This window comes from Setaria italica, chromosome IX (genome assembly GCF_000263155.2).
Source record: "Setaria italica strain Yugu1 chromosome IX, Setaria_italica_v2.0, whole genome shotgun sequence".
Classification (NCBI taxonomy): Eukaryota; Viridiplantae; Streptophyta; class Magnoliopsida; order Poales; family Poaceae; genus Setaria; species Setaria italica.
Window position 1 is genome coordinate 15,132,015 of NC_028458.1, and position 69,084 is coordinate 15,201,098.

Sequence of the window (69,084 nt, forward strand, 5' to 3'; positions counted from 1 at the left end):
TGTGGCCACAGAGCTAAGAAAAAGTTCATCTCCCAACTGGAACACAATGGTGTCCTGGCACTCACACATGATGAAAAGGAACTAGTGCTCTACATGTACTTTTCTAAAATATTGGGTTCTCATGTGCAAAGAACAGACTTCGTCAACTTGCCTGCTCTGGGTTTCCTACCAGCAGACCTTCATCACCTAGAGGTTCCTTTCACTGAATCTGAAATCTGGAGCACAATTAGAATGATGCCTAATGAGAGAGCACCGGGGCCTGATGGGTTCATTTCAGAATTCTATAAGTCAGCTTGGTCTGTGGTAAAGTCTGACGTTCTGGCTGCTCTCAAAGCACCAAGATGCTAGGAAACCAAGCGAGTACAGGCCTATAAGCCTCATACACAGCTTTGCTAAGCTGGTTGCTAAACTCCTAGCTAATAGACTAGCCCCTGAACTCAGTAAGCTGGTGGATGTTAACCAAACTGCTTTCATCAAGCAACGGTCTATTCACGATAATTTCAAATTTGTTGAGCAGGCTGCTAGAACTTTGCACAGGAAAAAGAAACCCTCCTTGTTGATCAAACTGGATATTTCAAAGGCATTCGACACAGTAAGCTGGCCCTTCTTGCTGCAAGTGTTAGAATCCATGAGATTTGGGTTTAAGTGGAGGAATTGGATATCAGTCCTTATCTCATCAGCCTCAACAAGGGTACAGCTCAATGGAAGACCAGGACCCATAATTCACAATGCTAGAGGTTTGAGGCAGGGTGACCCACTATCACCAATGCTCTTTATTCTCACCATGGAAGTCCTGAACCGGCTACTGAAGAAAGCTGCCCAGGATGGCGTCCTTGCCCTACCAGCTAACAATGCCATACATTACCAATGTTCTATCTATGCTGACGATGTGATTCTCTTCGCAACACCAAGTGTTCAGGATGTCACCACTATTCAGGAGGTGCTCAGGTTCTTTGGACGAGCGTCTGGACTTCATACTAACCTGGGCAAGAGCTTGATAGCCCCCATCTCATGTTCACAGGAACATGTCGATAGAATTCAGCCTATTCTGTTGATCCCCATCTCAGAATTCCCCATTCTTTATCTGGGGTTGCCTCTATCGGTCACCAAATTGAAGAAAATACACTTTCAACCTTTGATTGACAAGGTTTCAGCAAGCATGCCCGCTTGGAAGGCACCTTTAATGAATAAAGTCAGAAGGCTTACTACAATGAAGGCGGTAATGAGCTCGATCACAGTCCATACCTTCATCTCTCTAAAACTTCAAGAATGGGCATTGCAGGAAATCGACAAGAGGCGTCGGGGCTTCCTCTGGGCCGGCAAGCCTACAGCACATGGTGGTGGCCTGGCCATATGTCTGCAGACCGTTCACTTATGGAGGGCTGGGCATCCCCGACTTGCGCATTGCATCGCTAGCCTTGAGAATGAGGTGGCTATGGTTGAAGAAAATGGATCCGGGTCGCCCATGGAAACATATGCAGCTCGAATTTGAATAGGATAATGATCTAAGAAAACTGTTCCAAGCTTCGATTCAAGTACAAGTAGGGGATGCCAACTTAGCGTTGTTTTGGGTCGATAACTAGATGGGCCAGGCCTCGCGTGTACCTTGGCACCGGAATTGTGCAACTTGATCAGGCCACGAATCAAGAATCGACGGACAAGAATCGACGGATAGTAGCGCAGGGGATGCACCAAAAACAATGGATTCATGATATTGTCGGACGCCTAACAGTTACTGCGTTAACTGAATACGTCGCCTTATGGCATTAGTTATAGCAGGTTCAGTTAACGCCCGGGGTGGAAGATTCGGTGATCTGGAAATGGGATATCTCTGGTTCTTACTCCGCTAAATTTGTATGCAAGTTCTTCTATAGCACCTCCGTCAAGTTCACCACAGCAGAACCAATTTGGAAGGCTCGAGCACCATCGAAAGTGAAACTATTCATGTGGTTAGCTATCAAGAATCGGCTCTGGACAGCTTCCAGGAGGCAGAGGCGAGGATTGCAGGAACATGCGCATTGTGGCCTGTAAGAGGTGCTCATTCTCTATGCAAATGTGGCATCAAGTCAGTGAAATACTAAACCTGCACAACGCCATCCCGGCAAATTTATTCCGACTGTTAGACTGGTGGCTCAACAAGAGAAGCGGTGTTCATTCATGGCAAAGGAAAGGCTTCGACTCGGCGTTTATGCTTGTTTCATGGAAAATATGGAAGGAATGCAATGAAAGAGTGTTTGCAAGATCACCACCAAAAGATGCCTCACAGCTGCTGCACGAGATCATTCAAGAAGGGCAACTTTGGTGCGCCTCCGGTGCAAAACACCTAGCTGCTATAGGCTGGCCGGTGCCATCAGGTGTTTTAGATCAGCATTTCTGATCTTGGCCTTTCTGTGACATTTGTGTTGACGTTGTGGTGGTGTAATGTAAGCTAAAACATGCCTAAACCTGTGTGCGTGTGCGCCCGGATAGGCCCGCGATGTATGAAAACTTTTTTCTTCTTAATACAAAGATACGCAACTCTGCATATTCAAAAAAAATTGCACTGTAATAAAATAAATCTAGTTCCTCGAGCAGTTAGTACGAAATGATTGGTATTCTATGATTCTATCTCATGATTTTGACATATAAAAAACGACCATTACTTTATGTTTTCAAAATAAGTCAGTAACTCATGCACTAGTCGATGTCCATCCTTAGAAAACTTGTCAAAAAACTACAGCTAGTCAGTCACTCATCTATTATTCAATATCTATCCTTAGCAGTTGTAAAAAAAAACTAAAGCCACCTGAAAAAAAAAACTACAGCTAACATATACAAGCCCTTGTTACAACATAGATTTACCCCTATAATGAATGAATTAGTGCGGTGATTCATGACATGTCAGGAGCATCAACTCTCTTTCTAAGATGCGAGACAACTCAACAATTCTTCTCCCAAATATTGATTTTCAATAAAAGTTTTGTGCTCATGGAGGAAAATAGGTATGTAGTTACTTGACAAATGCTCTTTCACTGGGGCTTCCAAATACCACTCGTGGAAACAATGTGTATCTACATCAAAACAACATTACTGACGCTAAACAGATCAGAAAAAGGGCATGCCATCCTGCGATTATATACAACCACTACAGAATTATGGAAGATTAAGATATGACAGTACACATTTAAATATGTAATGCATCTTGGCCTGCTTTGTCTTCAATGTATATGACAACATAAGTTTAATCTTATCACAAGAAACATGTCCTCAGAGCTGACAGCAGAATGGCTACTTGGGATAGAAAATTCAGTTCCATAGATGAAGCTATTAAAAATGGATAGTCACAAGACATACATATTTCTAGAAAGCACAAGACCAGGAGACAAAGGCCAGTCTGAGAGCAACTCCAAGAGTATCCTAAAAAATTCTTCCCCAAAACTATGTATTGGGGATTCTCCTAAAAAAAATTTCCCCCAAAAACATATCAGTCCACAGCAGATCGCTAATAAATAGCCCCCAATATTTCAAACACAGGCCACGTCATCATATTGGGCCCATCGGAAGGGACGCGCGGGCGTGCGGGAATCAGGATTGGGGGAGGAACGCCAACGCTAAAATATACACGGTGGCAGGCTGTTTTTTAGCGTCGCTAAAAATTTGGGGAAGGTTTAGGTGGATTGTTGGAGTTCATTTTTTCTCTCTTTTTTCTAAAAAAAGTATTGAGGGTAAGATTAGCAGTGTCTTGGAGTTGCTTTGAAAGAGCTGGGGAAAAGACTATAATAGAAGGAGATCTTAGCTTCACATGCATATCCACAAATAAGAAAGACACTCCGGTTCAGCTTCCCTTAGTGCACAATATTGGAATCCTCGTTTCAAAAACAAATATTGGAATCCCAAATATTTCAAATGTTTATTTTTGCAAATCACACCTTTGATCCTGCTATGATGTGCGTACAGACTTAACACAAAAGGGATGGCCAGCATTTTACCACAGTACTGTCGACTCGACGTGCTTTCCATTTTCCTATCCATACTTTTATTTCTTTATTTCTTGTAACAGTTTTTCAATTGCATACAGAAATGTCTTCTATTTATTTTTCCTTCTGGAACAACATGAGTTTAAGGGTATCAGATTCGATTGGTCAAATTATGTCAACTATTGTTTACTTGAAAAAAGAATCACTAATACCAAAGCTAGCAGCAGTAATATTGGACTTGACATCAGTAGGTAATGTAGTTACCTGCCATGCACAGACAAAAAAAGGTGTGATGATCAAGGTAAACATGAGGTGATGAACCAAGAAAAGGGGCATCATGTGACATGTCCAGTTAAACAAGAGGCATAGCAATTGCTGACATGTTGATGATAGAGCTCTATATAAAGGCAAACAAACTACATACTTTCAGTCACTCAGCAAGAGTTCCAAGCCTCTCAAGCTCTCACATAATCTTGGGAGGCAGCTAGCAAGAGAACAGAAATATGGTTGACACTAGACTACTGGTTTTGTTTGCCCTCTTGCAGATCATGTGCTTCCCCTTTCATGAGGTCTCTGCGGCAACCTGCCATGTCAGTGGCGTCATTCGTGGCAAGGGACGAAACTGCAACAGAGAGAATGGTTTGGATAGCTGCTGTATCGCAGGCAAGCATTACCCGCAGTTCAGATGCTCGCCTCCGGTGTCAGCCAAGACACCAGCTATCCTGACAGTCAATAGATTTGATAATGGAGCAGATCATGTAACCAGGATCACAAGTTGCGACATGCGCTTTCACAGAGACAAAGAACTGGTGGTCATATTGTCCTCTGGTTGGCTGAGACTTGACGGCACGAACCGCTGCAACAAGAAGATCCGTGTCCATGCAAATGGAAGGTCTGTCCTGGCCAAGGTCGTCGATGAATGTGACTCGGTTCACGGCTGCAAGGAGGAGAACGACTTTGAGCCCCCATGCCGCAACAACGTTTTGAACGCTTCACCAGCGGTGTGGAAGGCTCTCAGGCTCAACCAAACCATTGGAGAGTTGAAGGTCACATGGTCTGATGTCTGAGTTAGGCCATGGTGATGCCTGATGAGCATGTCATCACGAATTGCAGTTCGCCTGCTCGTACTGGCAGCTACTCCTTCCGTTTCAAATTGTAGGTCGTTTTGACTTTTCTAGGTTTATAGATATTATTATACACCTAGACATATACAATATCTAGATATTATTATACACCTAGACATATACAATATCTAGATGCATAATAAATAATAATATCTATGAACCTAAAAAGATAAAACGACCTACATTTTGTAACGGAGGGAGTACTAAATAAGCCATGTCTTGGTACAGTATATGTCATTGTTGATTGTTCTTAAAATTATGCCTGATGGCCCTTGTCAACTGCTGTAAATTCATAAGCCCATAAGTGGAATATAGTCCTGGCTTATGATCTTGTGTTATAAGAAAAGCCATCTGTTTTAGCATTCTGAACAGCTCAAATAGTTGAACAAAGACACCAGAGCATACAATTATATCATCTCGTAAAATATACTAGTTCAAGTCTTCAAGAACAGTCTAGAACAACCTTCGGTGTGCCTCAGTTAGTACTCTTCTTAAAAAACGTGAAAGTTAAACAAAAGAAACTGCTGATGAGCCGAGGCAATTTTGCAGTGATAGCGATTGTCTTAATTATCATTGTCCCATTCATATCTGAAACTCCTAATTTGTTCTCCTTTTGTCCATATGAAAACAATAATGTACAAATCGTTGGTTATACTTATATGTGCTTAGGTATTCATTTCATATGTAGCAACTAATAAGAATTCAATCGCATGTCTCCTAGTTGGTCATGTCAGCAGATGAATACATATCCACAAAGCCCCAAACAATTTTCTCTGAATGTTTCAAATAAAAAGAGCTCTAGAAGATTTGAAGAAATTCAAACAAATATGGTAAGCACAGCACAGATACTACCCCTATCTAATACCTTATTTTCCTTTTGGGTTCATGAGTTTATTCAAGGAAGGTACTGAAGGCTGAAACAATCTCTTCTCTCTAAGCAATCTTCAACACTACTATCGACTTTTATTGCATAAATAGGAAAATTAGGCAACGATGGCCTTATATCACAGGGGGACTCAAGGAAGCGCAGTCACAACTGGGTCACTGGAGCCGACGAACGGCGGCGATTCTGCCCGATCGTCAATCCGGCGAGGTAGCGCCGGGAGCCTGCGGGTTAGGTCTCGCATCTCCGGCTTCAATTCTCCGGCCGCGAGGGAACGAGGGACCGAAACGGCGAAGGCGTAAACGAGCTCGGTTCGTGGGCTCTGTGGGCTGGAATTGGGAAACTGGAGGGGTAACTGGGCTTTGATGGAAATGGCCGATGCGGTTGCATGGGGGGCCAGCTCGGCTATAACATTGGACGGGCCCAACATCCTACGGGGACTGCCTGACCGCCGGCCTAAAGCTCACGTTTCCTACTCTACAGTCCTGCTCCCCCGCTCCGTGAAGTTCCGAGTCCAAATCTCAACAGACCAGAACAGATCGAGCGAACTAGCTGTTCACTAAAGTAAAGATAGAACTACCAATGAACAAACTACTTCAGGTTACATAACATGAGAAGAACATGAGAAGTCTCGCATTTACATAACATGGTTACATGACAAATCGAACCAGCAAACTGTTCACTGAGGAAGAACCAGTGACACAGAGAGCTGTGGGTACTTGGGTTTTACTCTGCTGACCAAGTTCAGGGTACTGGCCAATGTGGCAATTCCTTTCTGCACTAGGGTAATAATATATATGTGTATGATAGGATCAACTGCACTGCAAGTCTGCAACTCCTTGCTGTCAACTTTCAAGTTCCAACATGCTTGATTCGCTATTCGCATGAAGCTGGCTGAAGTTAAAAGACACAACGTCAGGCAGCGCGTTATGCCGACGGTTAGATGAAACTCACGGGCAATGTCGATGCAAAGCAGCATGCCGCCTACTTCCATAATCCATGAGCACCACTGCGATCACATCAATGGCGTAGAAGATTCCTAAGCACCGCGGGCCTGGAGTGAGATCGACCAGAGGGACGCGCAGGTAGCAGGCGTAACCGACCACCACCACCACCGCGATGGGCGCGTCGTCGCCGTCGCCGTCGTCGTAGAAGGTAGAACCAGCCGCGGAACGCGTCCTCGCGGGCCGCGTGGACGCGTTGGAGTCCGCGTAGGAGAGGAAGCACAGCAGCCGGCGTGCCAGACGCCTGCGCGGCGGCCGTGGCATCCGCCGGCGACGTCCTGGGCGGCGGCGGACAGACACCCTAGGCATTCGCCTGGGGAGGGCCCGCGCGGCGCCGAGGCCGAAGCAGACGCCGCGCGCGAAGTCGCGGTCGCGGCCGGTCCCGGCGTACAGCGTGGCGGCGAGTCCCGTGGTAGCGGCGCGCGCGGCGACCGATGGGAGGGCGGCGAGGAGCGACAGCACGTTGGCGCGGAACGCGGTGTCGTCGTTCGGGGAGGGCGCCGCCGTGGCGCCAGGCGGGAGTGCCATGCCAGTGCCACGGTGGTGCTCTGCTTCCCATGGCAGGCGGGACCGCGGGAGCACTCGCTTGTGTGTCATCAGCCAACGCGATGCAGAATTCAGACGAAACTGAAAAATTTTCTCATTTGCTTACTGAATCAGGCGCGTAACTATAAGCTAGAATTAACCAATATTTACATCACGATCATCCAGAGATTGCCGCCGGTCCCCTGGACGTGTTGATGACGAGGCTTGGGTTGAAGACGACGGTGGTGGCAGAATGGCAGGCCTGCAGGCTGCAGCGGTGCAGCTGGTGGCTCGCGCTGCCGAGCTTGATGATGGTTGATGGGGACGGGCACGGGAATGGATAGTACTAGCTCGTTCAGTACGATGAAGCAAATATCTAACCGTCAGGTTGGGACCATTTCTACAAAAGATAAGGGTTAAAAAACGGGAGAGAAACCGTTTCACAACACAAAAGGGGAACACTTCCAGTTCCAGGTTCCATCTAAAGCGACTTTGTACTGAGGTCTCAAAAAAAAGAAGAAGAAGAAGCGGACTTTGTACTAGGAAAATACCAGGGTTCGGAACACATACTGTACAATTTCACACTCGAGACAACATCATCTCTAACGTGCAACATAGTGCGAGACACAATAATCCAGGAGGCTCATACTCATGCTCCGCCTTCTGATCAACTTGCAGGATTCTACGTGAATATGGACCAGGTATGTGGCGCAACGCAGAAGTGCCTTGAACCATAGAATGAAGGGTCCAGTGAGTCCATTAACTGAAGTCTGCCGCTCATCATCTTCGTCCGTGTATTTCTTCACCTTTTATTACTTCTGGAATTGAACGGAGTAGGAACCTGTGTTTGGATCTTTGACAGCTTTGAAATTGTCAACACTCATTCCGAAGTGACCCAGCACAGAATTCCCCAGATCCTTCAGCTTTCCTGCAACAGATAACATGGGACCATTAGTACCAAGGAACAAGGAAAATGATACACGGAAAGAAACATGTGCGCTACTTGATCACTATCACAACAGTAACATGGGATTATCAACATAAAATGGATAAGTTGGCGTAACCAAAGGAGGACATTTAGATCCATTTTGTTCAGTGGTAACTTTTATGAATAATGTAAAATCTTTGGCATTATCCATGCACATACTGCATCCTGATAAGTTAAGATTTCATCACTGAATGTTCTGGAAAGCAGATAGCACAACAACACTGGTTTGCATGAACTCCTTAAGCGTCACAAGAAAAACCATTTTACATAAAAGATGTCTACCAGCTTTCCACGACGAGATCATAAGAGCCGATAATGCTATTTGAGATACTTGAAAAAAAAGGGCAGCATATTACCTATCATTTCTTCCTTCATCTTTTCCCTTTTCTCAGCTGCCAGGGGCTCTAGTCGGAAAAGTGATCTTGTGCCTTGTTGATTTGAAGGATCCAGTTCAATAACCTTTTTCATATCTATCAACATTAATACATTGACAGCAATCAGAAGTGAACTTCAGAAATGATGCATTTTTATGTGAAATGGACGCATCAAACACATTATGGAGGAAAAACATCTAACCAGCAATGGCTTCATCATAGTGTTCGAGCTTTTCATGTGCTTCTGCCCTCCGGAGCAAGGCTTTCAGGTATGATGGATTGAGCTCAAGTGCTTTAGTGCATTCTTTAATCGCTTTGTCATGTTTCCCCTAATAACACGAGAGTTAGCATTCGACTATTGGAGTTTGCTTGCAATGGACAAAAATTGAATTTATGAAATAGATGTGCTGGTCTGAGTAAATAACTAAGAGACTAAGGTCATAGTATAATACATTTGAAAACTAGACTAATCAAGCATGACATTTTAGCAAAATTAGAAGCAACAATCAAAGGTTTCAACTACTAAACACCAGATAAACATGCCCTAGTCTAGCAAGTTCAGGGCTTCAGGCAGCATATTCAAAACAGTGTTTGCTAGCAAATTTACACAAGAATGTAAGGACAAGGACAATGCAGATGAAAAAGAGTTAAAAGGAAGCATAGCAATAAGGGGATAACAGTAGTGACAGTAGAGGACTGGGCTTCATTAAAAACACATAACTACACAGCAGTAAGGAGAAATCATGGCACACAAATATGTATACTTTCCTCTGTCTAACAAAGTTATAGTGCAATCAGAAAAATAGCTTACCAATTTCAAGAAGCATACAGCACGATTTGAATGGCATGCGGAGCGTATATCCTCAGCAGATTCCAACTCAGCAACAATTTGCAATGCCATTTCATACTGTGATAATGCTTCCTCATATTGTCCAGCACCAAAAAGCTTGTTTCCTTCTGCTTTTGCATCATTTGCTTGGCTTCTAGCTTTCTACAGTAAGTAGAATGAGTACTCATTTACCAGAGTGCAATAAATCTCCCCAGAAAGGATGTTAGAGTGAATTCTGAACCCAACCTAGCAAATATGTCAAACAACATAATGAGCTCCAAGCAATAGCCTCCAAAAGGTTGCAAGATGATAATGTATCGAATTTTTATCTATATCATGTTGCGGCAGTTACTGCCAGCCCAAATATATACCAAAACACATCATCTGGTTGTTTAGTCATTCCCACCTAGTTTTGCTACAAAACTTATGCACAGGTTACAGAGAAAATCCGGTTGATCATTATCTTGCAAAGGGAACAGTTGTATCAAATGTGGACCAGCAAGTGAAATTTCAAGAACATGTCCTTTAAATGTAGCAGTATCCACATCAGATTTGTATATCTCACATGCATATGAATAACTTTCTAGCAGATAGTTTGCCTGTATTGCATTAAGTTCGTACTTATTTATAACCAAACAATTGAGCAGTATCTCCTATAGGAACATGGTACTACCAAATCACAAAACAAAAATAGCAACCACTTGCATTCTAAATGAACGTGATAGCAACTTCAGCTATTGTAATATCATATATGAACGAAGGCAGCGATATTTCTTCACAAGGACAACAAAAGGATCTACCAAATTAGAGAATTCTGAATTTCTGATCAATGGAAGCCATGAGGATAACACCTAGTCAACCACACTAAGTACAATAAACATAGTAAATATCTTTCGGTTCATAGTAGCAAACAGGGGAAATTGGAATCTAGTGTAACCGACGAAAGTATGTACTACTGGAATACTCCGCTGCTCCACCTCTAAGCACGAATCAAGCAGCCAACCGGAGAGGGAGAATCAATAAGGATTCAGGGCGCTACCTCCCGCAGCTGCTCGTCGGTGAGCGCGTCCTCGAAGGCCTCCTCCTTCTCCTCCTCTTCCGCCTCCTGCTCCTCGGGCGAGGCGGGAGACGAGGGGCGGGCTGCCTCCCGCTCCTCCGCCGCCGTAGACGAGGGGCGCGTTGCCTCCTCGGGCTCCAGCTCGATCACCACCATGCCTTGCCCTCGATGGGAGGATTGGAATCGCGAATTCGCGGGACCTCTCGCCGCTCTCGGACTCGGAGACGAGAGCGTCGCGGAGGACTGGAGGAGAGTGGAGATTGGATCGGTCGAATAACGTTGTCTCGACCGGGCCCAGCAACCCAACACACAGGCCCACGACGAGGGACACATATCCTAGGCCCAACAAGAGATGAAAGCCAGATACTGTCCGGACACGGCCATGCCACGTTTTGCTCGGTGATGCAGGCAGATACTGTCTGGGACTCTGGTTTCATTTGCAATGTCTCATCTGCCATTTTTCTGGTGAAGTTCAGGTCGATCTCAGTTTCGAGTTCGAGAATTTCTGCGGCCATTTAGTTATTTTTATTCCATACAAGCCATTGTGGTACATATTTTATCTGATTCTTATCTGACAGCCAATTCATACCTATTGCCATTAGCAAACTAATGGAGATTACTTGGCTGTCGATCTGATCTCTTTTTTTAAAAAAATACTGTTAATCTGATATGTGTCCTTCACTACAATCATTTCCATTTAAGTGTCGAATCGATCATGACACATTCATTACCCTATTGAATGGAGATTCTTCTATGCCGTTCACATACAATCAATCAATAAACCATCGAGGGACCACGAACGATTTGGCTCCTAAAAAGAACACGAGTACTCAAAAAAAAACAATTTAGCTGTTTACTACGTAAGTGTTAACACAGCGGAAGGCAAATATATATATCGAGATCATTGTCGTCCTTCGGTCCTTGTCGCGCTTCCGGTCTGCATTCCCTCCCTCGCCTTGCTGGCTTGTTTATTCAAGCACTGTCTCTGTCGTAGTTGTCTGCAGTTGCCACCGGCATCGTCTTCAGTCTTCAGCCGGCTCAGAGCTTTGCTTGCCTTACTTAATTTCTCTCTTCAGTCAGAGACGGCAATTGATATCCAAATACTGTAATCAAAATGATAATCCCCAAGTGACCAAACTATTGGACAACAATCCCAGATCCAGTCGGCACGTTTAGAATCGATGGTTGCGTACTTGCATCGCCGGTCGGTTCCAATTGACCAGCGGACTGTCTGGATTATGTTCGCCGTGCCGTTCAACTAAACATTTCTTTTAGTTCCTGACAAGCTAAAATGTCCATCAAAGTTAGAGATTAAAAAAAGAAGTTGCTCGTCGCGTACTACGGTACTAGCACGATTGAAACTGAGGCCTTGTTCACCTCCAAATCCCAACTTTGGCACTATGCAAAAAGAAAATTCCCCATCACATCAAACTTGCAGTACATGTATGGAGTACTAAATGTAGACGAATTAAAAACTAATTGCACAGTTTTGTTGTACTTTGCGAGACGAATCTTTTGAGCCTAATTAGTCCATGTTTGGACAATAATTCACAAATACAAACGAAACGCTACAGTGTGCTACAGTGCTGGCGTAGTAATTTTGGTACTCCAAAATTGAACAACTAAACATAGCCTGAAACTGAACGACCAAGCTGCTACTCCTACTATACAGATCTTGTGTAGATCGGAGAAGCTTCAGCGAGACTCGATTGACTAAACACACCGGTCACGTCCTTTTCTGCTCCTCGATCGCTTTGTTTACTCCGCAGCCGTGTATTATCGAGTGTCAAGCGTGTATCAGCATCGCTCAACCACCGTTCGAGAGACATGCGATGTTATCTTTCTCCTCCTTTCCTTGGTTCTCCTGTTTTCTTTTTTCCTCTCAATCAGTGTCTCTTTCTTAATGACATGCACCGGCGCGGCACAACCCCCACACGTCGTGGCGTGTGACGAGGAAAACGTGCTTGCACTTCAGCGAAGGGTGGATCATCCGTGCTTGCAGTTGGAGGAAAGACGTCTCCGTTACATCCTACCTCCCGGTTGGTCGTGTACTCAATCTATACCTTTAATATTCCGAACATCGTGGTTGTTTTGTAAAATGTTTCGTAACTTTTTCGTAATCAACCTGCTGTTCTGAGAGTTAAACAGTCATAGTTCTTAATGATTTGAAAAAAAAATCTCACATTTTTTAATCAACCGCCATCCTGATAGGAGCATGGACTTCTTGTTGCGGCCCAGTCAAACGGCCCAGCAGTTCCAATCCATCTCCTCTGTTTCCCAAGCTCCCTACCGTGCCGCACCGGTGGCGCGACACGGAGCTTCGATCTCACCGTGCACGGGTGCTGTCGCCCACTGCTGCACCCGTGCGCGCCGCCCTAATCGAGCATTGGCTTTCTCGGAAGCAGTCCGTTGTGATCTCACATATAATCCACGCAGCAGCAAAGCATGAGCTGTTGTCGTAGCATTCTACCTAGCGCAGATGCGAAGTGCGACATCTCCACCCTGCGGCCCGTTGCCGACGCTGACCACAGGTCATCACCGGTGCCTGGCATCCACCTAACATTACTGGTGCTACCTGGAGTGCTCGTTGGTACTATGCAGCTTGGAGTATGCTCAAGCTGGTTCGGTAATTGCTAGATGAATTTACATTCAGTGAAAGTTTTAAATTTAGAAGTGGTCCGGCGAATTCTAATCAAAGGTAAGCATTTATTTAGCCTTGCAGTTTCTTTTCTTTTTTTTGTAGGTTGAAAGTTTTGTGGGCAATATGTTTGTAATAACATGCTAATGCATGAAAGTTAAAATTGGAGTTGCGTGCATACTGAATCTATATACCAGAAGTTTCAATATATGTTTAAACCTGATGTTGCATACATTATAAATTAAATAATGGCAAAACAACCTAGACAGCCTCAAGGCCTGCTCTACAATCTTGCTAGCTGAACCTCCTTAATTTAATCAGAATTACTAATTTAAATTTTAACTTAGTGATTATATAGCCGGAGAACGAGCAGAGGATTTGCATGGGACTAAATACAAATTTCATGAAGCACTCTAATACTAAAATTGTTGGATGCTCGGATCAACATACATTGTGATAATAAATTAATTACAATTTCAATTATGCACACCAAAGTTACAATTTTTAGGTGCGAAGATTTTAGGAAAATATGGCAGATAACTCAGGAATTAAAAAAGTGATGGATCACAACATCCAGTTACATTCAGAACCTCCGTATTCTTGTGATAGCACCTAGTATGAAATCCATAAACTTTTCTCCTTGTGATAGCTTATCTACTTCTTTAATTTTTCTTATGCAGAATTTCGGGGAAAGGAGAAGAAGAAAAATGATATAACACCATGAAATGTGAATCAGGAATGAATCAGGAATAAGCAGATAATTATTTAAGCATTGCACGAACACTTCTGCTAGTATTATGCTAATGTGGCATACAGATACATTGAGTATTACTATATTGCCCCCCTAAACAAAACACATAGTAGTAAAAAAAAAGGAAATTCCTTATTTGACACTGGAAGATGAGTTAATTCCTTTCTTGATCCTGAATTTTTTTCCTTCCTAATATGATACCAACTTCTAACTTTCATTCCTTATTTAACATTTCCATCACTCGTTTTAGTTAATTAAGGTGAAACGATCTCCAAATCACCACAAAAAATTATGAACTTTTTGTAGTGATACAACAAATGAATATGAACTCATATTGGACACATACGCTTTTATGGGTTCAAAATTAAAATTCACCAACTTATGCTACCTTTATAAATTATTTGAATTTTTATGGCACCAAAACAATTTTAAAAATTATAAGAGAATAACTAATATTTCTCACCTAAGATGCTGGGACTTATTAAATTATTTCCAAGCAAAACTTACATAGCCGTAAATTTGGGGAAATTTAAAAGAACCTTGTAATTATCTATGTAAGTTATGATAGAATTCATTTTATAAATGACTACAGCTCATGTAAAGAATATTAGTTGTTTTTCCATAATTTTTGGAAAGTATTTTGGTACCATGAAAATTCCAATATACTTCAAAAGTAGTCAGATTTGGTTAATTTTAATTTGAAAATGCCAAAGGTACATGTGCGTTTTTAAGCAAAATGGACTCATCTTCGTTTGTTCTATTATCAAAAAACGTTTCACGAATTTTTGAGGTGATTTGATGGCTGTTTTGTTCGACTTATGTGATAAAAGTGATGAAAATATCAAATAAGGAATAAAATATAAAACTTGGTGTCATCTAAGAGACGGAAATTTTTTCAAGGCCAGTGTCAAATAAGAAATTTTCTCAAACAAAAATAGCAGGCATAAGTGGCTGCGTAGTATGTCAGGATCTTAACAGATAGTGTTAAGCACTCAACCGGAAGATAAAAAAGATTACTAACTACTACTCCAACATGGTAAGCACTAACAGACTACCAGTCACCTTGAAAGAACTAGCACCGACCGGCGGAGGAACAGCTAAGAGCTACCATTGTCACGGCACGGCAGAAGCCTTCGACAGCGTAACGCGGAGCGGCAGCGTGAAGCCGCCGCATTGCGCGTGAGGCGTGAGCAGGCAGCCCTGCCGACTCGCCGCGTGCCGGTTTCCGTGTGCCTTCCGACACATCCTCCTCGCTCAACCCCTCCCCTATGACGGCTCATTTCTGTGTGCCCCATGTGCAGCACTGCAGCATCAGCGTCGAGCCCTCTGTCCAGTCCACACCCCGGCCTCTTTGAAAAAGGGCCGCCGCGCCGCACCGCGCTGACGCGTCTCGGCAGCAGCCAGCTGCTCCGCCTCCGCTGTCCGCTCGCTCTTGGCCTCTTCCACGCGCCATCCCAACAACCGGGGGCGCTCCAAACCCAAGCAACCCCGCCGCGAGATTGCAGAAAAATAAGCGAAAAGCGCAGCCCCGGCGCGCACCCTTTCGACGACGCGCAGCGCAGGTGCCGTTGGGGGCAGGTGGAGACTTCACGTCCCCGCCTCCCCTCCCCCTCCCCCTCCCGTCTCCTTACCCCGACACGACACGCGCGCGCGCACATAAAACCCCTCTCGCCCGCGGCCTTCACACACAAGCCTCCCCTCTCCCTCGCAAGTCAACCGCCTTTCCACCTCCTCGCCCTCGCCTTCGCCCCGTAGTGGCGTGACGCCTAGTACCGCGCCGCTCCTCGCCGCCTCCTATATAGAAAGAGAGCCGCGCGGGTCTCTGCGGCAAGGAACGGAGGTGGGAGCACACGCACGCGCGCACAGACCAGGCAGCAAGCAAAGGCTGGGCGAGTGGAGGTGGGGCTAGCGTGATCTTGCTTCCCCTTTGCTTCTGCCGCGGACAAGAGGCGGACGGTTTGGAGCTTGGCCATGGCGGATCACCAGAGGATCCACCCGGTCGACCTGGAGTCCGGCAACCGGCCGACGGCGCCGCTGGTGCCGGGGGGCTCCTTCCGGTCCGACAAGGGCGACCCGGCGCCGCGCGCCAACAACCCCCACCACTATCAACAGCAACAGCAGCGGGGCCACGGGCACGGCCCGCTGCCTCCGCCGCCGCGCCGCGTCGCGCCACTGGCGCCGCTGCCGCCGCCGCAGAAGCGCCGGGGCCGGGGCTGCTGCTGCCGGTTCCTCTGCTGCGCCGCAGTCACCTTGGTCGTGCTGGCCGTCCTCGCTGCGGCGGCGGCGGGGGCGCTGTACCTTATCTTCAGGCCCAAGGCGCCGCGGTACTCGGTGGACCGCCTGGCCGTCTCCGCGTTCCAGGTGGACCCGTCGACGCTGACGGCGCGGGCGGCGTTCGACGTGAGCGTGACGGCGGCGAACCCGAACTCGCGCATCGGCATCTACTACGAGCGCGGGTCCAGCCTGAGCGTGTGGTACGAGTCGTACCGCCTGGCGCGGGGCGCGCTGCCGGCCTTCTACCAGGGACACCGGAACACCACGGTGCTGGCGCTGGCCATGGCCGGGGAGGTGCAGCTGGGGAGCGCGGTGGTGTCGGGCCTGCGGGACGCGCAGCAGGCCGGGTCCGTGCCGCTCGTGTTCCGCGCCGACGTGCCCGTGCGCGTCGAGCTCGGCAGCTTCAAGCTCTGGAAGGTCACGTCCAGGGTGCGATGCGACCTCGTCGTCGACAGGCTCATGGACCTCAGCAGCCCCATCAAGATCAAGGCCAGCAACTGCAAGTTCAGCTTGAAGCTGTGATTTGTTCACTGCTACTGCTGCGCTCTAGATTTCTTTGGATCTATCTCCTGTTGGGAGAGAGAAGGATAGAGTTGTTGCGATTGGATTCTTTCGGCGGAGTGCTGGCCGTGTGGTTTTTGCACAGGTGCACAGTGCACTCCCGCCCACAGCGTCGTGTTCATCTTGTGTACAGATTGTAGCGTACTACTGTTAGAGAGGAATAATGATATGCACGACTAGATTTTCTACATTTTGCTTGAGAGTTAATTTCGCCATTTCCCACCTGTTCTGTGAGTCTGAACAACGTAACTGACAACGACCAAATGACTCCACCACTACTCCACAGGAGAGGAGAGACTTACAAGTACTAGTAGCTAATGTTAGGCCCAGGATCCAGAATTCCAGATGCGTCACTTGCAACAAACTACCTTTGGTAATGCGAGGTCCTGAACCTGACGCATGGTCATTTACAAATTACAAGTGCACCAAAGCTCAACTGCTCCACCTAAAAGCGATGGTGAAGTGAGGAAAGTAAAGTTAATTTCTGCCATTGTATGTGCTGCAAAGTCAACTAAGGTCCCGTTTGGTAGAACTTCGGCTCCTTCCAAAACAGTTTCGGCTCTAGCTTCTTTGGTGGAGTGGTTTCTCTAGTGGAAGTAAAGTTGTTTTGTAAAATGTTTGGTAAAACGGCTTCTCAATGACAATATAGGTAATTTTATGATCACTTTATACTTGAAGAGAGAGGAGAAGCCGGTGAAGCTATTTTTTTAGCTCCTCCTCTCTAGTGTAAGCTGTTTTGCGGCTTCTCCCTAGCTTCGGTGGTGAGCCATTTTGATATTACCCCTTTGGTAGTCACCCAAAATTGGTAGAAAAACAATTTGAGAAGCCTACCAAACAGGGCTAACACGGTTCACCTGCCTCCGAGTAACCTCCAACATAGCCACAGAACCGGAGGCATTAGCCGGAGCACGTATAATTGATCGAGATTGTACAGATGTACAATGTTTATGGATCCGTCCATTGTCGCTCTCTGAACTTCTGTCGAAGCCACCGGTCAGCATGCAGTTTACCTGCCGCAAATCCAAGTTCGCAGCACAAGACATCAAGAACAACAACTGCCCGCATAAACTAGCCACGATATGTGCCTGCAAAGAGACCTTGCGCAGGTCTATAATCACTAATCAGTGCGTTTTAATCGTTCTGGATCCTGTTACATGAACAGACAGTGCAGGTTTTAGATCCCAACATGATTCAAAACAAAACATTTGGCGCTTTATCAAATTCCTGGGTCACAATTAACCTTCCCTTTTAACTTTTAATCCAAGAAAACTTCTCCTGGTCACTTCTCAATTACTACGCCGTGTTGGAGAGTGTCAGATCGGATCAATTTCCTGCGACTTCAGATGGATCGAAAGCCGTCCGTTACGCGAATCGGACGGCTTATATTAGACCTTTTGGGTTAATCTAGCTTGATCCTCCTACAGTCCGACTACAGCCCGGCCCAACTCCTATCCGAGGAGGTCTAAAAAAAAAAAACCCCTATCCGAGGAAGGCCAGCCAACCCGAAGAAATACTTGCGAAAGACGCCGCGACCGCAACCAGGCCCATAAACGCAGGCTGCAAACGGCGACCCGGATAGGCACTCCACGCAAGAAAAAGAAGAATTCCGCGAGGAAACCAGGCAGCCAGCAGGTGGACGAGAGCGGCGGCGGCGGCGGCGGCCGAGAGGAGGTGATGGCGAGGACCGATAGCTGCCTCGCGCGCGTGGGCGCTGGAGCCGTAATCGGCGGCGCGGTCGGCGGAGCCGTTGGTAACCCCCTGCCTCCCTTAAACCTTAAAAACCCTAGCCCTGTATCAATCCGCGCGAACTGGTCAGTTTTCGCCCATGGTTTTGCGGTTGGTTGAAGTGGAGTAGTGTGAGATTTAAGGGATCTTGGCGCGATAGCTGCTGATCCGTGGTTTGTCTTGTTAGTTGGGGCCTTGGGGGGCTCCGCAGCTTCGGGAGGTGGAAGTAATAGGTTGGTTCAAGTCTAGGGAGACTAGATCGATGCTCTAGTTGGGAGTTTCTTTGCCCAATCGCGTGTGCTGCAAGGGTTGTTGCGTTTGGTGAATTTGTCTGTAAGGGTTGTTAGGAGTTGGGATGAAAAATGTAAGATTTTCAATTTGACTTCTAGTGTCAAAAGCCTTTCAATGCCTCCGTGCCCGTGGAATGTACCAATTTGTATATTTGGATTTTGGTTTTGATAGCTGATTTGGACCTCATAAAGGAAAGATGACAGTGATTTGAGATTGTTTGTATGCCTACTTATTGGTATTTGCTGTTGAAAAGTTATAGTTCCACTTGGTGGTTTTGTGCTTTGCCCATGCAGAGAATACTAACCTCGGTTGAAAAGGGTTGGATGTGGTCGTTGTTGTATTAGGCTAACGCTAGTCTCTGGCAGTCTGACTTGTATAGTCATTGCTTTTGGGTAGGGTATTGTATATAAGGTAGAAAAGATGCTCTACTTTTACCGCGTGTGTTAGACAACCAGTGCTTCTACCATTGGTAGCTAACATGATTGGCTTCTTTGCTTCTTCTAGGCATCAACTCTTGTACAATTGTTGATCTCAAGATGTAGCTCTAACAGAAAGTTGCTTGTAACTAGTTCTCGAGCCTACGTGCTTCCTAGGATACTAACATCACGAAAATAAATGGCATATTGTTTAATTCTTTCTGCTTCCATAGGATATGAGTACCGAGTTAATAATTGGCTTGTTTTTCCTTCTTTCTGTGTAGGTGCTTGCTATGGAACTTTTGAGGCATTCAGATACAAGGTATGCATACATTATTTGTTTTCTTAGCTCAAATTTGCTTTGCGGTAGTGCTTTTATTTGATTTCCCTTTCAATATTTGGTTTTGTGGCATTCTTCATGAATTATTAGATATTCATTCATCAAAACAATAGAAAGGAAATAAATTGATTGCCCTATCTTTCAAGACGCAATAGGTGCTACTTATCATGGCGCTACTGATGTTTTGACATTAAGCCTTGAAAGTCCATTCAATTAACCTTAGCGTAGATTTACTTTATCAAATTCATGGCATAATGTAGCTTTTGTTGATTTAACTGACAAGATAAAGCATATCTAAATGCTACTTTATAGTTATTTCTATGGCTAATCAGTATGCTGTTCTGTTTCACAGATCCCTGGGTTGCTAAAGATCAGATACATTGGACAAACAACTGTTGGCAGCGCAGCAATTTTTGGGCTTTTCTTGGGGGCTGGCAGCTTGATTCACTGTGGAAAATCCTACTAGTTTGTGTCATCTTTTTTGAAAAATACTCGGTTGATGGGCTTCACTGGCTGCCTCAGAGGACCGTCTGTGAAAACATTTGTTCAATGCTTATGTACAATTTAACAGCTAATAGCTCAGGGTTGGAAACAACATCATGTTATTTGATATGCTGGTCCTAGTTTTGGTGTGGAAATAAAATCCATGTTCATCTGTACGATTGAATCACCAATTTCTGGACGCATCTAGTGTCTGATGTTCTAAGAATGCTTTACCTGCTAGAAGTATCAAAACTAGCTCCAAACGTCTCCACTGACCGCTACAATGCTATTGGTGGAATGGTAGGTTTGACGCAACGTAATTAGCTACTCTAAACTGAAGGATGCTTAATAGTCTAGATTGTTTTTTGTGAGCTGAAATTCTCTCTTACGAGTATGACTAGTTAATTTGTGTTTGCGTTCATCCACAAAGTTATGCTGAAGACTTGAAAACTTGTGCCACATGTTATGATCGTCACAACTCACAAGGATACTACGGAGTATAGAATAGTAAGAGTACGATAAATGAACACACCATTCTCACTCCAATAAACTTCAGTGGATCAGAACCATATACAGTTATGTACAAAGCAAGCAGGATTGGAGTAGACATCACTGCAACTGTGCACCACAGTTCCAAGAATAGCATAACTAAAATTAGGGAACTACAACTTCAGATAGATTCATGTTCAGGAGGGGCAGAATTGCAGCTCTTGGATCTGAAACACCCATACCCTAGTTTTTGCCAACCCGTCTGTCACAGTCTCACAGACCAATCAACGCCCGAGGTCTGTGCTCGATGGTTAGCAAAGGCATACCAGATTGTGAAACAGCCCTTACGAACCCCATGTTAGCAGTGAAAGTGGGAGCGCGCCAATGGTCACCTGTACCGAAAACAACTTTGTTCTTCATCGCGCGCTTCCTTGTGGTTGGAAGATCCATCATTCGTGCTGAAGGACTGTCTGGGACAATACTGCAGGCAAAATGCATTGGTCAGTATTCTGTAAGATACTGGTTGCGTGGTTGGAAAAGAATGAAATTAAGGCCATTTGCGAGCACCAACCACACCGGATATGATAAATAGTGACATACAGAAAATATTACAGTTCCTAGTCCAGCACGGGTCTCGTACTATTGGATATGATAGTATTTTTTATGGACATGAAAATAGTAGCTGAATAGGAGAACGAAATATTTGTGCAGATGAAGAGGGCAGGCCAAACAGCTAAGCTAGCAGCCGCTGCCTGTTTCATTCAAGGTTACTAGAAGCTAAAGCAGATTTCAACTATCTACAAATTTAGCAAATCCAGTGTCTCTACCTAATATTAAAGTGTGGTTGTTTCTTCCAACCGTCGTGATTGTTTTGCAAAAAAGTTCCTCAACTTTTTCGTAATCAACCCGCAGTTCTTGGAATAGTTCTTGACGATTTTGCAAAAAGGTCCCCAAACTTTACTGCAATTGACCCGAGGTCCAGCCTTTGCTCCTGTTTCTTTTGTCCCACCCACACAGCACGCTTGCCGACGGCGGTGCGGGACGCGTGCCACCTCTCCGTCGCTCGTGTGGCCAACCCTCCCCGCGCTCACCATGCACTACTGCCGCTCGCCCTGGCGGGCAGCTGCTCCCTCGAGCTGCACGCCCTACCCGCCACCTGCACCTAAGGGGTGAAGGAGAGAGGAGAAAGCGGAAAGGAAATAACGAGCCGAGTGCCTCCTTGCAGCTAACCAAGTAGAGCCATGTGCCAGCGAGGGCATGGCGCCAGGAAGGGGGGCATCTAGCAATTGGGGGCTCGATTTTGCACTTGATTGGAATGATTTGGAGTGGATTATAGAAGGGAGGTGGATGGAAACGAGAAGAAGAGGAGGACGCACTCCTGCTCATGGCGGCCAGAGGCGCTGTGGCCTAGCGCTCGAAGCAGAAATGAGGCTAGGCATAGGGAGGACGAGCGCTTGCCTGGGCGACGGCGAGGATAGGGCAGGATGCGGGTGGTGCCGATGGACGAAGAGGCAGCGACTGGCTGGATGACGATGAGTACGGGGAAATCAAATGAATGGATAGAGCGGAGGTTAAGCGGTGATTTTTTTTTATTTCCATGTGTGGGTCCCATGTAATAAACAGATGGCATCAAACCACCCATAAATGTCTTCTACTACTATACTTGCAAAGAGATGACTACTAGGGACAGCGCACTAACATATTGTAAAGCGAAGCCAACATATTAGGTACAAGCGAATAATAACATGAGAGCAAGTAAGGACCCGTAGCAACGCACGGGCATTTCTGCTAGTAACTACACAAATGGCATTACCAGTTCTACCAATTTATATTTAAGTCCTACTAGTTACTCCAGATTTTACTGGGCAGCCAGTAAAGGAGTACACGTCCACAAAATACAAGGTGAAACGACAAACCATCAAGTATTTTTACTACTAACAATATTGTAGTACTACATATCAATCAGTGCATCTGCATATCACTCAATATGATGATCAGATGAACAAATAAAATCATCTGACAGCAACATTTGGGCACCACATGCACAACAAATGAAATCCACATAAAGATAGGAAAAGAAAGAACAAAAATCTGGCTCATAAACTTGATCATGTGTCAGTTCTCGAAGGGAAACCTAATGATGTATTATGTCTTAAATGTTGTATGCAATATTGTGGTAACAGAAGAATTGCACTTAAAATTCAAGATTAGAGTTACTAGACCATGGCATAAAGTAGTGGATCTTGAACAACCAAACTAGGTATGTAACAGAACTTACGTGAGTTGTTTCAGTAAGTATCTTGCTCTGATTTTCTCCTCAGCCCCACCACACATTGAAACAATTTCTTTGAACTCCGAGTTGACAGTTTCGCATATGATACATTGCTTCCCCTCGACTACTTTCCCCAACTCTACGAGTATTGGGAACTGCAGTTCGGATTGTGCCTGCAAAGCAAGCATGAAATAATTCAATACAAGACCCAATGCATAGGATGATAGGACTTTTTTTTTGTAAGTACAATTCTCTAATATAGCAATTCACTCTTTCTATTATCATTTATCAATTTGGACTGCAGAAACGTATTTCTGAAGATACAATTAACTAAGTGTGTGTTTGATGTGGGGTTAACAACTTATCAACAACATTTAGAATTGGGGTATGAAACACTAGCTTCCAGTATTGTAAAGCGAATGCTTCCAAATGACCTGATCCATGACGAACTTGTAGTTGCACTTGAACCTTGCCCTGGTCACTGCCTCTGGTGCAGCCATCAGCTTCCCCACCCCGCCGTTGCTGATCCCTGAAACCATAGCAACCAGCGCTGTGGTGTCCAAATTCACCAGCTCCCTCGATTCCCTCCACATCTTTCCTATGAAGGCACCAAATGCACCCTCAAAATCCAAGGGCACCACCTCATCAGTACTTTCCTTAGCCTCCGGTGGAAGAAAAACCTCGCCAGCACCCTCCACAACATCAATCTCGAACGCCCTGAAGCTCCTCATCTCCTCACTCGTGTTGAAGCTGACGGCAACCCACCCTTCCTCATCCTCGTCCTCGGAAACACCGACGAACTCCGCGAGCAAGTCGGTCTCCACGGCCCCTAATCCTTCCGCGAGTCCCAGAGCGATGTCCGCGCCGACGCCGCGGGAGAAGACGAGGAGCAGCTTCTCGGGTCGCGTAGCGGGCGTAGCACCGCGCGCGGCATCCAGCGCCGCCGCGACGCGAGCGCGGAGCCCCCCGCGCGGGGCCCAGGCGAGCCTGGCGGGGTTGCTCGCGGAGACGAGCGTCCACGCGGGCCGGCCGCGGAAGGCGCAGGCGAAGTCGACCCCCGGGAACGGCGAGAGCCGGGACGGGCTCCGCACGGCCGGGTGGGTGAGGAGGAGGTGGAGCGCGGCGAGGTGGGGCAGGTTGGAGGAGAGCGGCGCCGCGGGGTCCGGGCGGGCCGAGGCGAGGAACCCCAGCTCGGCGGTGACGAGGCGGAGGAGGGAGCGGAGCGCGGGCTGGCGTGGCAGGTCGGGCGAAGACGCGAGGCGGCCGCGCAGCGCGCCGCACCGCGCCCGCGCGAGCTCCAGCTCCGAGCCGGCGGCGCACGTTTGCGGTGCATCCATTTTCTCGCTGGTCGCTGCGATCCGGGTTCGGCCGAGGTGAGAGAAACGTGCAAGTGTTTCGTGGGCTGCAATGCGCCGGCCCAGATGCAGCAAAACGTGTGGGCTGAAAGCGGTAGGCACAAAATGGCCGCCAATGCGAGTCCTCGCTGACGCTGCGTATAAAGAGGCCACAAATATAGCCGTTGGGCTCGACTTGCGTTGCGTTCGCTTTCCCCGTCCGTCATTTTTGTTTGAAGCGCACCGTGCGGTGCGGCGTGCCTTGCCTCCTTGGCTTCCGCCGCTTCGCCTCGTCGCTTCCGCTCTCCACAACGGCACACTCCGCCGCCGCCGGGTGACTCCCGCGGTGATTTCTTCCCCCGAAGCGCTGGTATCCTCCGGATCTGGACGCCGAGCCCGCCGCGAGCTCTAACTGTAGGTGAGCTTCTGAGATCTGGTCGTATGCTTGCCTGTGCTTTTGCGAATTATGCTATGCTTTCATTTCGTCTCCCACTCGGATGCGCTGTTGGGTCTCTCCCAGGCGCTTGCCGGCGTGGTGTTAGTTTCGCCTCCGCAGTCGCATGACGTTTGGTTCGAGTGGCGCGGTGATTTGTCTAGTCAGTAGTTTGTTGTGCCCTGTCATAGTGAAACGTCTAGGGTTTGGCGGAATTCTGAGCAGTTTTCACTCAATTTTTTAGTTACTAGGCTAAACTGTTTTGCAGACGTCTAGGATTTTGAAGATGGAGTTTCATATTTTCATTTAGCACACTTCATAGTAGTAGTAGATTGTAGATATCTCTGACCAGTATATTTTTTTTCCTGAGGCTTACATTGCGATATTTGGAATTAAGATAGCTCGCATTCTGCAATGCAATATTCTTGTCACTGAATTCTGGTGGATGCAAAGCCCTGGATTTGTCTTCCACAGATTGGTCTATATTTCCATGAGTAGAGAATTTGTGATTTCTATCTTTTGTAGTAAATAGGTTTTACTGGAGTAATAGTGTTTAGATGGTTTTGGAATATCTTAGTGTTACTAGGGGATAGAGGGTATGGGTATGACCATACAAGTGGATGTTTGCTATTCTTGGATAATGTTGTATCATACTACTGTCTGCAGTTCAACCATGTCCTTCTATGCATCTTGCATTTGTGTTCGATTTAGTTTGGAGCATATAACTTACGATCCCATTATTGTAGCGATTGGATCTGAAAATGAGCGAGGGGAATACTACTCAGCTTGACCTTGAGGAAGGATCGCCTCAGATGTCTGCTGATAATGATTCTAGTAGTCCTGCAACAATACACAAGATAAATGCTGACACGCAAGACTCTGGAAGCAAAATTGAATCACCCACTCCAGAGAAGCTTGAATCTAGAAGCAAAGGGGTCGTTGTGAGTTCACTAGCAAGGAATTTGCTTGCAGAGAGGTACAAAGACAGATTTGCAAATCTGCTGGGGGAAGATGAGGATGACACGGATGATGAAGGCTATAATGACAGTGTTTCACCTGATGTTTGCCGATCTCTGATTTCAGGAAGCATTGAACTCCTTGAGAAGTGAGCCATTTTAATTTTTATCTCAGTATATCATGCATCTCATATCTCTAGCATCTGATTTTCCACCTTGTTTTTCTTATTCACAATGGCAGACACAAGGATTTGCTGAATCTTTTCAATAGAATGGAGAGCTCTATAAGGTTGCTACGCTTACGGAAGAAGATGACTACTTTTAATAATATTGCCACCCAGGTGGAAGTACTCACAAAGAGGTAGTAATGACAGTGAAACTATCTGTATGGATTATTACCAGTTTTTATTTGTTTGTTTGTTGCAGTTGGATGATAGTCTTTCTGCATTACAGGACGTTCTCATACAGTCACTTGGCCCAGATGAAGCATTTGTTTCCAGAAGCAATCCAGATAAAGAGGATACTCTTACATGATGAGAAAAGCCTATGCATGTATGCTGATATGGAGATCACACTTGTCATGGATGTTGTGGAATGCACAAGTCCTGATCAGTCTCCATCAATGGCAATCTGCGAGGCTTTTTACTCAAAGCTTTTGAGTTTTTTGGATGCTCATCATAAGGTACTAAACTTAATTTACTAGTCGTTGCTCAGGTAATTGTTAATTAATAGAGTTTCACTGTAGGATATTTCCTTTAATTTGCTCAGAGCACCTCAACTTAATTCTGTCTTTTCATCCCAAGTGAACTTATATGAGCCTTTTTTTAGGTGACACATATGCACTTATGATTACGTTAGTCTTCAGACCATGATAATTCACTGAGCATTCTAGTTGCAATTGTTATACATGCAGGGTACAGAGATTCCCGAGGCAATTCTACCAGGACCCTTTAATTCAAGGTCAAGGGAGAAGTTATATCTTGAGGCGCCTAATGGACATGCTACTGAGCCAGCTTTGCAGGGCACCACTGAGGATGGATTGTTATATGCTTCCCACTTCCCACAATCTTTTCAAAAACTCATGTCACAGAAAATCGTTGCTGATGGAACTGAAAAGACTCAGTTGCTCTCTGATCCAGCAGAACTGAGCTCTGTCAGTGCTTATGTTACAGAAGGGATAAACAGAAGCCCTAAAAAGCAAGATACAAATGCTCCAGTTCCAGTGAACTACGAAATTTCTGCTACCCCCAATCGCCATTTGATCTCTTGTTGTCCAGAGAGCACGCCAAAACAAGGGACCTCAGAGTCACCATTTTTGGCTGGAACACCAGCAATGCAGACACCAAAAAGGCCGTTGCTGACTCCACTTGGGAAACTTGAGGCCACATGTGGACACATTTCTGGACCACGTTCAGCCGGTTCAGCCCGCAGATCACTGAAAACATCGTTGAAATTTGAAGGAGGAAGCCTGTCTTATGATGATGGTATGGAACATGAGGCTACAGCTAAAAGGAACATGTTCTCAGAAGATTCATCTAGTTCCAATAAGTCATTAGAGGTACTGATCTGATTTCTACCCATCACATAGAATTGTATTTTTTATATGGATTAGCACATAATAACTACATTCTGGGGATCACAAATGCCATAGTTGATAGCTTAAATTAGATAACAAATGGTTGTTCTTGGATTCTGATTTCTAGAAAAACCTAATGTGCAATGAAACTACTGTGGGCAGCTCTCTCTGCATTTAACTTTGTATTTTTTATCATAGGATTGGTAAACAGCTCTATTGTGGGTTGTGTCAAATAGACTTCTTAACTACCTTCATCTAATACAATAATCAGGAAATAGGTATAAGCGACTGTTCAATAATACCTAGAGTGTTGGCAGTGAATTAGCCATCAAATTACTAATAACCAGCAATAGCTTACTAATGAACTTGGAATTGTTATACCCTGAGGTGAAGGGATAGGTTAGTCAGACAGAATGACTGTTTCTTTTATTTACAAACTATTAAAAATAATGTACTCTTAAATTTCTAGGTTATAGCGTATGCTGTATAGTCAATAGATGTCTTGTTTCCTGCTCTTTTTATTTCTTTTGTTGAACAGTTGGAAAGACTTGAAGAATTTACCTATCAAATAAAGAAAGCCTTGAAGAATTCGAAGCTAATTCATTTGTTTGATGTGACTTTTTCCTTGCAGGAGAAGGAACCTGTCTCCTTTACTGATAAAGACAAAACCAATCAAGACCCAGTTGAAACCCAGGAAAAGATAGCTTCGCTCCGTACCACATTTGACATAGTCTGTGATATTTCACGATCTACCAAGAATTCCCTAATCACAAAACAAGAACTTTTCCACAATATTCTTGCCAATAATTTGGAGATAGAAGAGACTGGTAATGATTATCAGTGTAATAACTCCAAATTATAGTTAATATTAGCTGAGCTATGCTGACTATGTGTTATCTTATTTTCTCTTAACAGGGGAGATAGAAGAGCAGCTGCATATTTTAGAGGGTCTGGCTCCTGATTGGATATCTAAGAAGGTGATAAATGAAGGAGAAATACTTTACAGGCAAGTTGCATGAGCATCCCCCTTTTTGTTTGCATGTCCTTGAGCTATATTATTTCATATTACTAGCAAGCATCCTCTTTTCTTTTATGAGATTTTGAAGGGAATATTAACATATTACTTTATTTTCTTGGCAGCATTGAACCAATAACAGATCAGAATTCTGTTCGGGCGAGGCTTGTAGAACCCGTATGAGAATAGCTGCCATCGGTTCAAAGCTGAAGAGTGCACCTGATACTACTATGTATGTACCACTAAGAACCCATGAAGCAGCCGCATTAGCTAATTTACCATCATAGTCATAGAATCCTCTGGATTGCCCTTGCTCTTGTCTGATTCGACTTCAAATATTGAGTATAGCAACAGAAGCTGGTGGGGTTCCTCAGTGCAATCTGTGTCCTTGTTGACCTGCTCAATGCTAAAATTGTTATGAAACTTGAATTCAGACCTGGGTGTAATTTGGCGCTCAGATTTCATGCATCCCAATTGCCACGTACTGCTGTGTGAGCTTTCTGTGGTGCTAGAAGTCAACATTAGAATCTGCGCGGAATTCAATTGCCCTTTGGCATCTCTGATATTTGCTCAGGAAAATGCAGAAGTACTAGATTATGTTTGCTGCTCTGTCAGGTTCTTACTGGGCATGCACATGTTAACCTCTGTAATACTGGTGTCAAGCGCATGTGCTCACTATTTTTTTTATACGAACCAGGAGAGCCTTCAATTATATTAAAAAGAAGAATAAGTTGACTGGTTGGATTGGGATATCAACCCACGCCGTACCATGTCAACGCACTACTCAAACTTTACTCAACCACACAACATCAGCCGGTTGGATAGCCGGTTGGATTGGGACATCGATACGAGCCCTAGTGAAAACTCTGCTCGATCAGATTGGTACATCACCCGAGCCTCCACGAATTCTGTTCGGTCGGATTGGGATGTCCGACATGAGCCACCACACAACCAACGCCACCTACTGGGTCCTCTTTTTTTTTTTTTGAAAAAAAGAAAGGAACGCTAGGACCCTTGTCGTTGGCCCCAGACGGGAGCCAAAGGTCCAAGCCAGAGATGCTTGAAGTCGCCTTCCACGTCGTCCAAAGGAGGGATGGGTTTTCACCCGCGTCACCGTGATGTAAAGAGACAGCCCGCGCCACCAGCCCCACCACCATGGTACTGCTGGTGAGCCTCCACGCGACCGCAGCCAACAATGCCACCACAGCGACGCTGACATACGCCTGAGCAAACCGTTGTCGGCCACGCCACCGCAGTGCCGCTGACACACCGCTGCACAGATTGAACAGACGCCGACACCTTGGAACCCGCCGGCCGCACCGGAATGTACGCTGGCACCTTGGAGCTCGCCCACTATTAGGGCAGGGCGCGACGCCACTGGAGGGCCTGGCCGCCGCAGTGCCCCCAGCCTCAGTGCGCCATGAAGCCGCTGGGTGATGCCACCGCCGGACCACACCAAGCGCCGCCCGTATGCACTGCCGCAGTCAGTCAACGTGCTCCAGCCGCACGCGTCACCGTAGCCGGGCACCGCCGCTGCTGTCGGAAGAGCAGCCGCCGTGCGTCGGCCGCGGATGCCGTCGCAGCGGAGAAAATCGGCCGCCGCCGGCCGTGGACACCGCAGTAGCCGAGCCATGCTGCATGCCGGCTGCGGTCGCCGCCCTTGCTGGGCAACGCCGCACGCCGGCGCCAGCTGCCAGCGCTGCCGTAGCTGGGCTCCGCTGCCGCCTCCGCAAGAAACAGCCACCGGCACGTGTCCCCGACGCACCGAGGCCCCAGGGTAGCAGATTCGGTAGCTAGGGGTGCTGGGCGGATTTGGTCGCGGACGGCCGAGCCAACCGCCGCTGTCATGGACGAGGCCAGCCACCAAAGAGAGCGCGAGGGGGAGGAAAGGAGAGGAGGAGGGTGGTGGCCCCGCGGTCGCCTTCCTTGTGGCCGCGCAGGCTTTTGGTGGCCGCTCGGGTGATAGCGAGGAGAGGAGGGGAGCGGCGCTCAAAGGGGCGGCGGCGCCGGGTGCTGGGGTTCCCCCGGCGCCTCCCCGAGGAGGAGCGACGCGGGGCGTTCACTATTAGTGCTCACTATATGCTGTATGCACTATTTATTCCATATATGCAGTAATGACGTGGCATACAGTACGCTAATGCAGGCAATGAGCCCAAGACATGTATCCTCTACATACACAGCATGTGCCAAGTGACACCAGATAGAGCAGACACAACCCGATCACAGGCTCTCACTCCTCGGACCATGTGATGTCCACCATGCCGAGGCTCTGGTCGAGCCCCAGGGCGTCCCAGACCGCCGGCGATGCGTCGACGATGTTGTTGTCGCAGGGCGGCTCGAAGTTGTGCTCGTCGTCGCAGCCGTGGACGGAGTCGCACTCGTCCACCACCTTGGCGTACACGGAGTTGCCGTTGGCGGAGATCTTGATGCGGTGCCCGCAGCGCGCCATGTTGCTGAACCACCCCGTGGAGAGCGCCACCACCTTCTCCTCGTCGCTGTGGTACGCGTTGTCGCACTCCGACGGGCCGCCGCCGTCCTTGCCCTTCTCGAAGCTGTTGAGCGTCAGCACGGCCTTGGTGCTCGCCGTCACCGGTGGCGAGCAGCGGTACTGCGGGTACTTCTTGCCGTCCTCGCAGCAGTCCGGGTCGTTGCTCTTCTCGCAGTTGCCGGACCGGCCGGGGAGGTAGCCGCTGGCGCGGCACACGCCGAGGCCGGCGCCGGGGCGGAGGGAGAACGCCATGTGGGAGGTGGAGAGAGCAACCAGGACGAAGATCGCCATGGCGGCTGCAGCTCTGGCAGAGACCATCTTTCCTTCCCTGAAAAAGGAAATGCTTAAGCTCACTCTGTTTTTCTTATTTCCTGTGCTCTGCTTTGCTAGATGCTTTGAGGTGATTGAGGTTAGTCGTGCATGGGATTATATAGTGGCCTTTCCGCTTGCTACAGTAGTATGAACTTGCACCAATGCCCATGACGTAACGAATGGTTTGATGGATGTGATTACCGGAGACGGCAATCCGGTGACCAACTAGTTGCTTTTCGCCGCGCCGTATGAAATGGTTTAAACTCTTTCGATGTGAACATGTGGAGAAGATTTGTTCTACACAACAACACGGGATCTAAATCATATCGGAAATTAGTAAAACTCTAAAAAAAACTGTGAGTTCGGTTTTAGCCAACACGCTAACAAACCGCTCCTTTCCATGCTAATTTCACTTTGTCATGAACTGAGTATACGCACTCAACTGATTTCCACCATAGGTAGATGCAATGTCTGCTTCTCCAGCAGCTATGGAGGACAATAAGCTATTCATTTACATAAGCCCATTTTACACCCACTACCTTTTCAATTTCAACATTGGCTCAAATTTAGGGTGTTCGGTGACATGGTATTGACACAGCGACATGAACAAAGGCTCAAAAGTATTTGAATGTTTAAAATTTACTTGGCATAATAAATTTGAAATAAATCTTGCTTTTACCAAGGAGTATTTGCAGATGAAATTAAGTTTTCGTAAGTGAAATAAGGTATAACATTAAAAAACAGATATTGTATAAAACTAAAATAAACCGTTTTTTCATTACGTTGATCAAACGAAAGTCCGTACTCATTTATTTAGGTTACTTATTAATCCCATGCACAATTTCTAAACAAAATTGAAGTCATCATAAATTAACAAAATTTGGAAACGGTGCCTCAATTTGGAAATTTAGTATATTGCTTTAAACAACTAAGAGAAAAATCCAAATGCAGCTTTTTGCTCAGTTGAACTATCTTGAGGGAAGTCCTAAGTTAAACTGATATAGTTACGACCAAATTTATTAAAACACGCACAAATATCTACATCATCAAACTAGTTTCATTAGATATAAAATGAAATAAACCTTGAAAGTTCATTTATTTGATATGATACATGCATGCTATTATATTTTTTTATAAACTTAGTCAAAGTTAGAAAAATTTGAAATAAACCTTGAAAGTTCATTTATTTGATATGAATGGTTTTAATAGTTGGATGGTCAAAGATGTCTGGTTTTGCAGTTTGATGGTCCAAACCAAACTAAGATGATAGTTGGATGGCCAAAAATGGACTTCTTCCTTTAAAATATAATAGCTATTTTAGCCCTCATCTCATGTCGTCACACGGCCACATCAAGACCACATCACCGAGCACTCTAAATTTTAGAGTAAGGTTGAAAAAATAAATAGTTGATGGTTGGAAAGAAATAATTTCATAGTTTAAACTTGATAACTTTACTCAACCTATAGTTGGGCTAAAAGGAGACTTCTTCCTTTAGGTCATCAGTACAACACATATGTTCATTTTAATAAGCAATTAGAAATCATAATTTCCCTGCGTTTGGGTGCCGATATTGGAGGACTTGGCATTGAATTAGGTTCAATACCAATTCATCCATGGTATTGAAAAGGTCCACAATTCAAATTCTATTGTTTGGATGGCTATTCTATTCCCTTTTGGAATCCTAAGAAGATACATGTTTGGATGTGCAAAAGGAATGATGAGGACATCGCCATGCTGGACACGCACGAGTCATGGCCTTCCCCAAGTTACAATTCGTCACCAACTCGGTCGTCGCGTTCGTTTCGGATTCAGCCGACACTCCTGCACGGTTTCGGCCATATCTCCCTCATACGACATCGAAATGAGGCGTTATTTGATGCGTTGGAACGGGGACGATGAAGCCGTTCTTTTGGTTCTGGTCCTAGCTCCAAAAGGTTCGTGGATCATTTTATGTGACCAGGACAAGGTGCTGCATCACCAGTTTTGGGCCAACTTGGCCTTGTATCGTGTCCTGCCTTAAGCCCAAGTTGTGGGCGCCCCCCTTCCTAGTCGCCCCCAACCTTAGTTCGTCCCTTTTGATATAAACTTAGTAGCCGTGCCTTAGAAACTCAGGTTTTGTTTAGTTCTAGTTTTCTTTTGAGAAATTGAGATTGATTCGTTGTAACTGTGGCGACAAGTCCTTTGACATTGATCCAGGGTCCCTGTTCTTGTTCACCTCGATTGTGTCGATTAGTCCTTTCGAATTGAGAGCTTGAACCCTTCTTACTTCATTCATATCTGCAATATCAGATTTCGTGTTTACACTTTCTTGCTCGTGTCTTTCGATTCGCTTGCAGGGAAAGCCTTCTCGGCGAGGTCAATCAAGTTGTGCTTGGTTGATCACCAACGGAGCAGCGGTGTAGCAGTTGCAGGGATTCGAATCGTGTCTGATTAGAAGCCCGGATCGTCAACATCGAGTCTCCACCAATCGAATTTATCATTACCTTTCGGAATTTATCATCGAGCGTCAGCACGGCCTTGGTGCTCGCCGTCACCGGCGGCGAGCAGCGGTACTGCGGGTACTTCTTGCCGTCCTCGCAGCAGTCCGGGTCGTTGCTCTTCTCGCAGTTGCCGGACCGACCGGGGAGGTAGCCGCTGGCGCGGCACACGCCGAGGCTGGCGCCGGGGCGGAGGGAGAACGCCATGTGGGAGGTGGAGAGAGCAACCAGGACGAAGATCGCCATGGCGGCTGCAGCTCTGGCAGAGACCATCTTTCCTTCCCTGGAAAAGGAAATGCTCAAGCTCACTCTGTTTTTCTTATTTCCTGTGCTCTGCTTTGCTTGATGCTTTGAGGTGATTGAGGTTAGTCGTGCATGGGATTATATAGTGGCCTTTCCGCTTGCTACAGTAGTATGAACTTGCACCAATGCCCATGACGTACCGAATGGTTTGATGGATGTGATTACCGGAGACGGCAATCCGGTCACCAACTAGTTGCTTTTCGCCGCGCCGTATGAAATGGTTTGAACTCGTTCGATGTGAACATGTCGAGAAGATTTGTTCTACACAACAACACGGGATCTACGTAGCTTAATTCATATCGGAAATTGGTAAAACTCTAAACAAAACTGTGAGTTCGGCCGTGACATTTTAGCCAACACGCTAACAAACTGCTCCTTTCCATGCTGCAGAGTGCAGACCAATTTCACTTTGTCATGAACTGAGTATATGCACTCAACTGATTTCCACCATAGGCAGATGCTATGGAGGACAACAAGCTATTCATTTACATAAGCCCATTTTACACTCAGTATAGGCCGGCTCTAGTTTTTAACCCTCAACCCACTACCTTTTCAACATTGGCTCAAATTTAGGGTGTTCGGTGACATGCTATTGACACAGCGACACGACCAACGGCTAAAAAGTATTTGAATGTTTAAAATTTACTTGGCATAATAAATTTGAAATAAATCTTGCTTTTACCAAGGAGTATTTGCAGATGAAATTAAGTTTTCGTAAGTGAAATAAGGTATAACATTAAAAAACAGATATTGTATAAAACTAAAATAAACCCTTTTTTCATTATGTTGATCAAACGAAACTCCGTACTAATTTATTTAGGTTACTTATTAATCCCATGCACAATTTCTAAACAAAATTGAAGTCATCATAAATTTACAAAATTTGGAAAAGGTGCCTCAATTTGGAAATTTAGTATATTGCTTTAAACAACTAAGAGAAAAATCCAAATGCAGCTTTGTGCTCAGTTGAACTTTATTGAGGGAAGTCCTAAGTTAAACTGGTATAGTTACGACCAAATTTATTAAAGCACGCACAAATATCTACACAATCAAACTAGTTTCATTAGATATAAAATGAAATAAACCTTGAAAGTTCATTTATTTGATATGATACATGCATGCTATTATATTTTTTTTATAAATTTAGTCCAAGTTAGACAAATTTGAATTAGGTCAAGGCTAAAACAACTTATATTCGAAACAAAGGGAGTATACAATAATTAAAATATCATTTGCCTCTCTTATGGAATGTAGAAGTCTAATTAGCACACAATAAATTGTTTTATTTAGTGTTTTTAAATAGATAATTAATAATTTACTTCGAATATATAAATATTTATGCCATAGATACTCCATAGCACTTAGCATGAAAAACCAAAAGTTTTAAATATTTTTAAAATAGGAAGAATTCATCCAATTATTGTGCGGATTTGGTTTCGACCATTGAATACCAAAACCAGAAATCTTTTACCATTTAACTATCAAAACCGTTTACGTTCACCATCTGGTGGTTTTGATGGGCGGTTTTGCTGATGTGGCTGACGCATAGCAGTGAGCCCCACATGTCAACTTTTTTCCTCTTCTCTCTCCTCTTTCTCCCTTCCTTCCCCTTTATCCTCTCTCCTGCCCGCCGTCACCACTAGAGCGCCCGCTCGCGAGCTGTGCGGCCACGAACATCGTCACGCCCGACGTTCATCATCTTTCCCACCACCTCCAGCCTCCTCCGCGCCCTCGCACAACATGGCATGGCCCTCAGCGCAGCCCACCGCGGCCTCGAGGACCCGGAGCGCCTTCGCCGCTGGCGTCCACGGCAAAGAAACAAAACAAGCCAAGCCCCTTCCATCCGCCGCTCAAATCCACCGCCGTCTCCTCCTTTTTCTTGAATCGACTCGGCCGGAACCTCCTCCACCCCCCAAGCTTGTTCCTCGACCACTTCACACCAAGCACCAGCAGCCCGTTGCCGGGAATCATGAGTTTTCCACCTGCCATTGCTGCTGCCACTCCGAGCTCGTGCGCCGACCAAATTCGCTGCATCCCGTCCCCGGAAGCTTGTCCACCTAATCAACGGATTCCCATCCTCCCGAGCCACCACCGCCAGGAGCTCCACCCACACGTCATGATGAGGCTGCGGAGGGTGAGGTTGGGGACGAGGTCGGTGGAGCAGAGTGGAAGCATTGTGGTTGGGCTTGAGCTACTCCCCCCATCGCCCAGCGCCACACCGCCGTGCTGCTCTGACGGCCTGTGCCGCTAGGCCCCACGGACCTACGCCGTTGCCAGCCACACTTCACCCCACCCAGGTGTGCGCGCCCCTGGCGGAGCGCAGGTTGTGGGAGAGGGGATCGGAGGGAGGGGTACGACAGAGGAGGAGAGGGAGAGACGTCGACAGAGGGGAAGGGGAAGAGGAGAGGGAAGAGAGAGAAGGGGAGGAATGGGATGAAGATAATGCTGACAAGTGGGTCCCAATGCCATGTGTCAGTCACATCAGCAAAACTACCCACCAAAATAGCCCGATGGCGAAATACGAATGGTTTTAATAGTTGGATGGTCAAAGATGTCTGATTTTGTTGTTTGATGGTTCAAACCAAACCAAGATGATAGTTGGATAGCCAAAAATGGACTTCTTCCTTTAAAATATAATAGCTATTTTAGCCCTCGTCTCATATCATACGGCCACATCACCACCACATCACCAAACACGCTAAATTTTAGAGTAAGGTTGAAAGAATAAATAGTTGATGGTTGGAAAGAAATAATTTCATAGTTTAAACTTGATAACTTTACTCGACCCATAGTTGGGCTAAAAAGAGACTTCTTCCTTTAGGTCATCAGTACAACACATATGTTCATTTTAATAAGCAATTATAAATCATAATTTCCATGCGTTTGGGTGTCGATATTGGAGGACTTGGCATTGAATTAGGTTCAATACCAATTCATCCATTGTATTGAAAAGGGCCGCAATTCAAATTCTATTATTTTGATGGCTATTGTATTCCGTTTTTGGAATCGTAAGAAGATACACGTTTGGATGTGCAAAAGGAAGAAATAGCTCATCTATACTCTCTCCAGCGTCCAACCCTCTGGGAGCTTCTGCCGCCGCCCATGGAGAAAAGGGAGTGGCATGGACATTGGAGGAAGGAGTGCCCGATTCGGTGGTGAGGGAAGCGGCGTGCCCCCAGCTCGGTGGCGAAGGGAGTGGTGCACTGCAGCTCAACAGCGAAGAAGAGGAGGGGAGCACCTGCTGCTGCCCAGGCATAGCCGTATGGGAGAGAGGTGGGAGACACAGGAGCCTCACCGCGGAGCTCCTCCTTGCTACCATTCATGCTTGAGTTTCCTACCCCAGAGCTCCTCCAAGCGATCTAGATTCACCATCCGTGGAGCAGAGGGACGGCGTGTGTTGGTATTTTAGACTGGCAACCCGCCTAGGGGGTACCCTAGGTGGTCTTTTGTGTGGTGGGTGTAGTCAAGAATCAAGGAGTTGATGGTGATGCAAGGGACACGATTTAGATGGGTTCGGGCTGCTAGATCGTGTAATACCCTACGTCCTGTGGGTTGGTTGTATTGAGTTGTACTTCGTTGTTTGAAGGGGGTCCCTGCCCACCCTTATATACTCGGGGGAGCAGGGTTACAGGGTGGAGTCCTAGTCGAACACAATTACAGAGTCCTACTCTAACTCGGTAGAGTAATCCCCTTCCTATCCGACTAGTCTTCGGGGAAACCATGAAGCCTACGCGCCCTGCAGAATAGTCTTCATGTCCGAGTAGGTTTCGGGTACGTCCCCTTTGAGAGGGTCCGTAGTCTTCTGGTGGGCCTAGGGGTGCCTAGCCGACAAGCCCTCGAGTACTTTGTAGTCGAGAGAAACTACTCCGAGTACTTGAGGACGTCGTCCGAGTTCCTCATAGTGCTCCTTGAGTACTCCTTGATGCGGCCAACCCTCGAGTACTGGTGCTGTCGCATGACTGGAAGGTACTATTAGCACCCTGATGTTTGCTTTGAGTAATCTTTGCTTTAAAACTATATGGTAGTGCGATGACAATCACACTCCATATGGAGTAGCCCCCGAGCCTTAGGTTGAATCGAAGAATCGGGCTGAGAGTTAAACTTGTAATTTGGCTTCAACTTGATCTTTCAGAAATTTTTTTTTATCCAATGGGTATGGTGTACGCAGCCCCCGAGCACTTGGGCGACTACTTGTAGTTGATGAAGGGGTCAATCGTCTAGTCGGGGTAATCGTTGGATATTGCTATGGTAAATCTGAGTCGTATCTGACTGTTGCTTAATTACCTGGAGGAAATCCGAAGATATTGCTGATATAATACGGGGGCCTAGCGCTAATTACTGATACATTTGTTTGAGCAGATCTGTAATTTGCGCCCCCTTTCTTGTTTCTCTAGCTCCGCTGCTCCTGCTTGCTTCGCCGCTGCCATTGTTGCCCTTCCTGATCATTAGGAGAGAGATTTGCTGCGGCCTCTTCCTCCCCCCATTTTCTTCGAGATCCATTGATGCGTGTGAAGAAGATGGGCAAAAAGCCCGAGAAGATTCAGGGGGAGCCCACGGCCACTAGCAAGTTAAGATCCAGATCCAAGAAAGGTCAGGAGCCTGAGTTGCCGGCGCCCAAATGTGGCCCGACAAATCAGACCGTGCCGCCACCGCCTGGGATTACCTGGCAGCATTCTGTGATGAAGGCACTGGCGGTACAGGCTTTGGTTGATGTGAAGCTTCTTCAACCAAGGCTTGTACTTGAGTGGAGGCCCGCATACGGGAATGCGTGGCAATTCGAAGAGCACCCTAAAAAGACGGTGATGCTTCCTCATTTTGTTGAGAGAGGACTGGCGGTGCCTACTTCTGACTTCTTCAGAGGTATCCTCAAGTACTATAATCTTCAGCTAGTCCACTTGAATCCAAATGGCATGCTGCACATGTCTATCTTTGTACACTTGTGCGAGGTGTACTTAGGTGTTTTGCCTAGTCTGGATCTGTTTAGGAAGTTGTTTCGCTATAAACTGCAACCCAGCGCAACTAGGACAGAAGTCTTTGGGGGTCTGGTTTTCAGTTGAGGAACTCGAGTGCAAATCTCGAGTATGACTTGCCAGATTCCCACGGTGATTGGAAGAAGATGTGGTTTTACATTGGCAATCATGATCCTATCTTACCTGTAGTCACGTATGGCTCCTGAGGACATATCTGATGATGATGTGGAAGCATTGCTGGGTAAGTTGTTTAGGAACTATGAGGAGTACTAGTACTCCCGGAGTCCTCTGTCAGTTTGATAGTTGGTAGTCACCAGCAGAGGTACTTTTGCTTCCCTTTGCATATTTTGAGTAGTCGAAGATATAGTAGTGCCTTCTGACTAATGGTGTTGTTCCACATATTAAGCCGTGGTTGCTGCTAACGATTCTCCTTCTGCTCCTCCGGCTAAGAAACGCTGAGTAGTGTGGAAGAAACCCGCTACTCAACAGGCTGCAACTTCTTCGAGCTTGACCCTTGAGGGGTCACAGGGTACCAAGGTGCATAGTTGCATGTTGCAATCAAGTACTCTTGAGTTTCTTGTTAACAATTTTATTACTTTGCAGAATACTAATGATATTAGTCTCTGTGTTGAAAAGACCATGGACTTAACTTTTGGTGACGATGAGGCTACTTCTGTTGAAGTAGTCGCGATTGCCAAAGACGCAGTTGTCAGTGTCGCGGCTGTTGAAGAGCTGCCTATGGGGGTGCCACTTTTGAACTCGGAAACAGCAGCCTCCGAGCAGGTAGCGTCGGCGTCGGTAGCGCCCAAGTCGGTAGCCCCCGTTCAGGCAGCGTCTGTGCCAGTAGCCCCCGAGTTGGTAGCCCCCGAGCAGGTTATTGAGTCATCAGTTGATAAGGTTACGTCTTCTGAGCTGGCAGATGCCGTGAAGACACCAGTGGTGGCTATTGGTTCCTTGTTGTCTGATGTTATCACCAGTGGTGAGTACTCGATCTATTCTGGTAGTCGTGCGTATGTAGTCTCAACCTTGGTTCTTTCAGGACTCGGCGAAGAAGTGGAGGTCGTTCCTCCCACGACCCCTATAGTGCGGAGTATCCAACCGGTGGTAGCCGAGAAGAAATGTGTTCAATTGCTGCCGTGATCATCCCGATGAGTTTTTATGTAATCTTTCCTTTTGATTGTTTTTGAATTCTGAAAACAGATGATGATCTCGTGTTTTGATCTAGGGATGCTGAAGATACTATTCCCGTGGAGACAGGGGTGGAGGCTGGTCTACCGACTACGCTCTGTGACCCATTAGTCGATTTGTCAATGGATGATGCACCTGATGTTGAAGACTCAAATCGTCTTGCTGCCACTATATCCATGATGCAAGAGGTCATCCTCTCAGTGGAGGGCCCATCGGTTCCCTCGAGTTCTGGAGGTGTGCCGTCTTCAATGACTGCTGGTGGCACCTTGGCTTTGGTTGATGCGACTGATGTGGGTGAAGTCGGCGCATTAGGTATGTTGCTGGAGTATGAACGCTTTTGAAGGGGAATTTCTTTGTATCCAATAATTACCCATGAGTTTTGTTGTCAGGAGTTGTTGTGGGTGAAAATCCAGAGCCTCAAGTTGCTAAGAGTACTAGGGGTCCAGTACTTGAGCTGCCATCAGAGTTGGAATTTCGAAGAGCTATCCAAAGCTTTCAGGTGTGTATGACTTCTTTTCTTTAACTAATTGTATTTTGACAAGTCTTGATGACTTGTTTTGTGTTGCTTGCAGGACCTGTATGATAGAGCCTAAAGAAATACTCGGGCTCTCCAGGAGCGCAGTGAAACCGTGCAACGGGTGGTGCAACTAGAGCAAGTTACAGAGTCCTTGAGAGTTCATGAGGAAGCTGCAAAGTCTTTTGTAGTTGAGCGGAATGATCATGAAGTCCTCCAGGAGCGATTGTAGAATCGCTATAAATCTTTGAACAAGAGATATCAGGGTGAGTACTCATGATCTTTTGAGTATGTTTCATTGTAGTCGTAGGTTCTGATCTATGATGCTTGGCGCAGAGCTCAAGAGAAAAGAGGCTGTTGCAAGTAGTCAACTACTTGTTTGGAGAAACGCTCATGACCGGGTAGCTGATGAGGCTGCCCATCTCAGGGCGTCACTGGCTGAGGCTCAGGCTGCCTATGAGCATGAGAGGAGCAGGAAGAATCAGAATGGAGTAATGCTTGCTATGGCAATGGTGGCGTGTAGGGATCACGGTATAACTATAGGGAGACTTCGAGGTGAGCTCTAAGAGTTGACTAGTGCCGCCCAGGATGCAGTAAACACCCTTGCTCCACTCGAAGGCGATGCTGAGCCACACACGTTAGTTGAGAGACTAAGATCTATCCCGGGTAGAATTGCTAGACTTTGTAAGATTGTCTACAAGCAAGTCCTTGCAGTAATCAAATCATATTACCCGAGGGCAGACTTGTCGGCGGCTGGTGACGGGGTTGCCCGGAACTGCACGGAAGATGCTTATGCGCAGTATCTTGAGGTGGCTGAACCTATGGCTGGAAAGATGACCGAGTTCGTATCTTTAGAAGAACCCTAGTTTTGTTGAACTCGAGTTGTAATTTGTCGAGTACTCGTGGGAGTACTCAAACAATTCTCTCTAAATTTTATTTATTAAAGTCTGAATTCTGATTGATGATCTCTTATCTGGTTGATCTTTGTAGTCGGAAAGAACAAGTCCAAGTAATTGAGTAGTCGTAGTATCTGTTGTGATCGTGAATTATTGGTGTTGCTGTTGTAACTACTATTGTTGCCTTGAACTCTGAGAAAGTTCACGGGTGAATTGTGTACTTTTGTTCGTTGTGCTTCAGTAGTTTCACGTGGGTGGAGTCAAAGGCATCTGTCTGACCCTTATCAGTGTTTCAGGCTGTGTCACGAGCAAGCAATAATTTTGAGTGGTTGGCAGTTGCAGCCCTTCGGCTTATAAATAGACTCCTGAGTACTCGACCAAGGTCATGCCCTTCAGTATAGCGATGGTTTGCTTCAGATTGTTGTTGTTTGATACTAGAGAGTTTTCAATGAGTGCCCCGGTGCTAGAAGATTCCTCGTAGATGAGAGCCACCTTCCCTCCACAGACTCTAGCGCTCGTAGGGATAGCCGCGATGCTAGAAGAATCCTCGTAGGAGGATTTGCCGCGTGCTCCGTCCTGCAAGTCGCGATCCAGCTAGGTACGCGCTGGAACTCACGGGTGAGGGGTGGTGAGTGCCGCGGTCTTTATCCGGCTCCCTGATCAGAGGTGGAGGTGTGGCGTACGATGAAGATCTGTGCACTGAAACTATCCAAGGAGCAGCTCGGGTAGTGCGCTTCGTCTTCCTGGTACTTTTCGTCCTAATACTGCATCGGGGATTCATCATTGCTGCCATCGAGGGAGCAGTGGTGAAGGAGTATGTGGTGTTACCAGGGGAAAAGGACCAGGGTAAGCCTGCGTATTGCGCAGCTTCCTCATGTGCAGGTCTTGCCTTTTGACACTACTTGCACTGTGGTAGTCGGACATTTGCCAGGCTTGTGTATCCTTGTGATATAGTAAAAGCCTGGGACTTCTGTTCTAACTGCCAGTAGGTAGTTGCTTGTAGTCGTTGTTGTGCAACTGTGTTGTATTTTGTATACCCTGATTTCATTGGGTAGTCAAATGTAACTCTCTGGAGTTTCGTTAATGCAAAGGATGTGATTAAGCTTTAGTACTTGTTCGATAATTGCAAGTCTTGTGCTTTTTAAATAAAAATGACTAATGATGTGGTCGTGGCTTTGTGAAGCCGCTTTAGTCTTGTGGAGACAAGTTGAAAACTCTAGAACTGGAGCTTCAGTGGCTATGGGCAGCTAACGAGTTGTGATAACTCGGAGAGACTTGATGAAGTCAAGTCGAGAGCGGAGAGCGGAGCACGGGGGCTCGCAAAGCTGGAGAGCTCGAGTGGCTGTGAATAGCCGACGAGTTGTGATAACTCGGAGAGACTTGATGAAATCAATTTGAGAGTGAAGAGCGGAGCACTGGGGCTCGCAGAGTTGGAGAGCTCGAGTGGCTGTGAATAGCCGATGAGTTGTGATAACTCAGAGAGACTTGATGAAATCAAGTCAAGAGCGGAGAGCGGAGCACGGGGGCTCGCAGAGCTGGAGAGCTCGAGTGGCTATGAATAGCCGACGAGTTGTGATAACTCGGAGAGACTTGTTGAAATCAAGTCAAGAGTGGAGAGTGGAGCACTGTGGCTCGTTGAGCTAGAGAGCTCGAGTGGCTGTGAATAGCTGATGAGTTGTGATAACTTGGAGAGACTTGATGAAATCAAGTCGAGAGCGGAGAGCGGAGCATTGGGGCTCGTAGAGCTGGAGAGCTTGAGTGGCTGTGAATAGCCAAATAGAGGCAGTGTTTGCCAAAGGACTTGTTTGAAATAGACTGGGGGTGAAGACTCGAGTACATGTCCTGTAGTCTGCTATGGGTAGTAGTGGCACAGATGCTCTATATTCTAGGAATTTGGTATTTCTTCGCCTGAGAGTTCTTATAGTCAGTATGATCCGGGTCCTATGACCTTGGATATGACGTAGGGACCTTCCCATGGCGAGTTGAGTTTGTGCAGCCCTGATGTGTCTTGGATGCGTTTAAGGACCATGTCTCCTACGTTGATGGAGCGCTCTTTGACATTGCGGTCATCATAGCGTCGTAGTCCATCAAGGTATCTAGCTGAATGAACCAATGTTGCACATCTTGTTTCTTCTAGACTATCGAGGTCTAGACGTCGTGTTACCTCTGATACTCCTTCGTCATACTGCGGGAGACTACCACATGACGTCAGCAGGGAGGATAGCCTCTGACCCATATATGAGGAAGTAGGGAGAGTACCAGTAGGTTTGCCTGGTTGAGTGCATAGTCCCCAAAGAACATTGGGTAGTTCTTTGAGCTATTTGCCTCCTTTTGTGTTGCCAATGTCGTGCAACCTTTTCTTAAGAGCATCGAGTAACATGCCGTTGGCACGCTCGACTTGGCCGTTGGCCCTTGGGTGAGCTACGGAGACGTATCGTACGTCAATACCGCTGTTCTTGCAATATTCCCAGAAGTCGTGATTGTTGAAGTTGGATTCCAAATCAGTGATGATCCTATTGGGAAAACCATAACGGTGTACGATCTCATCCAGGAAGTCGAGAATTCGGTCAGCCTTGGAGCAAGTGACGGGTTTGACTTTGATCCACTTGGTGAATTTGTCAATAGCTACGAGTACTTGATTGAACCCTCCTGGCGCAGTTGGGAGTGATCCGATCATGTCAAGCCCCCAGCATGCAAATGGCCATGTTGGAGGTATTGTGATGAGCTTGTAGGCGGGGGCATGTTGTTGTTTGGCGAAGAATTGGTAGCTTTGACATCTGCGGACTAGTTGTTTCGCGTCAGCAAGTGACATGGGCCAGTAGAAACCTGCTCGAAAGCTTTGCCTACAATCGTTCGTGAGGAAGCATGATTACTAGAAATTCCTTTGTGTATTTCTTCCAAGATTTCTTGGCCTTCTTCTCGGGTGACACATTTCATGAGTACCCCTGAAGATGCGCTCCTTCTGTAGAGCTTGTCTCTGACTAGAACATAGCTTTTTCCTCATCGTAAAATTTGTTCAGCTTGATTTTTGTTAGATGGTAACTTTGTTCTTTGATGTAGTTGATGAATGGTGATCTCCAGTCAACTTCGATCATCATGATCTCTCGGTTGGGTTCTGGAGTTTTGGTAGTTGCTGGAGTGACTTGTTCTGGTATGGATGGCTTGTGGAGCTCGTGTACAAAAATTCCTGCTAGAAATTCTGCACGAGTTGAGCCTATTTTTGTCAATACACCAGTAGCTACATTGTTGTCGTGGACGACATGATGAAATTCCAAGCCTGAGAACTTGTTTTCTAGCTTGCAGACTTCCTTACAGTAGGCGTCCATGTTTTCCTTGTTGCAATCCCAATCATCATTGACTTGGTTAATAACGACCAACGAGTCGCCATATACCAATAGTCGTTTGATTCCGAGCGAGATTGCGAGATGAAGACCATGTAGTAGTGCTTCGTACTCGGTTTCATTGTTTGAGACTTCCCAAAAGATTTGGAGAACATATTTGAGTTGTTCACCTTTTGGGGAAATCAAGAGTACTCCTGCGCCGGCTCCTTCAAGCTTGAGGGAACCGTCGAAATACATGACCCAGTGTTCTGGCCTTTCGATTGGTGTTGGTACTTGATTTTCGCTCCATTCAGCCATGGAGTCGACCAGAGCTTGGGATTTGATAGCTGTTCTTGGTTTGAAGTCTAGAGATAGAGCTCTGAGTTCTCTACCCACTTGGAGATTCTACCCGTTGCATCCCTGTTGTGAAGGATTTCATCGAGCGGGAAGTCGGTGATGACGGATACGCTGTGTTCTTGAAAGTAGTGTCGCAGCTTCCGTGAAGTAAGCAGGATTGCATAGAGTAGCTTCTGTACTGGTGGGTACCGAGTTTTAGAGTCCGAGAGTATTTCACTGATGAAGTATATATGTCTCTGGACTTTGTAAATGTGGCCTGGTTCAGACCGTTTGACTACTACTGCGGTGCTGACAACATGAGTAGCAGCAGCTATGTATAGGAGCAAGTCTTCGTTTGGAGATGGAGCTGTGAGGATTGGTGGTTTTGACAGGAAGTCCTTGAGTTGTGTCAAGACTTTGTCTGCCTCCTTTGTCCATTGAAACTTGTCCTGACATTTGAGTAGCTTGAAGAAGGGTAGTCCACATTCTTCAAGTCTTGAGATGAATCGATTGAGGGCTGCCATACAGACTGTGAGCTTCTGCACATCCTTGATGCTAGCTGGAGCTTGCATATTTGTGATGGCAGATATTTTCTTCAGGTTGGCCTTAATGCCACGATGGCTAATGATGAACCCAAGTAATTTTCCGGAAGGTACACCAAAAACGCATTTTGTAGGGTTAAGTTTCCACCGGAATGCTTGTAGACTTGCGATGGTTTCTTCTAAATCTGCGACTAGATCATCCGGATTTCTTGTTTTGATGACTACTTCGTCCACATAAGCTTCTACGTTACGGTGTAGTTGCTTCTCAAAGCACATCTGGATGGCACGCTGATAGGTCGCACCCGCGTTTTATTAGCCCAAATGACATTGTTTTGTAGCAAAATGCTCCAAACGGGGTGATGAAAGCTATTTTGGCTTGATCTTCTTCTTTGAGGCTTATTTGATGATAGCCTGAGTAACAGTCGAGGAAACAGAGCAACGCACACCCAGATGTGGAGTCGACCACTTGGTCGATCCTGGGTAGTCCAAAGGGGTCCTTTGGGCAATGTTTGTTGAGATCTGTGTAGTCGACGCACATTCTTCATTCGTTATTTTTCTTGCGAATGAGTACAGGGTTGGCTAACCAATTAGGGTGAAAAACATCTTTGATGAACCCTGTTGTGAGTAGTTTGGCTAGCTCTTTTTTGATTGCATCTCTTCTGTCTTGGGCAAACCTTCATAGTCGTTGTCCTTTTGGGGTGGCTTTGAATGTTCAATCAGTTCCTTGGGCACACCAAGCATGTCAGCTGGCTTCCAAGCAAAGATACCGTGGTTAGCCTGAAGAAAACTGACAAGCGCGCTTTCCTATTTGGGGTCTAGCCCTGTTCTAATTAGAGCTGTCTTGGATGGGTCACCAGTCTGGAGATCAACGGTTTTGAAGTCTTTCTCGCTTGCTGGTTTCACTTTTGTTGGTCCCGACTTGTTTTCTGGGATGTCGAGTTCTGTGGGGCTGAGTTTCTTGGAAGTCGTAAAGACCTGTTGCATGGGGTTGGGTGCTTGCGAAGTCGCTGCGATTTCCACAGGTTCTGTGTCGCACTCGTAAGATCGCCTTAAGTCTCCACGTAATTTAACTCTCCCTTGGGTCCTGGCATCTTGAGTACCAAGTAGACGTAATGTGGTATAGCCATAAACTTGGCCAGAGCAGGCCTCCCGAGTATGGCGTGGTAAGAAGTTTAAAAGTCGGCGACCTCAAACCTGATGTACTCGGTTCGATAGTGTTCCTTGGTGCCGAAAGTGCCTGGTAGGACGACTTGTCCATTGATCATTTCTGCTGAAAGTTATGGGTACCTTAGACCATTTGAGTGGTGTGGGAGCTGCTAGCTCGATAGCCATGATCTCTTTGAGTACTAGCTTATTGGACCGCTTGGACGCGGTACCCGGGATTTCGCCAAAAATGACGTTAACTATCTTGGAGGTGGTTTGGAACTTGCCTTCGCCTTCGTTGTCTTTATCGATTTTGTCTTTACCCTTGTCCTTCTTCTTACTAAAGTCTTCGGGAGGGAGTGGTGCTGGTAATTCTTGCATTACTCGATGCATGCTGTAGCAATCTATCACCGAGTGTTTGCTGTTTGGATGCCATGAGCATTGTTTCTTGAGCAACTCAGTGAAGGACAGCCCTTCATTGCATTTGTTTGACCCTTTCTTGCCTGAGTTGGTCATAGCTGTGACAGTGTTGTCTAGCTTGCACTTGCGATTTTGATTACCTGAGTAGTTGTTTCGAGTATCATTGTTTTGGTTTCTGTCTTGGTCGTGATTGTTGTTGTCACGACTTCGGTTGTGATGAGAGTTGAATCTCTCAAGTTCTTTATCTTCTTTGTCTGCCCATTGTTGCACCATGATTTTGAGGTCCTTGACGGTGGCTGGATGACGTTTGCCAAAGTCTTGGTAAGTTCGACGGTCATAGAGGCCATTTTGAAAGCACTCGATGATGTTTGTTTCTGAAATATCAACTATTATGGCCTTCTTTTTGAAGAAACGGTGTAGGTAGCCGCGGAGTGTCTCACCGTGCTTCTGCTTGACTTAGCTTAGATCAACTTTGTTGCCTGGGCGAGACATGGAGCCTGCGTAATTATTGGTAAAAGCCTTTGTCAAATCCTCCCAGGAGTCGATGGATCTGGGTTTGAGTGACTCAAGCCATGTTAATGGTGCGGGTTCCATGCATATGGGGAAGTGAATGACCTTTGTGTCATCGTTGCCGCCGGCTGCTTGAACTGCTAGCGAGTAGCACCGTAGCCATTGAACTGGATCTTGCTTGCCATTGTATTTGGTGATCTCTGTTGGCTTAAATTTCTTAGGCAATCTAGTTTTCATTACTCATTCGGTGAAGGCGGGGAAATGGTTATAGTCGTCGACTTCGCGTTCGTGTTCGCGGCGACGGTTGCTATTGATTATCTCTCTTAGGTCGCTGAAGATTGAAGCTTCATGGTTGGTTCTGTGTTGGCCAGGGCTCTTTGCTGAGTTGGTGTAGCTGACTTCTCCTGCATCCCTATTTTGCCTTGGGGCCTTGCGTTCATCTCTGTTGTGCTTCTGGCTATATTGCCTCGGCTGGTTGATTACTTCGTTACTATTTCTTGGAGCCTCATGGTTGCCACCGTGGACTGCAGTGTCCTTGCTGCCTTCCTGGTTGACTGAGTTGCAAGGGATGGATGGGATTGGCGATTCCTTGTCGAGTAGTTTATAAGCTTGTTTTGCGAGTTGCGCTATTAACTCGTTGCCCCTTGCCACAAGTTGTGCTGTTAACTCGTTGTCTTTATCAATGAGAGTTGATATGAGATTGATTGAAGCAATTGCTGCGAGTGGAGTGTTGTGCTCTCGAGCTTGTACTGCATCGAATGCCCTTTCAAGGTTCACAATGGGAATGTTTGTAGCTAGTAGTCGGCGACGTTTAGCCCGAGTAGTATTGCGTGCCCTTCTTTGATTTCTCTGTTCAGAGGTTTCGTCCTGCGGGGCGTTAGCTGATGACTCGTCTTCTGAAACATCATTTAGTTGTGCTACCCGTCGAGGAGTTCTCTATTGGTTGGTGCCCACGTTATCATTTGATGTCGTGATGACAAAAATTTCCCTGTCTGGGTAGTAGCTTCTAGAGCTTGATGTTGCAATCTCTGTAGTGCTTTCTTCGCGGTTTGAAATAAGCGGGACGCCTTCTTGATATGGGAGGTTGTCTATGTGAGCAACAAGGCACGACTCGTAATCTTGGGCAAGGAAAGATGGCTTCATCCCAGGCCAATAAACGAATCCGCCTTGCGAAGTTGAAGTAACTACCAAACCTTGAGCTGGGCCTGATAAAGGAATTTCTTGGACGTAGTCCGAGTCATAGTCGCAGTCCTTGACTAACCCGAATTCAGATTGGGTTCGAGTGAGGAAATCTTGGTGGACCACGGCTGCGTTGCGGAGTTTGTACGGGAATCGACTTCAAGTTGAAGTTGACTTGCGGGATGACTTGGGTGTTAGCCCGCGCGGGCTAGTCCGAGTTGAGGTCGAGTTCGAGCCGTAGTCGAACTCATTGTTGTTGACGTTGGAATCTTGGTTTTTTTCAGCGAAATTTTCTATTTCTTACTGAAAAAAGCTTTTGTCGAGATGCTCCTTCTCCCGGTCGTCAATGATGCGGCGCTGAAATGATCCAGCGCCATCGGTGATGCAAAGCTAGGATCCGAAGATAAAGGTTGTGCCTGCCTCAAAGGTGAAAGCAGGCTTGATGATGACTGGTGCCATCGATCTTGCGCGTAGAAACTCGGCGACTTCCCCTACCTGGCGGGCCAGCTGTGTTTTAGACCAGCAACCCGCCTAGGGGTACCCTAGGTGGTCTTTTGTGTGGTGGGTGTCGTCGAGAATCAAGGAGTCGATGGTGACGCAAGGGACACGATTTAGACAGGTTCAGGCCGCTAGATCGCGTAATACCCTACATCCTATGGGTTGGTTGTATTGAGTTGTACTTCGTTGTTTGGAGGGGGTCCCTGCCCGTCCTTATATACTCGGAGGAGCAGAGTTACAGGGTGGAGTTCTAGTCGAACACGATTACAAAGTCCTACTCTAACTTGGCAGAGTAATCCCCTTCCTATCCGACTAGTCTTTGGGGAAACCATGAAGCCTACGCGCCCTGCAGAGTAGTCTTCATGTCCGAGTAGATTTCGGGTACATCCCCTTGAGAGGGTCCGTAGTCTTCTGGTGGGCCCAGGGGTGCCTAGCCGATAACGTGGGCTGTTGACAGAGGGAGGGAGGAGGAGGGCGGCGCGGCTCGCCTGCGGAGGGAGGAGAGGGCAGCATGACTCATCAGTGAAGGGGGGAGGGGAGGGTGACGACGCCGCTCACATTGGAGGAAGGGGTGCGAGAGAGACGTAAGGGATGGGCACAAGATAATATTGGCGAACGCAGAGTGGTTTGGCTCAGCATTGAGGGTGTTGGGATGATGGTAGGAGGAATACCTGTTGGTACTAGGCTTGATTTCCAATTCCGAATTTCAGTACATCCAAACAGCCGGCACTTGGATCTGCCAATACCAATTCCGAATTCCGAGCCTGAATATCTTCATCCAAACGCATGACGAACAAATAATTCCACAACATGCATGCAGGCAACATGGTTGTTCCGGTAGATTAATTTCTTAATGAAATGGACGGCAGAAATGCGCCTAGTAGAAAAGATGCGCCATACCTTTTATTCCATATATGCAGAATATCACGGCATACAGGACAGGGAAATGAGCCCGCGACTACCAATATCTCTATCAATAGTTCAATACACAGCATGCACCATCACTATACAGAGAACAGACAATCATCAACTACTCACTCCTCGGACCATGTGATGTCCACCATGCCGAGGCTCTGGTCGAGCCCCAGGGCGTCCCAGACCGCCGGCGATGCGTCGACGATGTTGTTGTCGCAGGGCGGCTCGAAGTTGTGCTCGTCGTCGCAGCCGTGGACGGAGTCGCACTCGTCCACCACCTTGGCGTACACGGAGTTGCCGTTGGCGGAGATCTTGATGCGGTGCCCGCAGCGCGCCATGTTGCTGAACCACCCCGTGGAGAGCGCCACCACCTTCTCCTCGTCGCTGTGGTACGCGTTGTCGCACTCCGACGGGCCGCCGCCGTCCTTGCCCTTCTCGAAGCTGTTGAGCGTCAGCACGGCCTTGGTGCTCGCCGTCACCGGTGGCGAGCAGCGGTACTGCGGGTACTTCTTGCCGTCCTCGCAGCAGTCCGGGTCGTTGCTCTTCTCGCAGTTGCCGGACCGGCCGGGGAGGTAGCCGCTGGCGCGGCACACGCCGAGGCCGGCGCCGGGGCGGAGGGAGAACGCCATGTGGGAGGTGGAGAGAGCAACCAGGACGAAGATCGCCATGGCGGCTGCAGCTCTGGCAGAGACCATCTTTCCTTCCCTGAAAAAGGAAATGCTTAAGCTCACTCTGTTTTTCTTATTTCCTGTGCTCTGCTTTGCTAGATGCTTTGAGGTGATTGAGGTTAGTCGTGCATGGGATTATATAGTGGCCTTTCCGCTTGCTACAGTAGTATGAACTTGCACCAATGCCCATGACGTAACGAATGGTTTGATGGATGTGATTACCGGAGACGGCAATCCGGTGACCAACTAGTTGCTTTTCGCCGCGCCGTATGAAATGGTTTAAACTCTTTCGATGTGAACATGTGGAGAAGATTTGTTCTACACAACAACACGGGATCTAAATCATATCGGAAATTAGTAAAACTCTAAAAAAAACTGTGAGTTCGGTTTTAGCCAACACGCTAACAAACCGCTCCTTTCCATGCTAATTTCACTTTGTCATGAACTGAGTATACGCACTCAACTGATTTCCACCATAGGTAGATGCAATGTCTGCTTCTCCAGCAGCTATGGAGGACAATAAGCTATTCATTTACATAAGCCCATTTTACACCCACTACCTTTTCAATTTCAACATTGGCTCAAATTTAGGGTGTTCGGTGACATGGTATTGACACAGCGACATGAACAAAGGCTCAAAAGTATTTGAATGTTTAAAATTTACTTGGCATAATAAATTTGAAATAAATCTTGCTTTTACCAAGGAGTATTTGCAGATGAAATTAAGTTTTCGTAAGTGAAATAAGGTATAACATTAAAAAACAGATATTGTATAAAACTAAAATAAACCGTTTTTTCATTACGTTGATCAAACGAAAGTCCGTACTCATTTATTTAGGTTACTTATTAATCCCATGCACAATTTCTAAACAAAATTGAAGTCATCATAAATTAACAAAATTTGGAAACGGTGCCTCAATTTGGAAATTTAGTATATTGCTTTAAACAACTAAGAGAAAAATCCAAATGCAGCTTTTTGCTCAGTTGAACTATCTTGAGGGAAGTCCTAAGTTAAACTGATATAGTTACGACCAAATTTATTAAAACACGCACAAATATCTACATCATCAAACTAGTTTCATTAGATATAAAATGAAATAAACCTTGAAAGTTCATTTATTTGATATGATACATGCATGCTATTATATTTTTTTATAAACTTAGTCAAAGTTAGAAAAATTTGAAATAAACCTTGAAAGTTCATTTATTTGATATGAATGGTTTTAATAGTTGGATGGTCAAAGATGTCTGGTTTTGCAGTTTGATGGTCCAAACCAAACTAAGATGATAGTTGGATGGCCAAAAATGGACTTCTTCCTTTAAAATATAATAGCTATTTTAGCCCTCATCTCATGTCGTCACACGGCCACATCAAGACCACATCACCGAGCACTCTAAATTTTAGAGTAAGGTTGAAAAAATAAATAGTTGATGGTTGGAAAGAAATAATTTCATAGTTTAAACTTGATAACTTTACTCAACCTATAGTTGGGCTAAAAGGAGACTTCTTCCTTTAGGTCATCAGTACAACACATATGTTCATTTTAATAAGCAATTAGAAATCATAATTTCCCTGCGTTTGGGTGCCGATATTGGAGGACTTGGCATTGAATTAGGTTCAATACCAATTCATCCATGGTATTGAAAAGGTCCACAATTCAAATTCTATTGTTTGGATGGCTATTCTATTCCCTTTTGGAATCCTAAGAAGATACATGTTTGGATGTGCAAAAGGAATGATGAGGACATCGCCATGCTGGACACGCACGAGTCATGGCCTTCCCCAAGTTACAATTCATCACCAACTCGGTCGTCGCGTTCGTTTCGGATTCAGCCGACACTCCTGCACGGTTTCGGCCATATCTCCCTCATACGACATCGAAATGAGGCGTTATTTGATGCGTTGGAACGGGGACGATGAAGCCGTTCTTTTGGTTCTGGTCCTAGCTCCAAAAGGTTCGTGGATCATTTTATGTGACCAGGACAAGGTGCTGCATCACCAGTTTTGGGCCAACTTGGCCTTGTATCGTGTCCTGCCTTAAGCCCAAGTTGTGGGCGCCCCCCTTCCTAGTCGCCCCAACCTTAGTTCGTCCCTTTTGATATAAACTTAGTAGCCGTGCCTTAGAAACTCAGGTTTTGTTTAGTTCTAGTTTTCTTTTGAGAAATTGAGATTGATTCGTTGTAACTGTGGCGACAAGTCCTTTGACATTGATCCAGGGTCCCTGTTCTTGTTCACCTCGATTGTGTCGATTAGTCCTTTCGAATTGAGAGCTTGAACCCTTCTTACTTCATTCATATCTGTAATATCAGATTTCGTGTTTACACTTTCTTGCTCGTGTCTTTCGATTCGCTTGCAGGGAAAGCCTTCTCGGCGAGGTCAATCAAGTTGTGCTTGGTTGATCACCAACGGAGCAGCGGTGTAGCAGTTGCAGGGATTCGAATCGTGTCTGATTAGAAGCCCGGATCGTCAACATCGAGTCTCCACCAATCGAATTTATCATTACCTTTCGGAAGATCAGGCCAGTGCTACATCAAGTGATAAAGTGGTATCAGGATTCTAGGTTACCCGTGAGGTATACTATCGTGTTTCCCCTTTAGATTCAGTTAGTCCACAAAAAGCCCAAAAATATTTACACTTTTTGCTGTCCTATCGCCTTTTTAGCCTTTGCAATTTCCATTTCAGATTTACTCACCTTTTTAGCCTTTGCAATTTCCATTTCAGATTTGCTGTGTTGAGTTTGTGTCCATAGTCGAGTCTTGTTGCTGGTTTAGTGTGTTCGTGGTCGTAGTTTCAACCGCCCGTTGCTGTTTGATTGTTTCCACCGCTGTCCCATCCACCTTTACCCAAACAACAAGTTGAGCCCCCACATTACTTGACTTGCCCCGCTAGCCATCTTGTGTGAACTCTCGCCGTGCAATCCCTAGATATGTTGCAAGCCGCATTGTGTTGTCTTTGCATTGCAGCCCTTTTTGATTCATTTGGCGAATACCTACTTGCTGCATACCAGGGACGTTGGTGCCCCTATATTGCTTGCTGAGAAGCTTTGCTTAGCCATGATTAGCATTGGACGGATAGGGATGCTTTGCCCTAGTCGCTGCCGCCTTACCAGTCGCGTTGTGCCTTTCCGAATCCCTGATTCGGGCGACCTTCCTTAAAATAGGCATAACTTTTTGCTCGGAACTCCGATTGAGATGAATTTTTTTAAATTTTCAGAACGAAAAGTTACACATGATTCAGCCCGTTCGGCATTTTTGCGATTCTCAGCTCTCCCAAAAAAAAATCTGGAAGTGGGAGTTTTCAAGCCTCTAAGTTGTTGCACGATTTTCAGCAAACGTGCCTGTTTTTCTGTAGACCACGTCACACCTCTGTTTAAGGTGAAAATTTTTGTGGTTCCATCTTGTGTGACCCCTGTTCAAAGAAAAAAGATAACAAAAATATTTGGGAAAATTAAAAAAGTGGATTCCTACTAGTCCTGGAGGGGAAATCAGGGAAAAGAATAAAAACAATTGCATGAGTTGCTGGTTGCTTGTTCTTTGAGTTCTATCCACCGTCGCTCATTCTATCTTATTGTGCTACGTCTAGGGATATGTCTTAGCCAGCAACTGTGACTTGTACTTTGGATACTTATTGAACTTTGCTAATCTGCTTCGGCTATTGTTTTTCCTTGCTACCATATTGTGCCTGCCCAAAGCTCCACATATACTCCTGTCAGTACAGGTTCACCTTGCAACTGTTACACCCAAGCTTGACAACAGATTGTACTGCCCTATTGGCATTGGTAAGAACACTTGCAAGATGGTAGTAAGTCGTTTGAGATATTGCTTTCCATTTTCACCACCACCCATTAGTTGCTAGTTGCTAGTTGATAGGGATAATACTTTTGTGTTGTCTTTTGCTATCTTCTAACCATTTCAGGGAATGGGAAAGGAGTGGAGTCCCCTTCGGACTTCAATGAGTGTGTGTCCAAGGATGAGCTTACAAAGTTTCTTGCTGACCAGTGCACCTATATCGACGGGAAGTTTGATGACTTGATGCGCAACATTAACATTCTGGTTACCCAGATTGAACATGTTGAGCAACGACCTACCCCAGTGCCGCCACGCCGACCCACCCCTCATGATGATGGTATGGAGAATGATGATGACGCTGATCTTGATAATGATGCACGTGACATGGACCGTCTTCAGCTTAATCATCGTGGTATGGGAGGTAATAATCATCACCATGGTAATAATGATCCTTTTGCTAAAATTAAATTTACCATAATTCCTTTTGTTGTTAATGCTAATCCTGAGGCTTATTTAGATTGGGAACTTGCTGTTGAACAAAAATTTAATTCTCATTTAGTTCCTGCTGAGCATAGAGTTAGGCTTGCTACTAGTGAGTTTACTGGTTTTGCTCTCTTTTGGTGGAATGATCTTTGCAATAATAATAATAATGCCAATGCTGTACCTCAGACTTGGAATGTTTTAAAACAATGTATGGAATCTCATTTTGTTCCTCCTTATTACCAATGTGATTTGCATATGAAACTGCAAACTTTAAAACAAGGTGAAAAAGGAGTAGAAGAATATTATCAGGAATTGCTCATTGGTCTAGCACGTTGTGATATACATGAGGATGATGAAGATTCTTGTGCTAGATTCTTTGGTGGTTTGAATCATGATATATAGGATATTCTTGATTATAAAGGTTGGAACAGGTTCAACCAATTATATCATCTTACTCTTAAAGCTGAAAGAGAAGTACAGGGACATCGTCAACAACACACTTTTAGGTCGAACCCTGGATGATCTTTTCTGCAGCAATGTTCCAACGTCGACAAGCCCAAGGCTTCTGTTGCCTAGCCCCCAGCGACACCGTCTGCTACTACACATGCTTCCGAGGTGAGCAATTTGTCTCCTGTGCAGTTCCAACCGCAGAAGAAAGCTATGGCCCCTGGTGCGTCATCGAACAGCTCCAACAAAATTGTGTGCCACCGCTGCAAGGGCATTGGACATGTCATGAAGGATTGCCCAAATCGTCATGCTTACATAGCCACCACTGATAGCACAGGATATGTAAGTTCTAGTGATATTGAAGATGAATTGGTCTTGCTACTAACATTGTTGCAGATGAAGCGAATAACGAGGAGGAGGTTGCCATTGATTCTTTGGCTGCCTCGGCGGGTTATGAGAGCCTTCTTGTGCAGCAAGTGTTGACTTTCCAACTGGGACATGAGGAAGAGAAGATCCAACATCATAATTTGTTCCACATGTTTCTCATCGTCAAGAATCGCCGTGTTCTCACCATTATTGATAGTAGGAGTTGCAACAATTTGGTGAGTTCAGATCTGGTCGAGAAACTTGGTTTGACCACACGTGCGCACCCGCATCTGTGCCACCTACAATGGTTCAACAATAGTGGTAAGATAAAGGTAACTAGATCAGCGCATGTGCATTTTTCTATTGGCTCATATAATGACTATGCTGATTTTGATGTTGTACCTATGCAAGCATGCTCTCTTTTGTTAGGTTGTCCATGGGAATTTGATGTTGATGCTTTACACCATGGTAGAACTAATAAATATCCTTTTATGCATCAAAACAGAAATATTACTTTCCTTCCTTTATCTCCTTCGGATATTAGGAAACATCATAACGAGCTTGCTGAAATTGTTAAGAATGATCATGCATTAGTTCCATCTCATGCTACACATCATGGGATTAAGTTAGAAGAGGGTGTTTATCTTGCCACCTACTGCTGCCTTATGTGATAATCATGATGCACCTTGCTATACTATGCTTTGTCGAGATGTTTGTGTTACCGATAATCCTATATCTCGTACTTTGCATCCTACCGTGTCTAACCTTTTGCAGGAGATTGATGATGGGATGGAGTCGACGATGACTCCAATTCAAGAAGGGGAGGATGATTAGGACATCGCCATACTAGACACACACGAGTCATGGTCTTCCCCAAGTTACAGTTCGTCACCAACTCGGTCGTCGCGTTCGTTTCGGATTCAGCCAACACCCCTACACGGTTTAAGTCATATCTCCCTCATAAGACATCGAAACGAGGCGTTCTTTGATGCGTTGAAATGGGGACGATGACACCGTTCTTTTGGTTCTAGTCCTAGCTCTAGAACGTTTGTGGACCATCCTGTAAGACCACAACAAGGTGCTGCATCACCAGTTTTGGGCCAACTTGGCCTTGTATCGTGTCGGGCCTTAAGCCCAAGTTGTGGGCGCTCCCCTTCCTAGTCGCCCCCAACCTTAGTTCACCCCTTTTGATATAAACTTAGTAGCCGCAGCCTTAGAAACTCGGGTATTATTTAGTTCTAGTTTTCCTTTGAGAAACTGAGATTGATTCGTTGTAACCGTGGCGACAAGTCCTTTTACAGTGATCCAGGGCCCCTATTCTTGTTCTCCTAGACTGTGTCAATTAGTCCTTTCGAATTGAGAGCTTGAACCCTTCTTACTTCATTCATATCTGCAATATCAGATTGCATGTTTACACTTTCTTACTTGTATCTTTCGATTCGCTTGGAGGGAAAGCCTTCTCGATAAGGTCAATCAAGTTGTGCTTAGTTGATAACCAATGGAGCAGCAGTGTAGCGGTTGTAGGGATTTGAATCGTGTCTGATTAGAAGCCCGGATCGTCAACGTCGAGTCTCCACCAATCGAATTTATCATTACCTTTCAGAAGATCAGGCCAGTGCTACATTAAGGAAAAATTGCTCATCTATCCTCTCTCCACCGTCCAACCCTCTGCTTGGTCGCGGAGCTTCTGCCACCACCCATGGAGAAAACGGAGCGGTGTGGACGTTGGAGGAAGGGGTGCCCGGTCCGGTGGTGAGGGAAGTGGCGCGGCCCCCAGCTCCATGGTGAAGGGAGCGGTGCACTGCAGCTCAACAACAGAGAAGAGGAGGGGAGCACCTGCTGCTGCCCAGGTATGGTCGCATGGGAGAGAGGTGGGAGACAGAGGAGCCTCAATGCGGAGCTCCTCCTTGCTACTACCATGCTCGAGTTTCCTACCCTAGAGCTCCTCCATGCCAGCTAGATTCGCCGTCCATGGAGCAGAGGGATGGCGTGGGCGGTTGATAGAGGGAGGGAGGAGGAGGGTGGCGCGGCTCGCCTGGGGAGGGAGGAGAGGGCAGCATGACTCATCGGTGAAGGGGGGAGGGGAGGGTGGTGGCGCAGCTCACATAGGAGGAAGGGGTGCAAGAGAGATGCGAGGGACGGGAAGAAGACAATACCGGCGAATACAAAGGGGTTTGGCTCAGCATTGAGGGTGTTGGGATGATGGTAAGATGAATAGCAGTTGGTGCTGGGCTTAATTTTCAATTCCGAATTTCAGTACATCCAAACAGCCGTACATGGAGCTGCCTATGCCAATTTCGAATTTTGAGCCTGAATATCTGCATCCAAGCGCATGACCAGCGAATAATTCCGCAACATGCGTGCAGGCAACATGGTTGTTCCGGTAGATTAATTTTTTAATGAAATGGACGGCAGAAATGCGCCTCGTAGAAAAGATGCGCCATACCTTTTTATTCCATATATGCAGAATATCACGGCATACAGGACAGGGAAATGAGCCCGCGACTACCAATACCTCTATCAACAGTTCAATACACAGCATGCACCATCACTATACAGAGAACAGACAATCTTCAACTACTCACTCCTCGGACCATGTGATGTCCACCATGCCGAGGCTCTGGTCGAGCCCCAGGGCGTCCCAGACCGCCGGCGATGCGTCGACGATGTTGTTGTCGCAGGGCGGCTCGAAGTTGTGCTCGTCGTCGCAGCCGTGGACGGAGTCGCACTCGTCCACCACCTTGGCGTACACGGAGTTGCCGTTGGCGGAGATCTTGATGCGGTGCCCGCAGCGCGCCATGTTGCTGAACCACCCCGTGGAGAGCGCCACCACCTTCTCCTCGTCGCTGTGGTACGCGTTGTCGCACTCCGACGGGCCGCCGCCGTCCTTGCCCTTCTCGAAGCTGTTGAGCGTCAGCACGGCCTTGGTGCTCGCCGTCACCGGCGGCGAGCAGCGGTACTGCGGGTACTTCTTGCCGTCCTCGCAGCAGTCCGGGTCGTTGCTCTTCTCGCAGTTGCCGGACCGGCCGGGGAGGTAGCCGCTGGCGCGGCACACGCCGAGGCCGGCGCCGGGGCGGAGGGAGAACGCCATGTGGGAGGTGGAGAGAGCAACCAGGACGAAGATCGCCATGGCGGCTGCAGCTCTGGCAGAGACCATCTTTCCTTCCCTGAAAAAGGAAGTGCTCAAGCTCACTCTGTTTTTCTTATTTCCTGTGCTCTGCTTTGCTTGATGCTTTGAGGTGATTGAGGTTAGTCGTGCATGGGATTATATAGTGGCCTTTCCGCTTGCTACAGTAGTATGAACTTGCACCAATGCCCATGACGTAACGAATGGTTTGATGGATGTGATTACCGGAGACGGCAATCCGGTCACCAACTAGTTGCTTTTCGCCGCGCCGTATGAAATGGTTTGAACTCGTTCGATGTGAACATGTCGAGAAGATTTGTTCTACAGAACAACACGGGGATCTACGTAGCTTAATTCATATCGGAAATTAGTAAAACTCTAAACAAAACTGTGGGTTTCGGCCGTGACATTTTAGCCAACACGCTAACAAACCGCTCCTTTCCATGCTACAGAGTGCAGACGAATTTCACTTTGTCATGAACTGAGTATACGCACTCAACTGATTTCCACCATAGGCAGATGGTATGGAGGACAACAAGCTATTCATTTACATAAGCCTATTTTACACTCAGTATAGGCCGACTCTAGTTTTTAACCCTCAACCCACTACCTTTTCAACATTGGCTCAAGTTTATGGTGTTCGGTGACATGGTATCAACACAGCGACATGACGAACGGCTAAAAAGTATTTGAATGTTTAAAATTTACTTGGCATTATAAATTTGAAATAAATCTTGCTTTTAGCAAGGAGTATTTGCAGATGAAATTAAGTTTTCGTAAGTGAAATAAGGTATTACATTAAAAAACAGATATTGTATAAAACTAAAATAAACCCTTTTTTCATTACGTTGATCAAACGAAAGTCCGTACTCATTTATTTAGGTTACTTATTAATCCCATGCACAATTTCTAAACAAAATTGAAGTCATCATAAATTAACAAAATTTGGAAACGGTGCCTCAATTTGGAAATTTAGTATATTCCTTTAAACAACTAAGAGAAAAATCTAAATGCAGCTTTTTGCTCAGTTGAACTTTCTTGAGGGAAGTCCTAACTTAAACTGATATAGCTACGACCAAATTTATTAAAACTCGCACAAATATCTACATCATCAAACTAGTTTCATTAGATATAAAATGAAATAAATCTTGAAAGTTCATTTATTTGATATGATACTAGCATTCTATTATTTTTTTATAAACTTAGTCAAAGTTAGACAAATTTGAATTAGGTCAAGGCTAAAACGACTTATAATTCGAAAAAAAGTTAGTATACAATAATTAAAATATCATTTGCCTCTCTTATGGAATGTAGAAGTCTAATTAGCACACAATAAATTGTTTTATTTAGTGTTTTTAAATAGATAATGAATAATTTACTTCGAATATATAAATATTTATGCCACAGATACTCCATAGCACTTAGCATGAAAAACCAAAAGTTTTAAAGATATTTTTAAAATAGGAAGAATTCTATTTTTGACCATCCAATTATCGTGCGGGTTTGGTTTCGACCATTGAACACCACAACTAGAAATCTTTTACCATTCAACTATCAAAACCGTTTACATTCACCATTTGGTGTATTTGATGGGCGGTTTTGCTGACGTGGCTGACGCATAGCAGTAGGCCCCACATGTGAACTTTCTTTCCTCTTCTTTCTCCTTTTTCTCCCTTCCTTCCCCTTTCTCCTCTCTCCTGCCCACTGTCGCCGCTAGAGCGCCCGCTTGCGAGCTGTGCAGCCACGGACATCGTCGTGCCCGACGGTCATCATCTTCCCTACCACACCGAGACAGCCTCCTCCGCACACTCGCACAGCGTGGCGCGGCCCTCAGCAGCCCACCGCGAACTCAAGGACCCGGAGCGCCTTCGCTGCCGGCGTCCACGGCAAAGAAACGAAAAAGGCCGAGCCTCTTCCATCCACTTCTCAAATCCACTGCCATCTCCTCCTTTTTCTCGAATCGACTTGGCTGGAACCTCCTCCACCTCCCAAGGTTGTTCCTCGACCACTACACGCCAAGCACCGGTAGCCCCGCCACTGGGAATCATGAGTTTTCCATCTGCCATTGCCATCGCCGCTCCGAGCTCGTGCGCCGGCAAAATTCGCCCCATCCCCTCCCCCGAAGCTTGTCCACCTAATCGACGGATTCCCATCCTCCCAAGCCACCACTGCATGGAGCTCCACCCGCAGGTCACAATGAGGCTGCGGGGGGTGAGGTTGGGGATGAGGTCGGTTGAGGGGAGTGGAAGCATTGTGGTTGGGCTCGGGCTATTGCCCGCCATCGCCCAGCGCCACGCCGTTGTGCTGCTCCAACGGCCTGTGCCGCGAGGTCCCGCGTACCTACGCCGTCGCCAGCCACGCTGCACCCCACCCTGGCGCATGCGTCCCTAGGCGAGCACAGGTTGCGGGAGAGGGGATGGGAGGGAGGGGTACGACAGAGGATCGGAGGAGAGGGAGAGACGTCAGCAGAGGGGAAGAGGAGAAGGAAGAGAGAGAAGGGGAGGAATGGGACAAAGATAATGCTGACAAGTAGGCCCTAAAGCCATATGTCAGCCATATCAGCAAAACCACCCACCAAAACAGCCCAATGGCCAAATATGAATGGTTTTAATAGTTGGATGGTCAAAGATGCCTAGTTTTGCAGTTTGATGGTCCAAATCAAACCAAGATGATAGTTGGATGGTCAAAAATGGACTTCTTCCTTTAAAATATACTAGCTATTTTAGCCCTCATCTCATGTATTCACACGGTCACATCAAGACCACATCACCAAGCACTCTAAATTTTAGAGTAAGGTTGAATAAATAAATAAATTTTAGAGTAAGGTTGGAAAGAAATAATTTATAGTTTAAACTTGATAACTTTACTCGACCTATAGTTGGGCTAAAAAGAGACTTCTTCCTTTAGGTCATTAGTACAACACATATGTTCATTTTAATAAGCAATTAGAAATCATAATTTCCCTGCATTTTGGTGTCGGAGGACTTGGCATTGAATTAGGTTCAATACCAATTCATCCATGGTATTGAAAAGGTCCACAATTCAAATTCTATTGTTTGCATGGCCATCGTATTCCCTTTTGGAATTGTAAGAAGATACAAGTTTGGATGTGCAAAAGGAAGAAATAGCTCATCTATCCTCTCTCCACCGTCCAACTCTCTGCTTGGTCGCGGAGCTTCTGCCGCCGCCCATGGAGAAAAGGGAGCAGCGTGGACGTTGGAGGAAGGGGTGCCCGATCCGGTGGCGAGGGAAGCAGCGCGGCCCTCAGCTCGATGGCGAAGGGAGCGGTGCGCTGCAGCTCAACAGCGGACAAGAGGAGGGGAGCACCTGCTGCTGCCCAGGCATGGCCGCATGGGAGAGAGGTGGGAGACCGAGGAGCCTCAATGCGGAGCTCCTCCTTGCTACAATCATGCTCGAGTTTCCTACCCCAGAGCTCCTCCAAGCATCTAGATTCGCCACTATCATGCTCGAGTTTCCTACCCCAGAGCTCCTCCAAGCATCTAGATTCGCCGTCCATGGAGTAGAGGGGCGGCGTGGGCTGTTGATAGAGGGAGGGAGGAGGAGGGCGGCACGGCTCGCCTGGGGAGAGAGGAGAGGGCAGTATGACTCATCGGTGAAGGGGGGAGGGGAGGGTGGTGGCGCAGCTCACATAGGAGGAAGGGGTGCGAGACAGATGTGAGGGACGGGAAGAAGACAATACCGGCGAATACAAAGGGGTTTGGCTCAGCATTGAGGGTGTTGGGATGACGGTAGGATGAATATCGGTTGGTGCTGGGCTTAATTTTCAATTCCGAATTTCGAATTTTGAGCCTGAATATCTGCATCCAAGCGCATGACCAACGAATAATTCCGCAACATGCGTGCAGGCAACATGGTTGTTCCGGTAGATTAATTTTTTAATGAAATGGACGGCAGAAATGCGCCTCGTAGAAAAGATGCGCCATACCTTTTTATTCCATATATGCAGAATATCACGGCATACAGGACAGGGAAATGAGCCCGCGACTACCAATACCTCTATCAACAGTTCAATACACAGCATGCACCATCACTATACAGAGAACAGACAATCTTCAACTACTCACTCCTCGGACCATGTGATGTCCACCATGCCGAGGCTCTGGTCGAGCCCCAGGGCGTCCCAGACCGCCGGCGATGCGTCGACGATGTTGTTGTCGCAGGGCGGCTCGAAGTTGTGCTCGTCGTCGCAGCCGTGGACGGAGTCGCACTCGTCCACCACCTTGGCGTACACGGAGTTGCCGTTGGCGGAGATCTTGATGCGGTGCCCGCAGCGCGCCATGTTGCTGAACCACCCCGTGGAGAGCGCCACCACCTTCTCCTCGTCGCTGTGGTACGCGTTGTCGCACTCCGACGGGCCGCCGCCGTCCTTGCCCTTCTCGAAGCTGTTGAGCGTCAGCACGGCCTTGGTGCTCGCCGTCACCGGCGGCGAGCAGCGGTACTGCGGGTACTTCTTGCCGTCCTCGCAGCAGTCCGGGTCGTTGCTCTTCTCGCAGTTGCCGGACCGGCCGGGGAGGTAGCCGCTGGCGCGGCACACGCCGAGGCCGGCGCCGGGGCGGAGGGAGAACGCCATGTGGGAGGTGGAGAGAGCAACCAGGACGAAGATCGCCATGGCGGCTGCAGCTCTGGCAGAGACCATCTTTCCTTCCCTGAAAAAGGAAGTGCTCAAGCTCACTCTGTTTTTCTTATTTCCTGTGCTCTGCTTTGCTTGATGCTTTGAGGTGATTGAGGTTAGTCGTGCATGGGATTATATAGTGGCCTTTCCGCTTGCTACAGTAGTATGAACTTGCACCAATGCCCATGACGTAACGAATGGTTTGATGGATGTGATTACCGGAGACGGCAATCCGGTCACCAACTAGTTGCTTTTCGCCGCGCCGTATGAAATGGTTTGAACTCGTTCGATGTGAACATGTCGAGAAGATTTGTTCTACAGAACAACACGGGGATCTACGTAGCTTAATTCATATCGGAAATTAGTAAAACTCTAAACAAAACTGTGGGTTTCGGCCGTGACATTTTAGCCAACACGCTAACAAACCGCTCCTTTCCATGCTACAGAGTGCAGACGAATTTCACTTTGTCATGAACTGAGTATACGCACTCAACTGATTTCCACCATAGGCAGATGGTATGGAGGACAACAAGCTATTCATTTACATAAGCCTATTTTACACTCAGTATAGGCCGACTCTAGTTTTTAACCCTCAACCCACTGCCTTTTCAACATTGGCTCAAGTTTATGGTGTTCGGTGACATGGTATCAACACAGCGACATGACGAACGGCTAAAAAGTATTTGAATGTTTAAAATTTACTTGGCATTATAAATTTGAAATAAATCTTGCTTTTACTAGGGAGTATTTGCAGATGAACACGAAGTAGAGAAACGGCTTTCCATCCAGCTACATATGTCTCGGTCGTTTTTGGACCCGGGACTAGAAGAGTTTTAGTCCTAGATCAAACGGCCACCACCGATGGCCACTTCCGACGGGAGCTTTAGTCCTGGTTAGTAATATCAATCGGGACTAAAAAGCCCTTTAGTCCCGGTTGTAACAGCTAGAAGCGGCTAGAAATGACGAGGGAATCTGGTGGGGCATTTAGTCCCGGTTAGTAACACCAACAGAGACTAAACGACCACGCTATAAAAATCCCCTTCTTCCTCGCCGAGCCCGAGCCACTCATCAGACCGAGAGCTCCAGCTCCTTCTTCATGGCGAGGCTTTAAGTTTAGGGAGGTGTTACCCGATTTTTTTTCCTCAATTTCATGAGGATTTCACTCATCCAAAGTATTGTAAAGGTTAGTAATTTTATCCTCCCTTTATTTATTGTTATTATGCTTTGTTTTATGCTTTAGAGGTAGAGAAAATTGAGTTTTTTAGAATGAGCTAGGCAGAATGGAGATATTTTTTATTCATATATGTTTTTGTGCCATAATTTTATGGATAGCTTGCTTCTTATATATTTTTCATATTAGATAAAGAACTTGCAATATTAGGTATGGGAAAACATAAAGTAAATATGTTTATAATATTTATTACTTGCAATAAAATGAGGTAAATAAAATGTAGGTCAAAGAAATAGAATTTGTTCCTTGCTACAATTTTTGGATAGTTTGAATGTTAAATTCAAGTGATATGAAAATTACACTAGTCAACCTTCATAGTCGATAAAAAGAAAATGCTAGAATTCTGGAACAAGACAACAAAAGATACACTAAAGACTACAGACGATCCATAGTGGACTTTAGAGAGTCAAGAATCCTAAAATAATGGTAGAACAGGAGAACTTGGAGTCCACAAACTCTGGTTGAATATCATAAAAGAATCTTGAAATAGTTTTCCAAAAGCCTTTTGGAACCATATTTTCATAATAGAAGTATGGTGGCACAATAGCCTATTCAGGCATATATTTGTTCACTGACCTTGACCCTTCGACTTTTGGTTGGTCTTGGATTGCCAAAATGAGCCATGCTCGGTGAACAGATTTTTTGCCTAGACAAGCTATTGGGCTACCATACTTCTATTATGAAAAAGTTACACTTGCTCCAAAAGATGTTTGGATAATTATTTCAAGAAGAGTATACAAACTTGAAGATCTTCTGTTGCACCATTATTTTAGAATTTTTGATTTCGTGAAGGCCACTATGGAGCGTCTTGAGTCTTTAGTGTATATTTATTATCTTGTTATAGAATTCTGGCATTTTTATTTTTGTCGAACTAGTGAATGATACGAAGGTTGGCTGGTGCAATTTTCACGTCACTCTAATTTAACAATAATTCTATTTCTTTGACCAATAATTTATTTATCTCATGTTTATTGCAAGGGCTTAATATTATAAACACATTTACTCTATTTTTCCCCTACCTAATATTGATCAAGTTATTTATCTAATACGAAGACTTATGTTCATTTTTCATGTAATACGATGCAGATGGACCGGTAATGGATGTACAACGCAGACAGATGGACCAAGGAGTTTATTGATAGCTTTCATTATTTTCTCAAAGTGGCCAGAAAGCCAATAAGCCAGAGAAGGGATTCATATGTTGTCCAAGCTTCCAATGCAGAAACAAGAAGGACTACTCTTCCTGGGGAACTCTTCACAGCCACTTGTTTAGATACAGTTTCATGCCTAACTATTTGGTTTGAACCAAGCACGGCGAAAGAGAGGTTATAATGGAAGATGGTGAAGAAGAGGAGGATGATAACAACATATAATGGGTGAGGCTGATGAAGAAGAGTTTGCAAAATACGATCCTACTGATGATCTTGGTTAGGTGCTACGGGATGTACAGAAAGATTGCAAAACTGAGAAGGAATCAGAAAAGTTGCAGCATATGATAGATGATGACAAAAAATTATTGTACCCAGATTGCAAGCAAAGGCATAAAAAGCTGGGTACCACACTGGAAAGGCTGCAATGGAAGGCAAAAAATGGTGTGTCCAATAATGCATTTCAAGGGATATTGAAAATTGTGAAGAACATGCTTTCTGAGAATAATGAATTGTCATCCACAGCATATGAAGCTAAACATGTTGTTTGCCTTCTAGGATTAGAGGTTCAGAAGATACACACATACCCTGATGACTGTATTCTCTATCAAGGTGATGAATACGAGAAATTGAATGCTGGTCCTGTGTGCGGAGCGCTGCGGTATAAGATTAGACGAGATGATCCTAGTGATGTTGTGGGGCAACCTTCCAAGAAGAAAGTTCCCACGAAGGTGATGTGGTATTTTCCTATAATACCACATTTGAAGTGTTTGTTCAGAAATAAGACGAATGCTAAGTTGATGCGATGACACAAGTAAGAACGTAAGGAAGATGACATGCTGAGACACCCTGTTGAGGGGGGCCAGTGGAGATCAATTGATAGAGCATTCCTAGGATTTGAAAGGGATGCAAGGAACATAAGGTTTAGTTTAAGTACTGATGGATTCAATCCATTCAATGAGTTAAGTAGTGGTCATAGTACTTGGCCTGTGACCCTATGTATGTTCAATCTTGCTCTTGGCTGTGCATGAAGTGGAAGTTGATTATGATGCCGGTGCTTATCCTAGGTCCAAAAAACCTAGCAACAACATTGACGTGTATCTAAGACCATTGGTTGATGAACTTTTAGTGCTCTGGAAGGAAGAAAATGTATGTATGTGGGATAAGCATAAACAAGAGAGCTTTGACCTATGAGCATTATTGTTCATAACCATCAATGATTGGCCTACACTGAGTAACCTTTGAGGATAGACAAAAAAGGGATATCGAGGCTGCATCCACAGTCTAGACGACACATACAGCATGTATTTGAAACACTATTTTGAAGGTCGTCTATATAGATGGCCAAACGGGTGGCCCGGCCCGGCCTGGCACGAGCACGAATAGGCCCGGCCTGTTTAGGCCCGCACAGTAACCGTGCCAGGCTGGGTCGGCCCACGTGCCGAAGGAGCAGCCCAGGCCCGGCCTACTGCCCTCTTAGGAAGGCCGTGCTGGCCCGCTGGCCTGGCGGGCCTTAGTGGGCTGGCCATGCTCGTGCTGGCCCGCATCACCACTCCGTGCGTCATACAATACCCCCTATCGTCGGCTGCCGTCTACGCATTCTCCCTCGGCCTCGCCTCCCACCCATCAACGCCTCTACCCTGAAGCTCCTCCTTATCGCGCTGGTCCACTCCTCCTCACCGTGCTGGTCACTGGTCCTGGCAGCGCTGGTGCCAGCCGAATCGCGCGCGGCCTGGTTGGGGAAGCGGTGAAGCCGCGGAGGGTGTGGCCGTGCAGCGGAGGGCCGAGATGCGGCGGGAGCTGGCCAGCCGGGAGGGCTGGGAGGCAGCGGTGAAAGGGCGTGGCCGTGCGGGAGTTGGGAGGAGGCAGAGGGTCAGGAGGAGGCGGGGGAGGTGAAGGCGAAGGGTCGAGAGGAGGTGGCTGGAACCTGGTAGAAGAGGAGCGCGCCGCTGGAACAGGCCGTTTGGGCTGGAGAGTTCATATGGGCCGGCCTCTTAGCCGGGCCAAAATAGGCCTATTAGGCCTAAACAGGCCATGCTGGCCCATGGGCCAAATGGACCAGGCAATTTTGGGCTAGCCCACGGGCTGAGGAAGTGGCCCAGGCCCGGCCCGTGGTGTAGGCCGGGCTGGCCCAACCTGCAAGGTCGCCGTGCCGGGCCGTGCCTGGACCGGGCCAAAATGCCGTGCCGCGGGCTGGCCCACGGGCCGCGGGCCAAACGGACAACTATAGTCATGTATATGGGTCATTATTGATTTCTTCCTACTAACCACCCATTAAGGAAGAAAGAGATGCATTTCAAAGGGGTGCCAGATCATCGTAAAAACCTGCACACCGTAATAGAAAATGTGTATTTGAGATGATAAAGGATGTAAGGGTAGTCTTTGGAAAGGGTCTTGATAGCAAACCTGTTCTGAACAACGATAACGGATGTGGACCCATGTGGAAGCATGTGGAAGATGTGGTCCAGTATTCCTTCACATTATCTGGCCTTTCGAGAGGTTCATGTCAGTCCTAAAAAACTATGTTTTTAATCATGCCCATCTAGAAGGAAGCATCGCCAAGGGATATGGAATAGAGGAGGTCATTAAGTTTTGTGTTGCTTTTATTGACTCAATTAATTTGATTGGGGTTCTAGTACCACACCACGAGGGGAGGCTACGAGGAAAGGGCACCCTTGGAAGGAAATCAAGTTTGAGCAATGATAGTGATTTGTTTCATAAAGCACACTTCATGGTTCTACAACAATCATCCTTTGTGGTTTCGTATATCGAGGAACACAAGCAGATTCTATTTTCTCAATACCCGATTGTTTTTGTCAAGATTAGCGGATCAAGACTAAGACTAGTGAATTTCTTTTATGCGCGTAAGGCTTCGGATGGTGGCGT

The 69,084-nt window shown here is 46.3% G+C and overlaps 9 protein-coding genes across 10 annotated transcripts; 4 read left to right on the top strand and 5 right to left on the bottom strand.

Moving 5' to 3' along the window:
• Nucleotides 1-4,459: 4,459 nt before the first annotated feature.
• On the top strand, nt 4,460-5,023 carry LOC101769756 (putative ripening-related protein 4). Its single transcript, XM_012842638.1, has one exon. It carries the CDS (start codon nt 4,460-4,462, stop codon nt 5,021-5,023), a length of 564 nt encoding a protein of 187 aa, XP_012698092.1.
• Nucleotides 5,024-7,893: 2,870 nt separating this feature from the next.
• Nucleotides 7,894-10,994, bottom strand: LOC101758238 (tetratricopeptide repeat protein 1). The gene is made up of 5 exons (XM_004982713.3): nt 10,723-10,994; nt 9,666-9,845; nt 9,057-9,183; nt 8,837-8,950; nt 7,894-8,420 (listed from the first exon to the last, which is right to left on the bottom strand). The coding sequence occupies exons 1-5, from the start codon at nt 10,894-10,896 to the stop codon at nt 8,305-8,307; spliced, it is 711 nt and encodes a 236-aa protein (XP_004982770.1). The 5' UTR covers nt 10,897-10,994; the 3' UTR covers nt 7,894-8,304.
• Nucleotides 10,995-15,671: 4,677 nt separating this feature from the next.
• LOC101757821 (NDR1/HIN1-like protein 6) lies at nt 15,672-17,158 on the top strand. Its single transcript, XM_004982712.4, has one exon. It carries the CDS (start codon nt 16,101-16,103, stop codon nt 16,923-16,925), a length of 825 nt encoding a protein of 274 aa, XP_004982769.1. The 5' UTR covers nt 15,672-16,100; the 3' UTR covers nt 16,926-17,158.
• Nucleotides 17,159-18,503: 1,345 nt separating this feature from the next.
• Nucleotides 18,504-20,403, top strand: LOC101757421 (reactive oxygen species modulator 1). Its single transcript, XM_004982711.4, has 3 exons — nt 18,504-18,714; nt 19,681-19,718; nt 20,089-20,403. Exons 1-3 carry the CDS (start codon nt 18,639-18,641, stop codon nt 20,200-20,202), a joined length of 228 nt encoding a protein of 75 aa, XP_004982768.1. The 5' UTR covers nt 18,504-18,638; the 3' UTR covers nt 20,203-20,403.
• Nucleotides 20,404-20,738: 335 nt separating this feature from the next.
• Nucleotides 20,739-24,333, bottom strand: LOC101757022. Its single transcript, XM_004982710.2, has 3 exons — nt 23,415-24,333; nt 22,987-23,153; nt 20,739-21,189 (listed from the first exon to the last, which is right to left on the bottom strand). Exons 1-3 carry the CDS (start codon nt 24,315-24,317, stop codon nt 20,982-20,984), a joined length of 1,278 nt encoding a protein of 425 aa, XP_004982767.1. The 5' UTR covers nt 24,318-24,333; the 3' UTR covers nt 20,739-20,981.
• Nucleotides 24,334-24,525: 192 nt separating this feature from the next.
• LOC101756609 (CDT1-like protein b) lies at nt 24,526-28,854 on the top strand. 2 transcript variants are annotated; one of them, XM_004982709.3, is made up of 8 exons: nt 24,526-24,732; nt 25,494-25,852; nt 25,945-26,064; nt 26,157-26,385; nt 26,617-27,261; nt 27,911-28,106; nt 28,195-28,285; nt 28,420-28,854. In XM_004982709.3, exons 2-8 carry the CDS (start codon nt 25,509-25,511, stop codon nt 28,475-28,477), a joined length of 1,683 nt encoding a protein of 560 aa, XP_004982766.1. In that variant the 5' UTR covers nt 24,526-24,732; nt 25,494-25,508; the 3' UTR covers nt 28,478-28,854. The 2 variants fall into 2 exon arrangements, with proteins under 2 accessions (XP_004982766.1, XP_012704179.1); XM_012848725.3 differs by having other exon boundaries at nt 24,526-24,728.
• A 1,544-nt stretch (nt 28,855-30,398) lies between these two features.
• On the bottom strand, nt 30,399-31,163 carry LOC111255870 (putative ripening-related protein 5). Its single transcript, XM_022823465.1, has one exon. It carries the CDS (start codon nt 31,098-31,100, stop codon nt 30,525-30,527), a length of 576 nt encoding a protein of 191 aa, XP_022679200.1. The 5' UTR covers nt 31,101-31,163; the 3' UTR covers nt 30,399-30,524.
• Nucleotides 31,164-50,288: 19,125 nt separating this feature from the next.
• LOC101770556 (putative ripening-related protein 5) lies at nt 50,289-51,064 on the bottom strand. Its single transcript, XM_022823464.1, has one exon. It carries the CDS (start codon nt 50,999-51,001, stop codon nt 50,426-50,428), a length of 576 nt encoding a protein of 191 aa, XP_022679199.1. The 5' UTR covers nt 51,002-51,064; the 3' UTR covers nt 50,289-50,425.
• A 7,440-nt stretch (nt 51,065-58,504) lies between these two features.
• LOC101771365 lies at nt 58,505-63,901 on the bottom strand. Its single transcript, XM_004986409.3, has 2 exons — nt 63,275-63,901; nt 58,505-59,115 (listed from the first exon to the last, which is right to left on the bottom strand). The coding sequence occupies exons 1-2, from the start codon at nt 63,841-63,843 to the stop codon at nt 58,641-58,643; spliced, it is 1,044 nt and encodes a 347-aa protein (XP_004986466.3). The 5' UTR covers nt 63,844-63,901; the 3' UTR covers nt 58,505-58,640.
• Nucleotides 63,902-69,084: the final 5,183 nt, after the last annotated feature.

Coding starts and splice junctions, on each gene's coding strand:
- LOC101769756 (XM_012842638.1), top strand. CDS start 4,460: ATGGTTGACACTAGACTACTGGTTTTGTTTGCCCTCTTGCAGATCATG.
- LOC101758238 (XM_004982713.3), bottom strand. CDS start 10,896: ATGGTGGTGATCGAGCTGGAGCCCGAGGAGGCAACGCGCCCCTCGTCT. Junction 9,184..9,665: donor CTGTATGCTTCTTGAAATTG/GTAAGCTATTTT, acceptor TCGTGTTATTAG/GGGAAACATGACAAAGCGAT. Junction 8,951..9,056: donor CTATGATGAAGCCATTGCTG/GTTAGATGTTTT, acceptor TAATGTTGATAG/ATATGAAAAAGGTTATTGAA.
- LOC101757821 (XM_004982712.4), top strand. CDS start 16,101: ATGGCGGATCACCAGAGGATCCACCCGGTCGACCTGGAGTCCGGCAAC.
- LOC101757421 (XM_004982711.4), top strand. CDS start 18,639: ATGGCGAGGACCGATAGCTGCCTCGCGCGCGTGGGCGCTGGAGCCGTA. Junction 18,715..19,680: donor CGCGGTCGGCGGAGCCGTTG/GTAACCCCCTGC, acceptor CTTTCTGTGTAG/GTGCTTGCTATGGAACTTTT. Junction 19,719..20,088: donor TTGAGGCATTCAGATACAAG/GTATGCATACAT, acceptor TCTGTTTCACAG/ATCCCTGGGTTGCTAAAGAT.
- LOC101757022 (XM_004982710.2), bottom strand. CDS start 24,317: ATGGATGCACCGCAAACGTGCGCCGCCGGCTCGGAGCTGGAGCTCGCG. Junction 23,154..23,414: donor ACAAGTTCGTCATGGATCAG/GTCATTTGGAAG, acceptor CTTGCTTTGCAG/GCACAATCCGAACTGCAGTT. Junction 21,190..22,986: donor TACTTACTGAAACAACTCAC/GTAAGTTCTGTT, acceptor TTTTGCCTGCAG/TATTGTCCCAGACAGTCCTT.
- LOC101756609 (XM_004982709.3), top strand. CDS start 25,509: ATGAGCGAGGGGAATACTACTCAGCTTGACCTTGAGGAAGGATCGCCT. Junction 27,262..27,910: donor GTTCCAATAAGTCATTAGAG/GTACTGATCTGA, acceptor TTTTCCTTGCAG/GAGAAGGAACCTGTCTCCTT. Junction 28,107..28,194: donor TTTGGAGATAGAAGAGACTG/GTAATGATTATC, acceptor TTCTCTTAACAG/GGGAGATAGAAGAGCAGCTG.
- LOC111255870 (XM_022823465.1), bottom strand. CDS start 31,100: ATGGTCTCTGCCAGAGCTGCAGCCGCCATGGCGATCTTCGTCCTGGTT.
- LOC101770556 (XM_022823464.1), bottom strand. CDS start 51,001: ATGGTCTCTGCCAGAGCTGCAGCCGCCATGGCGATCTTCGTCCTGGTT.
- LOC101771365 (XM_004986409.3), bottom strand. CDS start 63,843: ATGGTCTCTGCCAGAGCTGCAGCCGCCATGGCGATCTTCGTCCTGGTT. Junction 59,116..63,274: donor GTGGACATCACATGGTCCGA/GGAGTGAGTAGT, acceptor CGCCGGCCTCGG/CGTGTGCCGCGCCAGCGGCT.